Below are 72,089 nucleotides of genomic sequence, written 5' to 3'. Positions count from 1 at the left end.
TGTCGTCCAGAGTGCGGCAGCCAAACTGCGCACGAGTCATGTCTTCCTTCCTGCGGGCGATCATGATTTCGCGCTCTTCCTGCCTGACGGCGCCGCGCCGCTCCGGGGCCAGGCGCTTTCCACGCGCCTTCTGGTCTGCCATCTAGTGATAGATGACAGATAAGACCCCAGCTTCTAGCTCCCAAGGAGGAGTACCAGCGAGGACGCACGCCACAGCGTGCCCTACCGTGCGGTAGGTCCTTGCGACTTTCTGCGCTATGGCCCGCTGGGGCCTGCGCAGAAGGGCAGCATTCTCCCTCTTGTTGAGTGCGTCCGCCCAGATTGGGGCGCCATAGTACATCACCATGCTCCTCAGAACGCCGGCATAAAGTCGACGACACCTCGTTTGTGGCCCTTCCAAATTCGGGAGGGGCCAACTCAGTGTGCCGGCTGCCTTGAGGAGGCATGGCGCTAGCCCGTTGAAGTGCGGGCTAAAATGCCACCTCCCGTCAAGCGTGAGGCCCAGATATTTCATCTGGCCTTTGACGTCAATCCTAACGTCCTTAACCACAATGTGGGCGTCGGGAGGGGTGTGCTCGCGAGGCCCTGGTAAGAAGAGGGCCTCAGTCTTCTCCAGCGCGACTTTCAGGCCGAGGCGTCGTATTCTGTGACCGACTAATGTGCCGCCCGCCGACGCCAGCCGTGCCGCGGTCCCAAATGTCTTCCCCCGAGCAGTGACCAGAGTGTCATCCGCATAGCATATGACACTCATGCCCGCGAGAAGGACGCCCCGGAGGAGCCAGTTGAAGCCTAGGTTCCACAAGAGTGGACCGAGCACCGAACCCTGCGAAACCCCGCTGGCTACGCCGCGCCGTTTGAGCTGGCCGTCTCTGTCAACATACAGGACTTCGCGGGCCCGTAAGTAATCGGCCAGCAGCCCTCGAAGGTACTGAGGCACTCTGTGATGTTGAAGTGCCTCGAGTATGGTGGAATGAGGGATGGTATTGAAAGCGTTGGCTATATCGAATGATACAGTCAACACACCCTCACCCCTCTCCCTAGCCTCTGCAGTGAGGCTTTTTAGCCTCTGAAGGGCATCAACGGTCGACCTGTCATGTAAACCAAAGCAGTAATACCAATTTTACGAAAATGAATTAGTTTCCACTATATCGAAATATGCTTAGATTAATAAATAATCTAAGGAAATATGACGATTGAATGTGTAAATCAAAATAAGGCGATGTTTTGAGGTGGTTTGAGTTTTGTTGCATAAAAATAATCTTTAACATATTTTTTTTCATTTTTTTATCGGGAGTGCTGGGCCCCTGGTCATAGTGGGCCCCTAGGCACTGGCCTAAAGTGCCTTATGGATAATACGGCACTGACCCCTACATAATATTAAGTAGTTGCTTTCATGTTTTTTTCAAAAGGAAAACCATTTAAAATAATACAAAAATATTAATTTAAAATGTGAAAATGCTGTATTCAGCACAGTGACACCAGTGAAAAATGCACTTATTCAGAGAACTTTCAGGACTGAAAAAAGCTCTAGTCTGACAATCAGCAAAGATAATCTTTCCATTCGGCGCGGCGTCAAAGGGAGCTGCGAATCTGACAGATAATGATCCGAGCGCGACTGTACCTTACGCGATGGGAATTTTTGATAAGGTGCTATTTTTGTTGGACAAAAAAATTACTTAAGTAAGTACAGTGCTTTCCTGGCAGTGGAAAGGTTAAGAGAAGCATTTGCTTAAAACAAAATTTTCAGTTATAGGATTTTACGTGAAGAGGTATAAAAGGATGAGCAATGATATCTTATTGAATTGGTAGAGTCGTCCAGTTATGTTCTAATATTAGGTATCCTTTATCGATAGTGAGTAGAGATGGGTTATACTAGGTAAATTTGATACTAGGTGCACCTATTCCTAGTATTTATTAATACTCGATCCAAATACCTATTCCACCTAGTACGTAGTAATTTAGCATACTTGACGCGACTATTGCGGACTAATCCACGTAATATGACTTTAAAATACATTTTTTTTAAAAAGATACAACCGTAGTATGAATTCCTCCCTTCATACTTCAACAGGCTTAGGACTCTCAACTTAAAAGTTGGCGTATTTAAAAGATATCAATTTCATAAAAATATTTACATATTTTTTCTTATATACATGAATATGGTTTGACTACGTTTGTGTGCGTTTGCTTCGTCGCGCTCAAATTTGTTTGGTCAGATAGAGACGGAGTGAATCTCTACGTTCGCACATAAGCTTAGCGAGAAATACTAGGTGCGCGTAATACACGACTACGGATTACGCAATAATAACCTCTATTACTTTGATGGTAGGGTCGGAAATCGTGTAATTTATAAAATACTAGGTGGATCAAGTATTTGAAAAATTGGAATAGGTGCCGCCTAGTACTGTACAATACCTAGTGTGTGGATCTGTTCTAGTAAATACGTCTCATCTCTAATAGTGAGTTAGGCTGTTCATGTAGATATCTCTAACTTGATCTAGGTCTAAGTTTGATTATTTGTATAATCAAATGGAAAGATAAGCAATTTAGACCAGTATTCGAATTTCACTGGTTTGCCATTGTTCTGGTGCAAAGTCAAACAATGAACTTTAACTTCACGATAAGTTTTTATATTATCTCTAAAATAATTTTTTACAATACTCTAACCCGCCAAGAAGTGGTCGCCATGGCTGAAATCGGTCGGTGAATCAATCAATACAGCAGACAGCACAACGGACTCTACATTTTTCTTCCAAAATCACACCTATTACAACGGACGTAATATACCAGGGTGCGGCCTGATGTTCCGTCTGTACACAGTGCCGGATTAAAGTTTCAACCACACCAACGCGTGCAGATCGCCACCGGCGCGATCAAAGGCCAATGACAGGTCGCGCGACCCATGACAGTTCGCGCGACCTGTCATTTCCCTATAATCGCGCCGGCGATGGCGATCTGCACGCGTTAGTGTGGTTGAAGCATAAGGCTATGTTTACATGTAAAACGCGTTAACGCAGGTCAACGTGGAATTAAATTAATAAAGAGTTCACATGACAAGCGCTAACGCGCGTTGCGAGGAGCTCGTCATTCTGTTTCGATAGAGCTTAGAAAATGGACGTGGAAGAAGCAATTGCGATGGAAGCGCGCGCTCATCTGAACAGTCAACGGACGTTACATAGTTGTCAAAGCGCGCGTCAACGCGCGATCGCCTGCGTCTAGAGAGTTTTCTATGAACGCCGCGTCAACGCTCGCTGACGCGCGTTAACGCGCGCTCATGTGATCGGTTGTAGTTATGTAAATACTACGATGTCTAGTCGCGCGATTTGAAAACGCGCGTTAAAATTTTGCCATCTGAACATAGCCTAAGACTATGTTTATGGATTAAGCCAGCACTGTAGTACATTATCTCCACCGCACCTGAGTGCGTGTGTATCCGCGGATATACACCGGCCTCGGAAGCGCGGCATGCAAATGGGCGGAACCACGCCGGGCCTGCTCTTCGTTATTTATGGCTTCGGAGTCGAAACGAAAAATCTAAGCTGTATTTATTTATTTATTGTAATAGATGCTGCTTATGTTAATTTACATCGAAGGCAAGGTACTCGTTGATACTGCCTAGTGGTAGTAGAGTAACGGGAACGTAGGGAGGAATGATTGTCACTTTAAAATAATGTTTTGGAATCTTGATTGAAGAATGTAAACTGAAAAGCTTAAGATTATGGGACTGAAAAATTGTGAGTATGATGGACGGAAAATGATTAAAATGAGCAGTAAAACGCCTGAAAGAAAATGTAACCTAAAGAAAGAAAGAAGATAATATATTCCTGAATTAGAATATGACGGCACGTAAAAAAAATTAATCATTATGGTAGGTATTTTCAGAAATTTTCAGAGATTACCTGCAAAGTAAAACTGCGCATTAAAGCCACAATTTGGCATAGGTAAGTATGTGCTACAAATTTATTATTTAATCCGCGGATGTCCCGCGTCCCGGGTTATTCCAGGAAGGGCGGGATTTAATAATTGTTTAATTAATAATTATGGTTCCGACAGCTTTGCACAGCCGCTGGGCAGGTAAGGGTAAAGCCATTTACCTGGCAACAACACTCGATACCCAACACGTCACACTTCTGCTTTTTCTTTTTTGATGATGGCAATATACGTCGAGGCCGACTTGATTTGTGATTTTTATCGAACGAAAGCTGCAGAGCAACATAGTCACTAAACAACTGTAATCTGTATTATTAAGGTATTTTTCTGAAATTTTGTTTTCTTTCTCCACTCCACAGTTTGGCACGGTTGGTACTTGGTAGGTACTTTCGCCCATTCTTTCATAAACTTTCACATTTATAACATTAGTAGGAAGTAGGATAAATGGAATCCATTTTTTTCCATAATAAAGACTTTCATTTACATGTAAAGAATAAATATTTCAGAGCTTTAGAGCTTATGATGGGGATCGTTTATAATGATGGGAATGGGGGATCACCTTGTGGGTAACAGGAAGATGTTGGATTCAGGCCAATACCAACCGGCCTATATGAAAATATGTTCAGCGGTGGACACATCCTGTCACTGAAATGATGATGACTGACATCAGTAGTGAAAGATTAATAGAGTTTGATGTAAAAAAAAAGAGAATTCCAAGGACGAGCGAAATCTGGCCATATCACTAGTCGTCCTCAACAATGAGCACCCCTGCTTGGAGATTATTCCACCGGTGTGCAGCTCATCTCCATTTATAGCATTATCTCCCTGAGACAGGCTTCATGCATATTGCTTCGCGAAAGCCTATCTACAATGTACTCCTTACATTGTTGTGGAAATATACGAGTATAGGCACGTGCCCTTTTTACCCGACTGCGTCAGAAGGAGGGTTATTTGTATTTTGTGAGTCCTTGAAAGAATAAGAAAACGCCGTATAGTGAGTGACAAGATCTATAGGTAAATACCTATAGATACTTAATAGAATTATTTTTCTTATAACTTGTTTTGAATAAATAGCCAAGTTCCAAGGGGCTTTTCAAGCTTTTTCGTCTATTGCTATAGGTACTGTTACTTAAAACTAAAAGCTAGATTTTTGTAGTTTTAATTGCCAGTTTTCGTTAGACTCTATTCAACGTAACTCACCCCCTCAATAGTGACGTCAAAATGATTGTAACATTGTGTCTGTTTTGCACTTAACTATAGTCCTAAACATACAACTCATTGAGAGAAAATAATATGACTATTTTCAATCGAATGAAGCTATCGTTAAGCCATTCAATTCCTGGACATTAAGCCATTACATTTTTAAGCCAAATCCCTTTAAGCACTAAACAAACGGCTTCAATTAAAACGCGCGCTGGGTAACTGTTTTTATTTCCACCTCATTAACGGATAAGTGCATAAAACGATAAAACTGAGGGTCACTTCGCTGTATGAGGTTTAATTAAATAGTTTAATTAAATTTTAGCGTAACCGTCTGACTGCGAGACGGCCGACTCGTTACTTCGCGTTTCACACTTAACGAGTTGGCGTAATTTACAAGCGATTTTGGCTTTGGTTGAACTTTTATCAAAGGGAAATGAAGGACCAAAAAAAGATTACTCATGTAGTTTTATAAAAATAGAGGAAGACTGATAACGTACACCTAAAAAAATAGTATAGAGCATCTTATTTCTACAGGCACATTAAAATTAGGTTTCGTTCAACTCAAAGACAATTTCTTTTTAGTGCACTGAAATTAGTAAAGCAGTTTATAACCTCTTAAGCCTGACATCCACTAGCAGTACTTAAAATTGTGGCTCTTGTTATGATGAATTTTTAAACGGCGACTCTGACTTTTTGACTCTAACACTAATTTTTTACGACACAGACTTATCTTCTAGATTAGTATTAAACTATGGTGTTGATATCACAAGTTAAATCATTTCTGTTTTAGTTTTCTAGTTTCACGATATCCTATTACTTATTAGAACTCGCTCGTATCTTACAGACAGTGTGATTGCGCACAGTTCTGGAGCGTGCGCTATCTCATAATTAATTAAAAATATTTCTTCCCTCCACCATGTAATTGCGCCTATTTACCCCCCACCCTTACCCTTCCCCTCTTCCCCCTTCGACTTAGCCTAAGGAAGGCAATGAATTTCCGAAAATAGCGCGATTTATACTCTTATCTATTCTAATCGAAAATTAAATAGGTAGGAAGATAGGATAAACTAAAAAAAATTTGATGTTTTTTCAGGAAACTAACAAATGAAAACCAAGACTTTCGCAAACAGGTCCTACTTACGAGTAGATAGCCTTCTGAAACAAAACGTAACGTGGTAAGGTTGGTAACTAAAATGTTCTGTTACTTAAAATATTTTGGTGCCTAAAGAATTACTCAATCAATCTTGCGATTCAAAATACCTATCTAACTCAAGAAAATATATTAGAAAAACATTGTAATCGCACGTCTAGTTATCTACGAGCTAAATAAAGTTAACTGCTTAATTTAAGGATCGTAATTATCAAACGGGAGAACTTCCAGTTTGTTTCCGTGTTTTATTGCGATGTTTTCATTGGAGTTTCGTAATTAATGGCGCTCATAATGGCTCGAACATAATACAAGTGTTCCAAGTTTATATTCTGTTCTGTTCTGTAGCCTTCTGCTGATTAATTTGGTTGCGGGAAAGACTGTTTAACTTTCGCTGAGAACAACGGTCGCAGGTTGGGTATAATGGATAGCTGTATCTTGACTGTGGAAAAATACGTGGTGCAGTGGGGAGAATGAGTTCTATCAGTCTATCAGATTCTGTATCTACTTATAATAGGCATTGAGAGACTGTAAGGCCTAAGGATACGCGCCGCGATAAGCGGTTATCACGCCATTTTATCGATTTTGACCATACATTTTGACGTCGATAAAGATTATCACGGCGCGCATCTTAGGCCTACTGATGTTCAATCTTAAAGTGGTACAAAAAGTCATATAAGTACATAGTTTTTTATAAAAAAAAGCTCGTAAAACTGCTAACAACTTTTTTGTTTACTTTCTTGATAAAATAAGCAGGTTGAAAAGATTTAAGGTAGAATTTAATTCTTAATGCAATACATCCTTACTATGTATATGCTAATTTTGGGACACTGTATGCTGTAAATTAAAAGTGAATTGAGCTAGTTTTTTTTGTCTTTTTATCTTAGAAACGTGACATGATAGATATTGATTGGTTTTGGTTATTCTTGAAGTAGCTTATCTGCTAACTGTGAAAGCTTAGGTATGACAGCGTTTTCAGGACACAATCAACTTGCCAAAGCCTGGCATTTCGCACAATAATCCAGGAACACTGGTAATCCTGTACAGAGAGCCGGGGATTTCCTTATCACGAGATTACAGCCGAACGGGCGATCTTAAAGTCCCCGCTGAGCTATAAATTGATAACGGAGCTGATAAGTTAAATACAAAGCTCATAGGGATGAGTGGGAACGGCACATTAATACGGTATTGAGTATACATGTAGTGTAGAGTGAGCTAATAATAGCTGCTTAATACAATGACATACTATCCGTTCGCGATGGGTTAGGCGATAAGTTTGCCGCTATATTTAAAATATATTTTGTTTATTATTATTGATAAATATTGTGTATTTGCGTAAAATAAGACACATTAATTGCGTTTAATCACTAACTAATTGCGTTTAATCGCGGTTGGGGGAGGGGACGCGCATTCCACGGACCGGCAAACTTAGCGAGAACGGGTAGTAGTCAGTGCTTAATATGTATGTGTTTGTGTACATACTCATACCTTCATACTTGAGAATCATTAAGTTACAGTAAAAAATAGTAGGCCTCCTACTAGGTGGACCGACGATCTGGTAAAGGTCGCGGGAAGAGCCTGGATGCGGGCAGCGCAGGACCGTGCATTGTGGAAAACCTTGGAGGAGGCCTTTGTCCAGCAGTGGACATCATTTGGATGAAACGAACGAACGAACGAGCGAAAAAATATTGATATAGAGACTGGGCACGCATTTTCTACAATATTCAACTTTGCAATCAAAGATTAGATAAAGGTACATCACTAGAGGCGAAAAAAGATAAATTAGGACAATTTTTCCACTGTAAATTGTATTATGCTTGAAAAATTGCTACAGTGGCAAGACTAATACAGAGTATCCCTTAGCACTAAAATGGTGAAAATTAGATAACAGCGTAGAAAGTGAGAAGATACGAGTACCTTTGTACCTATTTTGAATGTTATGTAAGGGCAGTCCCTACTTCGAAGGATGCGAAAGCTGCCTACACCCATTAACTTCATCCCTGGCTTAGCGATCACGGTGCCTAAAACAATTGACAGGCGAGAGCCAACTCAAGCCAACGTTGGCTCGGTTAACCCGTCAATGCTCGCGTTATTATCGTGGCGCGACAGCCCAGGACTATTAGTCTAGGAGACCGCAAACAGATGCTGTGAGCACAGTGGAAGGGAACAGTAAGATATCTTCATAGAAGCAATTTCATTTTACACGTGTGTATGGCAAACTAGATGACTTCTTATGCAAATCGTTATGGCTGGAAAGAAAATTATTGAAAAATGAAGGTAAGAAGAATGAGCTATATGCAAATTAGAGGTATCACTCTGGGTATGAACGTGAGCAGAACAACAAAAATCAATCTACCTTTAACAAAGATATACGCCCGTTTCCCATATTCAATCCTTGTCCAAATCCGGATTACAACTGCCAAATTGAATTCAGTTTTAGATTAAATATCCAAAATGTTCGATGCATTTACACTTTAATATTGTTTAAATAGTCTTATAAACAATATTTAAATGTAAAATCATCGAAAACCGCAGATATTTTGGCCAAAAACATATTGAAATTTGACAGTTGACAAATGATTTGGATTAGGATTGAATATAGAAATCCAGCAATGTAGTGCAACCCCTCAAACCCCGTGCTGTTCCTCAATCGAGACGTAATAGATACTTAATAATCAATTGTTACGCGGTCATATGGGATCGCTTGGAGATTGAAGGGTTAAAAAGTCACCTTGTTAATAGAATCTCGTTTCTTTTTTTTTGTATTTTGGTAGGCTTTTCGCATGAAGATATTTTACTATTCCCTTTACTATGCTGTAATGGTAGCCCGTGTTATCAGCGCGCGGTCCACACGACCCCAACTCGCAAACACGCATTATCCCGGCCTCTTAACGAAGTGCGGGTTAACTCAGGATTAGACTTAGCTCTGCTAATGTGGAATTAAGGGATGAGCAACCTAACACCTTATGGCTTGAGAAACAAGAATGGTTTTCATTTTTCAACAGCCAATCTGTGCTGTGTGATATTAAGATAAGCTCAATAATTTAAAATTTTCATTTTAATATAACATAATAATATCTTGCTATGCTACCACTTTCTTTGAAATATTATTTTTATTTGATTTGAAATACTACTTAGTGTGACGTACCCTAGTCTGAAACTAGTTTGTTCATCTAAATACACATTCAGTGTGCTCAATAAATCTTTAAAAGATTTTAGCACCTAACTTACTACGAGTAAATTTTAATACAATTATCATACCTTTCCAATTCAGTACGGTTTCAGGTAAGGTAAACGGTTTGAAACAACATGGCGTCGCTACAAACATTCTGTTAACTAAATAGTCAGATAGATTCAAAATATAAAACCAGCAGGAGTAAAACAAAACATAAAAACGTGTGTAACTACAGGACAGAAAAAATTTGAAGACTAATAGCACGACATAAATGCTCGCGAATACGCCTGCCTACCCTTGATATATTAAAAAATCATTGAACTGCTCTTGACTACGCATAAAAATGTCTAACATCACGTAAGACGTATAAGTAAGTAACTTACAGAAGAGAATGTGGCGCAGAAAGCAAACCATTGATTTATTTCCTATATCCCTACTTCTATTATCCGTGCCCCTACGCCTTCAAATACTTATCAATCATGTCCGAGATTCATACATCTCGCAATTCACGCCTTCAAATTCTTATCAAGGGTCTAAATAACACAACATCCATTCTAGCAGACATATGTTCGAGACATTTGGCTAAACAAAATGCCAATCGCGCCGGGCCTAGAGATATCCCCTAAATATATTTGTCAAGGCTGTCCTGTCGAAGCCCAGATGCGATCTACACGGGACATATTACTCCAATCTTCCATCTCATCTGACTGGGACTGTTGCATACTGAGTGATGCGGGATGGACGAAATGTGGACTCGGCATTAGATCGGCAAATATCCGGATACATTCTTGGATAACTGGCTATTACTCACCAGAACTTCATGGAGAGCGATCAAAGCTTAAGGATTTGCCTCACCAGATGCGGTCTGCGGTCAGGTCAAATTGAATGCAGCCCGCATAATGTATGGTTACTGCGACCTGGACCGCAGATAGCATACAAGTGTAAAATCCTTAAACTTGCCCTGCCCACTTTCAAATTTATCATGATTTTATAAGTAAGTCACGCGCTATTTTCTTAAGTTCAGTGCGTACCTATTCAGCTGAAAACACGAGTACTTACGGCAACAGCAAGTAGTTTCACGATCGGTTGGATTTGTCGTGAATCCGTCTTCCTACCATCCGTCCAAGGCGATAATGAGCTATCGATTAACAATTTTTATTTTAGATCGATTAGACCATGAATCAAAACCGACACCTGACAGAAACGTTTAACAAAAGCACTTTTCCTATGACTACTTGCATCATGATTTCTTCCAAGTAAGGCGATTATCACGCTCTGCCGCGGTACGCGGGACGACAGATTTAATCATTGTATGCAAGTACTTCAGTTGTATAGAAAACACGCGCGGCACAACACACTGACAACGCGTCTGAGCGAGGGATTTTTTATATGAAATCACGCGGACCGCGGCGCAGTGTGATAATCGCCTAAATATTGATCGTTTTGACACTTCTAACATTGGAAGTAAATTGTTTCATAATTGAAAAATTGCCGCATCCATTCTTCGTAACTCCAGCAAGAATTCGGGGTACGCAAACCATTTGAATCTATCCGACTGCCGGAGCTAATGCGTACGTAATCACGGGCGCGCGCGATACACGAGGCCTATCGCTTGTGAATAAACAGATTTACACGTAATCTCGACTCTAGGAAGGAAGAATACCGAGTCTTTTAAATTACTTACTTTTTTCTGGGGGTTATTAAATCTTTAAGCGAATGCTAGTCTTTGGATTAAGTAAATCGCTAGACCTTAAACGGGACTATTCCCACCTGTCGTTCCCACCGCTGCAACTCCTGTGTAGCCAGGATCTACAGCTTGACCGCCAATAAAAACCCAACTAGTGAAGGTCAACTTTGTTACGGGAGAAAGTTAAACTGTCATTGGATTCACAACAAAATTAAACAGAAGAAGGAGGAGTTCGAAGTTAAGGTTCAACTTCCCTCTAGTGCAAAACGGATGATAGTGCACAAAACAAAGGTTACCTTTGAGAACCTTGAAGAGCACCACGGACAGTAAGCATCAATTAAGGTACCTATTAGCTTCCTGCCAATAATATGTATTTTAAAAAAATTGCTTAAAAGCATGGAAATTGTTAGACCTTAGTTAAAGTAGAACAAAAAAGATGTGTTAGGTATATTTTCAGCGATACTCAAAAGCTTTTTATAACGAAAACAAGTGGAATTAAAGACATAAATTGTTATTTAGATGAAGATTTACGTCAGATAGTATCAAATCGATTTAAGGAAAGTAACAAATAGTTTCCTTTCATGAAACCAGGACCCTGAACAGGCATTCCTGAAAAATGTCTTTACAACAAAAGCTTATTTCGTAAAAACCTGATTTATCGCGCCGCAGGTTTAATACAACGGCGGAGGATGAAAAGGATGCTATGTATTTCGATAAAAATACTCTGGTATAATGGATTCTTTGTAGTATTGTGAAAAATGACTAAATTAGGCTTTATGGACGTCTGCGTTTCGCCAGCTTATGCGGGTAATGTAACATTTAAACTACTCGATAATTCTGTTTAACTAAAAGCATTAGAGCTTGATAAAATATACTAATTAGATTTTAATCGTGAGATAATTTCTGACAAATAAAAATTGGTTGTGGTATTTTTGGTTTTTTTGACATGAAAGATCCATGTAGGTACGACGTGTATATTGCTACTAAAATAATAAACGCTATCTCTCCCATTTCACACATCACACGATGAAGAAGTGAGCAAACTTTTGCACCTAGATCGAAATCTAGGACTTAAAATAATACCAGTTCCTAAAGTAAAGAGCCATCCTCGCTATAACTCTTTATTGGACACTATAATAAGTTTCCATTGTAGTAGGAACAGACAAACCATTATTTATAGGAACACAATGGGCGCTAATGCGGCGGAAAATATGGCTATGGCCTAATTTTATATAGTGACCGGGACGCGACAGAGCAAACACTACTCCGACGTAAATATTGTTTGCTCTATCTGTAGTTTTGTTTAGAATTCAAGTCAGTAAAAATATTATTTGGAGTGCTTGTAAATTCATTGTAATAATTGGACAAGAGCTTTAGAAAGAGAACAAAATGACAGTCTGAAAGTTTTTGAATCTTAAAGTGGGTTAAGCCTACGGCTCACCGATCTAAAGATAAGTTACTTACGACCAGGGAAAAGGCATGAATCTTACTAGCTAGGGCTTAAGTGTGAAATGAGTTTTCCAAAACGCTTTTGAAAGAGAAAATCTAGTTAATTTTTTACCGATTAGTAACCTCAGCAGCTTTGAAGAGATTTTGTACGTAAATAATAAAACGGCTTTGCCTTGTCACTACATATTATAAAACAAAGTTGCTTTCCTCTCTGTCTGTCCCTATGTATGTTTAGATCTTTAAAACTACGCAACGGATTTGGATGCGGTTTTTTGATAGATAGAGTGATTCAAGGGGAATGGTTTTAAGTAAAATTCGTGCCTGTGATAAGCAGGGACTGGTCGCTAGTTTAGTATAAAAATAAAAAAAGATGAAGACGTAACTATAAGCAAATTTTTTCTATAGGAAACATTTATCAAACAGAAAAACCCTTTAGTGATTAAAAGATGTGTGGCTTAGTTTTAGCAAATGTGCAACCAAAAGGCGCGGGCTTGGAACCCTCCCAGGCGGACGGCAAAAAACTACGCGCTACGTGAACAGAAAGTTTCTCGCCATCTGCGCCGGCCGTTGCGAGACATATTTCTTCAATTCAAAATACCACCTATAAAAGTTTGCACTTGATTGTGCAGTCGTTGATTCAAACTGCAGTTATGTGGTCTAATAATAAAATAATGTTGCAGTCGTAATAATTATCATAAATAAGATCGTAAAGTTGAACATGGTTTTCAACTCAGAAAGAGAAAAGGAAAAAGAAGAAAAAGACTGTAATTTCCGGACATTATTCTTATCCCAGTACAATATTCGGTATACACGACAGCATTGCAGTAATTTTGTTTTATGTGTTGAATGCGTTGATTATATTTATCCGAAAATTAGGTTTGTATTTTGTGACCAAATTATTCAATAAACGTTATCGTATACCTGCAGTGCGATTCTATAAAACCTTCATCTAGACATCGCAACACACCTCATTCTATAAACCCAGCATTCTATAAACTCTATCGTCGGCACGAATTTACGCGCTACGCTTATCGGCGCGGCAGCGGGTTGAACTAATTGATCGTGAGATTTTGTATGGGATGACGTTTTGAGTGGCATTCTGTAAGGGAATTCCAGCTGAAAAGAACTGAAAATACTATCAGGCTTTGATTCTATTTTATTAAACTCATGAAGATTTTTAAGTTCCCTATGAGTACTTGAAATTCAGCGTGCGTCGCTTTCTAACACGTGGGCAGCGATTTAAAGTAGCTTGGTGCAACAAGTCCGGGGTTTAGGTCAAAGTGGGAACCAATCCTTTAGGTAAACTGCCGAACGAAGGTTAGTCGTAAGAAACCCCTATTTATTAATGGTGGGCAATATCAATCGTGTAAGATGCCTATGGAGATTTCGCTGCATCGGCAGATTACATTTGTCTTATTTATTTTCTATCTACTTACTGAGTGAATTCCTCTATTTTGACTATGATTTGGTCGGGCTTTCCAGTTTCTCTAGGTGGACCAATAACCTGGTGAAGATGCAGGGAGATCAGAAGTTCAGAACAGTTCGTTGTGGAAGTCCTTGGGTTAGATTTTGTCCAGCTGTGGAAATTACGAACAAAAGAAGATGCTAACGCACGTTTACACATAACGAGGCTAAGTCAATTTCACGTGACTAACACATAAAAATGATGACGAGCGGGAGAAGTGCATCGCGGTGCGGTGTGAATGCGCCATTATCGAAGTTCCCGTTTCCTTCAATATAGTTGAAATTCAGCGGGAGTCGCGTCCGATCACGCGAGCAGCGATTGGAGGCTGTCACGCGCCGCAACATGTCTGCTTCATAGAATATTGCGGATGGTTTTAAAGATAAAGCTTTTAAGATAGGATTTTATAAAGATTTGAAGTTTTGTGCTGACTAAGTAGAACATACATCTACGTTGTACTCATTAGATATTTGTCAAACCATTATGGAATTAAAATTAGGAAAGGTATGCCATTCGGAGAGCGTGGGGTGATGAAAACAAAAGTTTACTGGAATTAGTGGAAAAAGTTTGGAGATCAGAGTCAGTTTCATTCAAAACATTTCTCCGTTCTGTGGAAATCGGGTCTAAGCTGAAAATTAAATAATACCACTGCAATATTAGCAAGAAAGACTTGTAAGAAAACTGAATAGGCGTTAGAGCATTAAATATCTCTACACCAAACACCTTTTAAAATCCACTTCGGTTCAGTAATTACTAAAATAATGAAACAACCAGAGCAGTGAATCTCTAAAACAGAAAAGCATCCATTTTAGCGATGCCCACGTGCAGGCACGGCCACTAACGCGGTGTTCCGAATGCTTCTGAGGCCGGTGCACGGTGACACATTGCAGCTATTGCGAGTGTTGCAGCGTTGCGAGCGATCGCGTAGCCGCGCGTGCCCGGAATTGGCGGGCTGGGTATTTGTTACCTCTAAATAGGGTGGCAACACTTAAGGGTACTAACTAAAACCACTATTGTTCTCTTATAGTCTAAAAAAAGTTCCTGGCATTCTTTTTCTGATTTAGCCTGAGTTGTACAATTATACTTTAACTGTAATCGTAAAAAATCTGTGAAACTCCATGCAAAAACACCGGTTATATTATGTAGTTAACTCAGCCTTAGAGTTTCTTTGCTTTTAAAGTTCGTTGGAGATGAAAAGAATTTTAATATTAGGTACATTATGTTTCTTCATGAAGCCATGGTAAAACATAATCCGTATACCACCAATAGGCCAGTAGAATTAAACACAAAAATTGATTAAATCGGAAATAATTCCTACAAAAGATTTTTTTGCTTTAATGGCTTCATTGGTTGCCCATTAAGACTCTCCTAAGTTTTCGACTTCGACGGAGTTGTGCTTAAGTGGTGGGGGCCCCCGAAAGGGGCGTTTTTTCGGTTTTCCGGTTATACCGCGTAAAGGACTTACCCTATCGAAAAGTGGTCTTCATGACGGTTAAAGGGCACTTAATCCTGCATTGAATAAGACCAAATTCATATGTTTTGGACAAACCGTTCTCGCGCTAAAGTTCGGCAAAGTAGAAAATATACGTATAATTAATGACCCTCTCCACGTCCAATGGCTTGTTACCCACATGCTTCCAAGCCTTGTAAAGGGTCGCCTTAACCAGTGTAACCCTAACAAGGCTCACGAGTTTGATTCGCTTATCCTTGTTCGTCCCAGCCGTTCCTTAACTGCGGTTGCTGCACCTCTTCCTGGCACTCTCCTGAACGACTCTGTGTTACCTAATGTGGCTGCCCCTCTTCCTTGTACCCTCCTGTACGATTTCATTGCTTAGCCATATGCCTGGTCCAAGGTTCGACGCCACAAAATCAACTTCGTACGAGTGAAAATAGTTTAAATACTATTTCCCGTGCTTGCAACATTTTTCTTTACTGCTTCGCCTCTATTAGTCGTAGAGTGATTGTATATACCCTATAGCCTTCCTCAATGTATGAGCTATTCAACACAAAAATAATGATTTCAATCAAACTAGTAATTCTTAAGATTAGCGCGTTCAAACAAACAAACAAAAAACTCTTCAGCGTTTTAATATGAACTTGTTGTTGTTGATTTCTGGCGTCGAACCTTAGACCAGGCATACGGCTAGGCAACGTAGTCATGCAGGAGGATACAAGGAAGAGGGGCAGCCACAGTAGATAACACAGAGTCGTTCAGGTGAGTGCCAGGAAGAGGTGCAGCAACCGCAGTTAAGGAACGGCTGGGACGAACAAGGATAGGCGCATCAAGCTCGTAAGCCTTGATAGGGTTACACTGGTTGAGGTGGCCCTTTTCAAGACTTGGAAGCCTGTGGGTAACAAACCATTGGACATGGAGAGGGTCATTAATTATACGTATATTTTCTACTTTGCCGCACTTTAGCGCGAGAACGGTTTGTCCAAAACATATGAATTTGGTCTTATTCAATGCAGGATTAAGTGCCCTTCAACCGTCATGAAGACCACTTTTTGATAGGGTAAGTCCTTTACGCGGTATAACCGGAAAACCGAAAAAATGCCCCTTTCGGGGGCCCCCACCACTTAAGCACAACTCCGTCGAAGTCTAAAACTTAGGAGAGTCTTAATGGGCAACCAATGAAGCCATTAAAACAATAAAATCTTTTGTAGGAATTATTTCCGATTTAAAAGCTAATTCTACTGGACTAAAAGCCTAAGAAGAATGTTCAAGAAAGTCTATAAATATTCACCGCTTCATTGAGCCAGGCAAAAATAACGATGATAATAGGCAAGTACTTATTTACTACTTACCTACCTTATTTCCCTTTTTTAGTCGTCAAAGTCAAAACGAGTTTTTTTATATGGGCTTTGTGGGTTTCACCGCCTTATTTAAACCGTAACTATAACGCTATACGTTGTTTTTTGTATGGAGTTTGACAGACTTTTGACGTTTGTAAAAGTCAATGTAAGATGGCCAAAGATCAGAAATCATGCACACCCTAGCTTATACCATTAACCACTTTGAAAGGTGTATTCAGACCGCGCGGGACCGTTCCTGTAAACCATACGCTTGTTTGTCTTCAATGCGCCATATTGTATCGGGAATATTTTAAAATGTATGTTCGAGAACATGTGGGTTTCCTGTATTATAGATTTACAGGTGTACGAGTATTTTGACAAAAATATGCAAAGATGCAGTAGATCGGGTTAATTGAAATATTTGGCTCGCGTTTATGTGAAACTGGAAAATAAAACGGTTATCCGACAGACAAATTTTCGTATAGGTGGTTTGCACGCTAGCTTAAAAACTTTGGGGTCCTATTTAGTTGTTACAGGGGCGAATTGAAATAAAATATGTATAGTTTGATGTGCTGTTGTATGTTAATAAGAAACATCTGATTTCTTGATTTCTTTCAGCTCTTTGAACTGGCAGCAAAATTGAGTCGTTGTTTACCAGAATCTGAATATTTTTGACAGGTAGGTAGGTACGCTAAAATAGCGAAAATACTGCACGCAGTGAAGCGTAACTTCAAAAGAATGGGAACAACGTCAGTATTGCCTTGAATTAAGGCTGATATTTTATGTAAATATTATATACTCAGGGATCCTCATTGTTATGAGACAAAACGGTTCTAGATTGATATTTTGTGATTATTTATTAAATTATGTTAAAATTGGTCTGGTTGTGTTCTAGAATTGTGTAATGTAAATCTGCTTTGTTGTTGTCTGATACGAGTTTTTTAATTTAGATGGCGATGTGTAAAAATGATACATTATACATTATGTATTTGTGAACCCATTATTATTTTTAAATGAGCTCAACTCGCAATCCTTAAAAAAATACGTTATCATACGGAACACTGGACAATTATAATCCCGTTCACCCTTGACAGATCTTCCATGTCAAGCAATGAAACAACAATCTGAGCTGACGCCGTCTGCGCAAAGATCTGCTTATTTTGCTCGAAATACGCGGTACTTACCTACATAGGCAGAAATGTTATAAAAATAATGTATAATATTATTTTTCCAGAAATACAATTTTCTCGTAATACGTGCCTACTCTTTTCGTTCATTTTATGTGGGATTGTATCAGAAATATGGAAGAAAATCACTGGTTTTGTTAAAGTTACCTAAGTATCTATACTAGTATTATAAATGCGAAAGTAACTCTGTCTGTCTGTTGCTGCTGGTCTGTCCGTCTGTCGGTCTGTCTGTCTGTCTCGCTTTCACACCTAAACCACTGAACCGATTTTGATGAAATTTGGCATAGATATAGTTTGAGTCCCAGGAAAGGATAGTTTTTATCCCGGTTTTTGAAACAAGGACGCGCGCGATAAAGTTTTTAAGTGACAGACAAAATTCCACGCGGGCGAAGCCGCGGGCGGAAAGCTATTTATTATATGTAGCGGTTTTATTGCTATGTTGTTGTAAAAATCTTTTAAATGTTAGATAGACATAGAATTTTACTTGCTCAAGGTGTCTTATGGGAATCCACTATGGAGACCTGTTTTTATAATCCAGCAATAATCTTCTAAATTGCTCGAAAGATGTCACCTCAGAATCAACTAAGTGAAGATTTAAAAGTATTGCTTAAGAGCGTTTACGCGAAGCGCGGCGTTTCAAGGGGCATCATTGGAAATGATTCGCGCGCGGCGTTTTTTAATAGTTTCCAAATGTTTATAGCAAAACAATAACAATGAATTATATATCTTTTCAAAGTAAATATTTTAAAGAAGATGTTATTTTATTATATTAAGCTATTTTTATGTTGAATTAAAGAAGAATAATGGTGTAAAAATCACTTTGATTTTTGGGTATTCCACGTTTTTTTAATTTGTGATTTCTTATTGTAAAATGCTTAAATCTAAAAATTTTCTCAGATAACTATTTGCCCAAGGATCTATGCTATAGGATATAAATGTTTGTTAAATCGTTTTCACAGTATTTTTATAAAAATTTCAGCTTGTAAACTGACGCTAAAGTGGAAATTTACAAAACCTGTGTGGACTTATCTTGATAGAATTCTTAAATACTAAACTAATCGCAATATTTTCTCAATTAACTATTTAGACGACGAAATTGCCTAACTATTTATGCCTATAACATATTTGTAATATTACTGGTTAATGATTGTAACGAGTTGAAAAATTACTGTTTTTGCGCCAATCGGCGTAAACGCTCTTAAGTCCTAAAATATTTCATAACACTTTTCTCTCTCAAATTGGTAATTTTACCGAACCAATTCGCACCTGCCTACGTAATACTTTCCCATACAACATCCTATAACTTTCAAACTATTGCCAAGTTCATAACCCAGTTAGCGTTGTTGTGCCTAAATAACGTGCAAACACTCGAAAGCATCTAACTTTTCTTCATTTAGCACTTGATTTAGTACCATTATTTCTTACCAAGCTCTTAGAGCTAACACCATATTTCATTTTGCCATTGTTCATGAAACAACATACAAGAAACATTTGTAAAATATTTTATAAATACTGCCTTTGATTCCTAAGCCTAATAGAAATGAGTAAAAATACAGTGTTTTTGATTTTGCTAGTGTGTGGTATGGCGTATTGTGATAGTTATATTGGACAGAACGATTTAGAAGCAAGAGGGAAGAAGAAAAAGAAGAAGATCGCTTTATTTGGTAAGTCTTATGAAGTTATTTGTTGTCACTCACATAATAACGAAGTACCTAAATTTAATAAAGACCCTTCCTAGTCCGAGTTCTTTCTAGTGCAAGGTTTTGGTTTCGATTTCGTGTGATGTAATAAGTGTGTATTTTTTACCCAGTTTGATTAAAGGAACGGGTTATAAATCAATGTTACTTATTACCTGAAAAGGAACAAGATTCCGTGCCGTGTGCACTTAAAACTTATTGTACAGATAAAATGTCTATGAGGCTCCTAAAGTCAGACACCGGACTTGTTACCTATTTTAGTTACAATCTACAAGAAAGATAGGTTGACTGGCGGAAAATGCCATATGGTACTAAATCTGTCTTTTGTGTCTTCTTAATTTGCATTTAAATCTTACAAAATTTTGCGTATTCCAAAATAAAAATAAATTATTGTCAAAGCTCGTAGTGGCTAATAATTATACCTACCCGAAATCAATTAAAGATATTAATTCAAACACTTACCGACTTTTCCCCTTGCAGTTTTCATCGCCGATTTGGTGCTGAAGAAGTTCTTCATCCTGAAGCTGGTATACGCGTTCATCTTCTGGGTGGTTCTGCATAAGGCCGGCTACTTCTTGGCCTGGTTTGCCAGCTACCTGAAAGAGAAGAAGCACCATGAGCACCATGACCACCATGAATACCACGGCCATGACCACCATGAATACCACGGCCATGACCACCAATACGACTATCAGCCGGCTTATGGCGCGTACGGGCCTTATAGGAGGAAAAACCATTGACGCATTGAAAATTAAAAAAAAAAAATTGATCTAGGTGGGTATCGAACCCACAGACTTTTACTTGCCGAGTGACATAATCGAGTAAAATGATAACATATTTATTTGTATTGTGAATTTACTGTGTTGAGGCGTTCTGAAATTACGTAGGTGATTGCTACAGTTATTGGCCCTTTAAGAGCGTTGTGTAAGTTAACTTGTGTAAAATGTAACAAAAACTCGACTTTTGTTTACTTTTTATATTTTATTATGAGAAAACAATATTGCTGCTATTTAAGCTAGTACCTATTTGGTGTTATACGATAAGAATTACAATAATAATTTTAAAAATATCAGAGATCACATTAAATTTAGCTATTGGCCCCAAAATCACAGTAATTGGCTCCTAGAAGTACAGTTATTAGCCACCGAAAAAAACCCATAAAAATCACTGAAACTTCACGCTTTGTAATCCTAACTCATTTTGTCTTTCCTTAAGATTAGCTAAGGATTCGTCATCAGTATCACTCTTATCGATTTCTTCATCTATCTCATCATCGTCAGTACATTCAGTAACATTGTAACAATTGTGACAAAGATAACTGTCTCCTTCTTCTTCAGGAATATGCTGTTGCACAAGATTTATGAAAGACACGGTGACATTCAGAGCATACTAAAAGTCTATTTTTTATAAGCTTTTTGCAAATATTACAGATTTGATTGGATACAGATACATTATTCTTACTTTTTTTATTTTAGCAGTTTTCTTTTCTTCAGCTTTCAGTTTTCTGTCCTCTCTTTTATGTTCTCTTTCAATTTTCCGTTACCTTTTTTCTTTCTCGAGGATTTCTTTTTCTTTAGCTTTTTCTTCCAGAATCCTCTGATATTCTGGTTATGGTAACGGTTCATCTCGTCGTTCTCGTTCGTCTACAAGTACCTATCTCATCTTCTTGGGTCCCAGTTTTAGGGTCTTTTGTCTCTCTTTCTTTATCTCTAGTTTGAAGTTCTCCTATTTCACTCAATGTTGATTCTTCCTCCCGACTAAACGATAGAGAATAAAAAAAAATCATTGTTTTGCATTTAAGGTAGGTATTATTTGTTTTATTTTTTTAAACTGATTAAGTGTTTCTGTTCCAACTACTTATACCAACCTTAGTATACTGTGTTACCTACGGCATCTTGTAACAATCTAGGTAAAGTAAATCAATAAAAATAGTTATTGGCCGTGCATAAGTGTCAGTAATTGGCCCCCCGGCTAATTACTGATCCTAATAGGTTAGGACGTTAGTATTTTAATAGCAAATATTTAAGGGTTAAATTAACTTAATCTTGAATAAAAATACAATAAAAGTAAAATTTAATTATTGGCCACCCATGGCCAATAACTGAAATAAATTGAAACGTGGTATAGTTATTGGCCGGTCTAATTTTAAAGTTATTTTATTCCAAAACAAAGTAACTTAATCTATCTACATAAGCTACCATTTATCTCTTTACAAAAAAACAGTAAAATTGCTATAACAAGCAAAAACAATTAAATTACGAACAATATTCATAAATTTTGACAAGCATGCGGCTACTCGGACGACTCGTTGTCGAAAGAAAGCTTCTGCTGTTTAGAGTGCCATCTGTTCTTACTCTGACATACTACATTGGACAGCGTATTGCTCAGAGAAAGTATTTGTGTCTCTTTTCCACTCTTAATAACGTACTTATGCTTGTTTATTTTTATTTTAGCCAAGGTGGCCAATAACTATGTACAGGCCAATTACTATAGCAATCACCTATTTTAATTTTTACAATTGTATACTATAGCAGTTAGTTTATTGTTTATTATGTAGGTGAATCTAAGTTTACGATTAATTAATTAATTTAATAAGCTATTTATTTATTGTTAATAAAATGTTATTACCTAAGTAATTAATTTCGAAACACCAAATATTTCACACTATTCGAATTTTGGTGCTGCCGCCTGCCAAGCGTGGAGATTATGGCAAAACCCTCTACTATAGTGGAGGAGGCTCATAGTCCAGCAGTGGACTGTAAAGGGCTGATGATGATGATGATGATTCGAATTTTAAACTATAGGCCGTGGCCCCTCACTATAGGCCTTATACAGAAGCTCAAAGTTGCACAGCGTGCTATGGAGAGGGCTATGCTCGGTGTTTCTTTACGAGATCGAATCAGAAATGAGGAGATCCGTAAACGAACTAAAGTCGCTGAAATAGCCCGACGGATCAGCAAGCTGAAGTGGCAGTGGGCAGGGCACAAGTACGCAGAACTGACGGCCGATGGGGCAGCAAGGTTTTGGAATGGAGGCCACGTACCGGAAAACGCAGCGTGGGACGTCCACCCACAAGATGGACGGACGACCTGAAACTGCATGTACGACTAGAAATAGGTACCTACCTACTGTTCCAACTCCCACAGTAATAAATAAACCTTGCCAGCCTGGCCCCAAAGCTGCAGAGATTGTACTTAAAATGACTCGAGTTAAAATGCCTGTGCTGAACACCATAAATCAATTTTAAAAACCTATCGCAAAATGTATCAGATACCTACCTGCACAATATCTCTGTAACTTTTGATCATCGCACAAAACCAAATTCAAACACCAACTTGCTATGAATTCAATGCACTATTTTCCTTTTATTCTTACCTTACACAGCATTGTAAATCTCAGGCCTGCCCAGGGCAGCTGTTTAGCAGATAACGTGCACCCGGCTGCGCCTGCGATCGCTTATCAAAAATTTGGCAGCGCCGCATCTCGCGTTTTAAACAGCAACTAAACTAGATTTTACACTACACTCCGTACACACTTTCCACTTTTACAATAAACAATACAATGAGGATCATTTCGATTTTTAGCTGTGAATGCAGATTTATAGGGCTAAGAAATCCTTAATACACAGTCTAAAAATTTTTGTTCTACGACAAAAATTGACGAAGTTATGGCCAAATTACTAAAAAAGTTCACTGACCGCCCGGCGCGGGGACGATGACGTCATTATATCCGATCCGAACGCTGCCAGCGTACTGCGTGGATAGAAAATATATTTTTCTAGCCAAACTATCAGTTTTAGAGAAAAACTTGTAAAGACATTTATTCATCAGAATAAAGTAAGCTATCGACAGGTAATTTTTAAAAATAGAAATTGTGAAAAATATCGCAAAAAATCAATACGCTCATACGATTCAATGGAACGCAGAGACGCGATTGGGGTCTCCGCGGTGGTATATTTGGCGATTTATTCAAATAAAGTGTTCATAAGTGTTGTTAGAGTCATGTCTTCTTCCAAGTAAAATATAAAAATGTATAATTTATTTCCTTCTAACAATAAGGTATAGCTGAGGCAGATACACTCTGCCTAGGCTACAAGACATTGCTATGAAGATCATTTCGATGTACACGCAATACCTACCTGTTATTTAGTTTTTCTGAGTTAAACCTACGTACCTACCTATCTATTCGCCGTTCCCATGGGCGGGCCAGCTGCTGCAGGAAAGGACAGCTGCACCTTCCTGGAAATCTATTTAATCTTAGCCTAGAAGCTGGGTATGACTCCCCCGCCCCCCTCCTTTCCCCAGGTCATAAGCTGGGCATGACTTCCCCCTCGGCCAGAAGTTGGGTATGATTTACCCCCCCAGGCCCGAAACTGGGTATGACTTGACCCCCCCCCCCCAGGCCAGAAACTGGGTATGACTTGCCTCTCCCCCCCTCCCACCAAGGCCAGAAGCTGGGTAAGGCTTGCCCCTCCCTCCAGGCTATAAGCTAGGTATGACTTATCCCCCCCCCCCCCCCCTTTGGGCCAGAAACTGGGTATTAGCATCATATTTTGTATTATTATGTTCAATACAAACAATCATTAAGTTACACTCACCCCAACCGCGTCTCCGCATTCCATCGAATCCTATGAAAATGTGGTTTTTCGACATAGCGATACTTATTTTTCACAATTTTTATTTTTAAAAATTACTGGTCGATGGGTTACTTTATTTTGATGAATAAATGTTATTAAAAGTTTTTTTCTAAAACTGATAGTTTAGCTGGAAAAAAATATTTTCCATCCCAATAGTACGCCGGCTGCGCTCGATTCGGATATAGTGACGTCACGCGGCCCTGCGTACGTTGACTTTTAGCGGCAAAAACGGCCTATGTTTATTACTTAATATCTTCGTAAGTAATGGTCCGATTTGGATAATTCAAAAAGATATATCTTTCTTATGTCTTAAAGATTAACGTAGATACTAGTTTTATTGCATTTTTTACAACAGTACTGATCCTCATTATGCAACACAATTTAAATATTATAACTCAGAGGTGACTGACTGACTGACTGACTGACAGACATAGTGATATATCAACGCACAGCCCAAACCACTGAACGGATCGGGCTGAGGTATGCAGGTAGATGTTATGACGTAGGAACGTAGAAAGAATTTTACGAAACTCCACCCCTAAGGGGGTAAAACGGGATCCACGCGTACGAAGTCGCGGGCGGCCGCTAGTTGCTTATAGGTAAATCACATTACACATGCAATTGGTACACACTAAACTTATTCTCCACTTCAATAAAAAAAATCTACAAATAACGTGCACAGTTGTCTGCGCCGCGATTACGTATGTGGAGGCGGTTGGGTCAATGGGTGTGATTGAAATGAAATCGGTCTACCCTCTTTTTAATTTTTGTTAATCGACGCTGGTACCGCTATACGCCAACTCACTTTTAACTCGATCTTGATCTCGAAGAATTTAAAAGGGTGATTAGTGTTGTAAGTGAAATTATTTATAACGTTATTATATAGAGATATTTTAATAATATTAATTCGGATTGTATTTTTTTTTAGTAATGAGTAGATAGTTTTTGAGGTTCTCACGTAGTTTAAAAATATTAGGTATGGTTTTTGCATTATGCACTAAAACTAAATTCATGATACATAGTGATGTTATAAAACCTTTATGTTTTTATTCATTGCAGCCAAAGAGAAAAACAATTTTACCATTAGTGGTAGACTTCGGATATCATGCAAGTAGACTTAAAATCTAAACTTACATCAAAATTTAAGAGGCCGCGACACCATTTTTGCGGTCTCACTTTGTTCGGGCTATTTACAACTTTCGCACAAAGCTTTAACGTCTGAACAATTTTTTAACGATAGTTGAGTAGTTTTCTCGTGAAAATAAAGGTTTTCGTGCCAAATTAAAGGTCAAACATAATCCGCTTTTAACAAATTTATTTAAACCGTCAGGCTTGAAAGCGATAAGCCGATCGCATTGTTCAAACCATTAATGACTAATAAATAACCAACGAACTTTTAACGTCAACGTAATTTGTGCATTTATGCCGGCGGCAGTGCAGCGGAGCGTGATAAATAATAATTATTGGAAATCATATGACAGACTTTGCGGAGGCACTATCACAGAATGCACTGTGCAGATCTATGGTTAATAGATAAAAGTACCTACCTTTTTACTACGAAGTACGAGTACAGTAAAGGCATTATTGTCTGTATGAAACTGGGATTCTTTTCCACGGAGACATCCCGTTTTTTGCAGGATCCCGTTTAGTAGTATGCACTTTTATCAAAATTTATAAAAGTGAAAGGTCATTGATTGACTGACTGACTCACTCATCACGAAATCTCAGAAACTGCAAGAGCTAGGAGTCTCAAATTTTTCATGGGGTTTCCTTTTAAAACGTAGGTGCTCACTAAGATGTGATTTTGCGAAATTCAACCTTTAATAGGGTAAAACGGGATCCACGCGGACGAAGTCGCGGGCGGCCGCTAGTTATTAATTCATTTACACGAACATCCCGTTTGCAGTGTCCCGCAAAAAATCGATTCGTTCGAATTTGTAATTCGAAATTCAAACACACACTTGTGTGTTCACAGGACAGGACAGTCCAGTTTCGCGGGATTACTGCATTACTGTATCGCACAGTCCTAAGTTGAGAATAGACAAAATTGTGTGATCATTTTGGATACCAGAATGTAGCAATAAGAGCTAAACTGTATGCATCTTTTCTTACGCTGCTGGCACGTTTCACAATCTATAGCATAAATACCTACTATAATGCCATAATATAGCTATTTTTATCTCTCGTTATCGCTAAGCCATAACTCTCACATGAAAAGGAGGTTTAACTCGGGAGTTGATAAGTAAATAAGCTTTAACAAAGACGCGTGTTCATTGTGAAGCTTTATCTATCTACCTAGTACACGGTATGAATGAGAGCTTTTAATCCTTACTACCTATTCTGTATGTTAGTTTTGGATATTAAATTATTAAATAAAAGTTATAATTAATAAAAAAAGTTATAAATAGCAACGAGTGAAAATGTTGAACAATTAGGCTGAGTTGCACTACCTTATTTTAACCATAACCGTTGTTTTTTGTATGGAGTTTGACAGATTTTTGACATTTGTTAAAAGTTGAAGTAAGATAAATTTGAGGTGGTAAGTAAAATTTGACGTTTAAAAATTGAGTGCTCTAAGCCCGCTTTCACTTGCATCAATCCCTAATTTTTAAGTGACCCCTATGAAAACAAAATTCCTGTTATGTGTTACCATAGGGGTCACTTAAAAATTAGGGATTGATGGTGAAAACGGGCATTATACTCATAAACCGTTAGTTCTAGCAATCTCCAAACCATTTCTCGGAATTTGCACATCACTAGGCACCACTGCGCGTCGATCTTTTATTTGTATCGATATAAATCAATCGTTTAATCGGATTACAGGACAATCCATTAACGGCGTCAAACTACCGACAAGTAATCCGGTTTAAATTTCAATTGGCGGGAAGTGAATCGAATTATCAGCACTTCAAGCCCAGTAATTAAATTATCGAGAAGTTCATTGATGTAACTATGTGAATTTACGATTCGATACTTTGTTACAAAAATTGGTGACTACCCTAAAATTGTGAAACAGGGAGGCGTATTTTTGTCTTTGGCAGTTAAACAAGCTCATTCATGTAGTTAATTATCGTGAAGATAAGAGCGAACGTCAACGCACAAGGTTAGGAGGACAGATGACCTTATAAAGATTGCAGGAAGGCGCTGGATGCAAGTCGCTTCCAACCGGCCAATTTGGATATCATTGCGGGATGACCTTTGTTCAGCAGTGGACGTCCTGTGGCTGAAATGCTGATGATGATGAATTTAGTCCAATTGAAAGGCTAATCTATTAATTAATCTATTGTTTTGTAAAAAAACAAACGAATCACAAACTCACAAGTAAAAAGTTTTTAACTCCACAAGGAATTCGTTTTAGTAGGCTGCTGAGCAATTTTCTTTGATGCGAAGGTAATTACTGATAAAATTTCTTTTAACCCTTGACCTACAAATTCTCTATGAAAGTAAATAAATCCCCTAAGTCCACATGAGCTCAAGGGTTAGGGTTTAAGGGAAATTAGGGCTAACTAAAAATCTAATAAACCTTCCCTAGAGACACGATGTGAACAATAACTTGAGGAATATGTGATGAGATTACTGATTTCAAATATTCATACCTACATTTTTGTCCTAGAGTTAGATTCAAATTTCGTACATACATTTTGGTAATTTTTATAGATACTTTAGTGAACGTGATAAAAACAGAGTACTTTCTATTTAAAATAGGATAGAATTTAAATTAATAATGAGAAAGACAGGTTCACAAAAAATGGGATAAGTGAAATGTGGTGGAAAAACTGGCAGGTTGGTTTAGACCAACTAAAGAAAAATCAACTTGGTTTTTCATTTTAAATCCGTAAAGATACTGTACTAGGTCATACGAAAAAAGTATAACCTGAACCGTAAAACCTAAAGGTCCTTTTTATTTCATGAAACGTCGTTCATCCCGTTTCGTTTTACCTTTTAACTGGAAGTCAAACTACAAAACGGGGCCCGTTAAAAGATATGGGGCAAATTTTACGGCTAGAAAGTGGGCCAGTAAAATGTGGGTATAAAAAGAAATAGCAGATGGCCGGCCATACTGACAGTACCTGTACCAGAGTAAATACAAATGAGTAGGTCATCTTCATAGAAACGCCCGAGCGCGGTTTGCATGTGAGCGCGCGCAAACACGTATGCGGCGCGCACGCACACACTGACAAAATTCGGCGCACCTCACCGCTAATCAACGCTAAATTTTGTCAGTGTGTGCGTGCGCGCCGCATACGTATTGGCGCGCTCACATACAAACCGCGCTCGGGCGTTTCTATGAAGATGACCTACTCATTTGTATTTACTCTGTCACAGTGAAATGAAACAGTAGTGCCACTATTGCATGCGGCTTTTTGGAGCTGACTCAAATGCTGCATGAGGGTTTTTGGCCGAAAAATCCACTTTGAAGGTCTCTATTGTTTAATAAAAGTGAGTTCCAAAAATTCGAAGGTAAAACTGTGGTTCACATTCCACTTGGCGTGGAAACTCTGCTTCTTTTTATTGCTGTGCCATAGTACCTACAGTTGAGTGTAGATTTCACTCATGTATATTACAAAACTGTACCTATCTATTGGAACTACGCAAAATGCCACGTTACGTTCTTCTTTCATCTAATTTTTAGATCTAATACGGTTTATATCTTATCTAAAACGCTTCTATTTTGGGCTGACCTCTAGATGTACAAATTAGGTTTGTCTATGTTGGTAACGAAAATACCTGTTTCACTAAATAAATAATGGCATACCAACCAAACAACTCCGTTGAGACCTTAAACTTAATACCTCCTTAACTTCGTTACTCTGTCGAGTAAGTGTCCTAGGTTTACACATAGAGTATTATGCTGACGGTAGTACATCAAGTTTTACACATACATCAAGCGGTTGTAATAGGGGGAAAACCATATTTTGTACCTACGATACTTTAAACTATTATTCAAAGTGACGATAGCTGAACCACAAGTTGAATGTTGAAAGGTGCCCGCCTAACCAACTCATGATTCGAGGAACGCGGTTTCGATCCCCGCCACCGCTGGACTATTGTTGTGAACCCACTCATAACACAAGCATATTTAGCTTAGTACGAGACCTTAACCGTACGGGGTTTAATTTTTTTTTTTGTAATTTTTAGGGTTCCATACCCATAGGGTTCGGGTGAGATACAGTCCAAGAGCTTCCTCGTTGTAGATAAAAAAATAGGTACCCAAAGAATGCTAAGAGAAACCTAGTAGGTTACTTAATAAGAGGTTGGCCAGTTTCTTTAATGTGTTGGCTCTTAATCTTTATCTCATGCATAGATCTCGTTGAGTCCTCATACAACTAAGGATTCCACTTACTTTGTATGATCCTCTTGCGGAATAACAAGAAACATCGGGGCTGAAAGGGCCCATTCAGCGAGTAATTAATTTTCCTTTCAGCTCAAACATTTTATTGAATTCCAGCTGTAAACTTATGATATTTAACGTAAGTACTTGAAATGTTACCAAATGTAGGTGTATCAGATTTGTTTTGAGAGATTGGGCCTAAAAATTCCACTTTTATCCACTTATTTATTTCCATTTTGAGTTTACTTCTCTCACTTTGGTTTTCAATAGATTCAGTTGGAAAATACCCAGTGAGCCAAATTCGTTTGAGGCATTTAACCTTATGTAAAGCAGCTGTCCAATGCACGTTTGAGTGATACGCTACGCAATAACATGTTCAAAGGTTCTCTCAAATAGAAGGTAAGGAGATTAATTAGGTACCCCATAGGCCTAGAATGCGCGCCGCGATAAGCTTTTGTCACGCCATTAATTTATTGATTTTACTTGTTTGTCGTCTAAAATCAACGATAGATTTTATCACGGTGCGCATCCTAGTCCGGCAGTATTGCTAGTATGGATGCGCCATTTTCCCAGGTTCTACTAAATTTTAATTTTGTTGCAAAATTTCATGTATCCTACTAATATTATAAATGCGAAAGTTTGGATATCTAGATGTTTGTTACTCTTTCACGCAAAAACTGCTGAACGGATTTTGTTGAAACTTTACAGTATTATTGTTTGTAACCTAGATTAACATATAGGCTAAAATTTATGCCGATCTGTGACACTAAATTTCACGCGGGTGAAGCCGCGGGCAAAAGCTAGTTGTAACCATAAACCATATACGAATGTGTTAGTGTCGTCATCTGTTCAAGCTATGCTTACATGCATGCTGCTCAGAGCTAGATGAGCGGCTTACGACCCCGTAGCCCGCAGTCGATTATAAGCCGGTTCACGTGGGCCATAAAACTGTGCTGGGGTCTCATAGAACAACAATTTGTAAGAGGGATGGTTACCTAGCTAGAGTTACTTAGCTAAGTGTTCTTCTGATAAATTTCGTTGCGGGTCCAATGACAATGTAACTTTCCCCCGGCATAAACTTGGCTTTCATTGGTTGGGTTTTTATTGGCGGTCAAGCTGTAGATCCTGGACACAGGAGTTGCAGCAGTGGGAACGAGAGGTGGGAATGTGGGAATAGTGCCGTAATCTGCATCAAAGGAAAAAGACACAGTAGGTTTATAGCTCGCTTTTAACATGTCATATAATATTAGTGAGCTTATTCAAATTCTTGCTTCAAGTCTAAGGCTATTTGTAAGGTTTCGATCGCGCTCGTCTGTAAACTGTCAACTTTGTATCAGATATTATGAAGCCGCGTCGAAGCCTGAAGTATAATATCAGCTAAGAACATAACATAATGCCTGCGAGTTTTCCTCGTGTACTTGTTACAAAATGTGTCCCAATTTATGCCTAGTGTCACATCTGGTGCTCCGCTATTGATACGGGACTTAATTTAACGATGATTGCCGGAGCTTTAGAGCGCCGCCGACTTCATAACGAGGTTACGACGTCGATGTGGTGTTAGCCACGAGAGAATTGATGTAATGTGGGAACATACGGGACTGTTCCCACCTGTCGTTTCCAGCTCGTAGTAAACGCAAACGGCTTCATTTATCTCGATGTGACCGGTAAGCAGCAATCTGTTAGTTGTAGGGTTCATGATTTCCCGAAATTTCAATTTCTCGGGTCTCGAGAATTCTCGAGGCTGATTTCTCGGGACGAGAAGTCCCGTTGTTGAGAAATTTGCATTTAAACTCAGTTGTCAGATATCATTATTATGTCAGATTATAACTGTAATGTATTACCTGAAATATATTTTTTATTAAAAAGGCACTTTCGTCGAACTGGCCGTAAATCATTGGATTCAAATATTTTGTGATATTCGCTTGCTCTCACATTCTGGAACACCAACAAAATTTCGCGGCTTGATGGATGAAGTCGAAAAACCCTCAGATCCTGATCAACGGATGTATCGGATCCATACGAAACATGGGGGTATCAATACATTCTTTCTAATATATCTATAAATACATTTTTGAGACATTGTTTGATATCTCACTCCTCTTTGAATCTTTGAAAACGAAGACAGTCAAGGTCTTTTCAACCGACTTCAAAAAAGGAGGAGGTTCTCAATTCGACCCGTATGTTTTTTTTTTTTTTTTTTTTCTATGTTTGTTACGCGATAACTCCGCCAATTATGAACCGATTTGAACAAATCTTTTTTCGGCGTATAGGTAATACCTCAAGGGTGGTCCCATTTAAATTTAATAATAGAAAAAACAACCCCCAAGGGTGGAAAATTGGGGATGAACTTTTTTATACGCAATATCTCCGCCGATTATAAATCAATTTGAACGATTATTTTTTTGTTGAATAGGTATTATCAAAAGGGTGGTTTCATGCGAATTTGAAGAAAATATTTCACCCCCAAGGGTGGAAAATTGGGGATGAACTTTTTTATACGCAATATTTTTAATTTTTAGTTTTTTTTTGTGTTCACGCATTTGAAGTCGGTTTTATTTTTTTTAAAAGTTATTAATTTAATTCACTGAACTAAAATGTGCCAAGTAAGACTTTTTAAAATGTTTAATCTAAGGTCACAGAAAAACAAGATCTCCCTAGCAGAGGTGGATTTTCTGTTAAAGCAGTATTAAACATGTACCTTTGATACCTCTTATCAAAGTTAGCAAGTTAGTTAAGTTTACCCAGACAGTCTTAAAATTCAATATCCCCCAAACGCAAGTCTGCAAGATGTTCCCAGATTTAAAATTACCCTCTGAATCGCGTCTTAAGTAGTCTCGCTGAAGATATCCTACGCTATGAGCTCCTTATTAGATCACCCTGTAAGGCTGCGTACACACTAGAGCTGTGCGAGGAAGAATACGCAGATAGGAATAATTAATTTTTTGGCTTCTACTACGTGTACAACTCTCTACCTACATGCCTATTTTGCAACAAGAATCGAGAGAACAGGAACACTATACGATATTTTTGAGTTTTACCAGTAGCTTTCGCTAGTCATAGTTTCTTGGTACTTATTATTAGTTGGCAAAGTAGGCATGCAGTTGTAGATAAAGTAAAGGGCTTACTAGAACGTGATATTTTGTTTTAACAATGCAAAAGACGTGTGCGAGGAACTGTCACGCCAATCAAGCAAACGAATGTATTAGTTGTGGTGCGAGTGACGAACATTCAATCACCGCTTTCGCTTTTTCATTGTTGCGAACTTCGCGGAATTCGTTACAACTACAACCCGGTCGAGCTAACTGCGCACCTTGCTGGAATACGAGTCTCCTCACATTCATTTGCATCTCGCCCGCGTTCGCGCCTTCCGTACCAGTGTGCTTATAATGAGCAGATTAACTTAATTATAATAATAATAAATAAATTATAAAATATAATAATAATAAATAATAATAATAATAAATAATAAATAATAATGACTGAATAATAAATAATAATGACTGGTGGTCTAATTCACGTATTTTGACAGTCAAGATCTCGCTGACGTTCAGAAGTCGTCCCTTTGAAAAACAATCTAAATCCGTATTCACAAGGGTCATTTTCGATAGAACGCGATTACTCGATAGGATCGCAACTCAGCGATTTGTTGTCATTGAAGTTTTGTTACGTCGTCCCATTGAAAAACAGTTCTAAATCCGTATTCACAAGGGTCATTTTCGATAGAACGCGATTACTCGATAGGATCGCAACTCAGCGATTTGTTGTCATTGAAGTTTTGTTACGTCGTCCCATTGAAAAACAGTTATAAATCCGTATTCACAAGGGTCGTTTTGATAGAACGATTACTCGATAGGATCGCAACTCAGCGATTTGTTGTCGTTGAAGTTTTGTTACGTGAATAAGGCTGCTGGTCGCTTGCCTCACATCGTCTGTTCGGTGGCCCACTCTGGTGGACAAGCAGCCTTACACCGCCGGACGCGCCCGCTCCGTGGAATAGCCAGCTAATATGCTTATTTGAAGACTCTTTAAATTTGCAAATCTTGTTTCTGGGAAGGTCGGTTTGAAATGCTGGGATTACGGTTTGCAGCTCCACGACTTGGTCCAACATCAATCTACTGAAGAAAATTAAACATTCAAGTTATTTTCTGAGGGCACCGATATGCCAACACAAGATTTATCAGATTAATATGAAAAAAAAAATGTTTTTGGGTATTTCAGACACCATGAAAGTAATAATTTGTTTTTGCCAATGTGACAAGAGTTGGGGCAGAAAAGTTCTCAAGTGGCGACCACGGGCTGGAAGACGTAGCTTGGGCAGGCCTCCTACTAGGTGGACCGACGATCTTGTAAAGGTCGCGGGAAGAATCTGGATGCGGGCAGCGCAGGACCGTTTATTGTGAAAAACCGTGGGGGAGGCCTTTGTCCAGCAGTGGACGTCATTTGGCTGAAACGAACGAACGACACCATCAATTGGTGAAAAACTTCGGCACGGTATCTACGAGTACGAGTATAGAAGACAAAATATACAAAATAGTGACAACAATATGTTAGTTTTCGTAATTAATTTTACTAGAAGACAGAAGGCAAAATAAGACCAAAATTATAGTCGGGAGTGACAGGGGGCGAGCATTCACGTTTTAGCACGTGCCCCGAAATAGAAAGTAAAGCTTGGTTTAGTTCTGAGAAACCTTATCGGATCTCTTGGATAAATATTTATCTTGTAATTTTCAAGTTCATGATCAAGATTTTACTTGGAAAAGTTTTAAAATAGACTGCCGCCTGACGTGGTTGTTCGCCTACCTATAAGTGTACCTATACTTACTTGATGCAGCTGCGGGTTTGAATCCTGTTTTAATCAGGTATCCAAAATAATCTATTAAAGTTATTAATTCGTTGGAGACTAGGTATGGCTATTATAGTTGGAACGATATATTAATGCCAGCAGTTAATTTCGGAATGTAGGCATCTCCCATTGTCTTCCATTCCGGCGTGAATAATCTACAGCAGACTGCATCCAATGGCTCCTGCATCTTAAACTGGTTCATCATCCATGTTTATTTATTTATCTGATCACCAACAAGGTTACATTGAAGCTTCACAAAAGTAACTATAAAAATGACACTTGTTAAATACAAACTTAATTAAAGGTTAAAAACTAAAAATATTTAATGTGGTGTACAGAAGTCCCTATGCTTGTTCAAATCGGTGATTTCATGGTTATTTTACAAGAAGTTAAAAAACTCAAAAAAAAAAACGAAAAATTAAAATCTATGTATGTAGTCCCGCTATCTGAGTTGATGCGTTGAATATAGAGGCTTACTTTTTCATAATTTCATTAACTGGCCCTTGACTACCTAAGGATGTAGGTAATACTGTCTCGAAGGTGACACTTATGCCAAGAAAAGAACCAAGCCTTGAGCAAGAAGTGAGTTCCAGTCCCTAGCTGCTCTGATAGACCCAGTAGTCTCAAGACTTTTGAAAAGAACCAGGCTACGAGCTGAAAGCATTCTCCAGTCTTTTTTTTATGCATGACAAGGCAGGTATTTGACCGCAATCGCACCTGGTTAAGTGAGATGCAGTCTAGGATGGTACACATCTGCCCTGCAAGTGCCTATTCACTCTCGTCTTGAAAAGGCCAGTCCCTAGCTGTTCTCACAGACAGAAGTCGCAAGAGTTAACGAATCGTCAGTGTTCGGCCACTCCTTATTCGCCGGCGAACATGTGCTCGGATGGAATCCTTTTCATAACAGAGCCGGAATTCGTTCACGCGAAACATAAAACTCTATAAGCGGGCCTGACGCGTCGACCACACGTCTGTCGTGCGTCGAGAAAGTCCCGAAGTTCCGCTGATTTCTTACTAGGGTGAATTTTTTATTTATTTACCAAATTAGGCACCTACTCAAAGTAGACTGTCAGCTGACAGACTTAATTTATAAAGGCTCAGTTTTTAGAAGTTCCGAATACGAACACCTGGAGATGATAGACAATATGATTAAGTATGAAACTTTCCACATTAATTTTCAAACGTTAAATTTTTAAATCACTATTCCACCTTAATAATATTATCGATTTGATAATATGAATGTTGGTATAATTTTAAATTATAAGATTTGTTATAATACAGCTGTTAAAGTGTTGTTAATTAACTTCTTGCCTCAATAAAATAAACCTTACTGATTTTATACCGATTAAGATAAAGTTCCTCAAAATAGTTCCACTTCAACATGCGTGACGTTATCCTTTTTCCCATGAATTTGATGGTCACACCAGCAGTACCAGAGCCAGGCCTGCGTCGTTCACCTTAAAATTGGTTTCATGGAACGTCGAGTCCCGCGGCGCCTCCGCTTCACTACGCGGCGGTTATGGCATGGAGATTAAACACTATTTGGCAAAGCTATTTTTAGCTCCGAGAAATCAAGTGGCTTATCAACACTGTCTACCTTAAATACGATGGTGTATATTTGTGGAGTATATACTTATTGTGGAATATATTACTATAGTATATACCTGCTAACGCAAATATACTTCCTAACGCAAACAACCTCGCCTAAAACTTTAGTCAAAGACTTAAACTAAAATAATGCGATATCAAAATAGCAATATCCTTGGAAACAGTATCTCCTACCCGCGTGTTCCTAATACCTCCTCCTAAATATTTAGCACACTAGATAAGCTAACGGCTCTGTAATTGAATATAACAGCGCCGGAGTTACAGCGTAATTATATGACGCAAAGGAAGCAAGGAAATCCGACGGCGTAATGAGGAGAACTTTACTTAAGTACTAAGTCCGAGTACTGAGTCTGGAAACTATACTTAAGTAGGTACTAAGTCCAGGCGCTGAGTCTAGAAATTAGATTTTAATGGCTTCTTACATAATAATACTTAAATGCTATAATTGGGTTCATAGATAACAGTGAATAGGAATGAAGCGCCACTGAATTTGTATTTTGATTGTACAGAAGTACGTGGAAGAATTAGATTTTTTTTGGAAAAGCCAAAATCAGTGAAAAAGTAATATTTTTAGAATTCAAGGCATATCGATTGGCATATGTTAACAGCATTGTGTTCCGGCAGTTAGAGGTAAGATAACCAATTCCTCCGTGGTTGAGGATTCCGGGTGAAGCTCGCTTCCACCTTCGGCCTGATCATCACTTACCATCGGGTGAGATACAGGCCAAGATAGTTATGGATTAAAAAAAAGTAGACTTCGAATGCGGTACTTATACCTACTTCAAACATAATTTATAAATAAAAAGAGTTATTTTAACGAGGTAGCAAAGTTAGGGGCGCGATGACATGTCAACTGTTAAGTTCGCGGTCTACTCTAGCATAAACTTAAAAGTTCTGCCACTGCAAACTGAATAGTGCACACTGCAACTGGTAGTCAAGAGAAGATTGAATTAATATGACAAATGTTATGTTGAACGCAGCGTATTTATAATATAATTGTGGAGTAATAATGTGACTCAGAGAAATGTAATTGCAAGTGTTGCCAAGCTTGGGACACTAATGTGGAGTTAAAACATTAACCCTCCTTAATAATAAAAGTTACTCCATAGTTGAACCCTGTTCTAACCTTTAACTATGGACGTGAAAAAATAATCACACTCCCATGGACGTCGGGTCTCACAGACCCCTATCTAAAATTCTTCTTATTTTCATATCTGAATTAATTTGAATTTATTAAAGAGTTGATATATATCTAATAACTATTAATAAAGGATTTAGTGGTAAATGTAATCAAATTTTAACCATCATTAATTATTTTTTTGCAAATTTAAAAAACTTAGACATTTTTCAGTGTTAATTGACTTGCCATCACATATAGGCTCCTCGATTACAGTCAATTATTAATAAATGAAAGTAATATTTTTTTCCTTGCTAATTAATAACCATGTAACATAAAAACATGAACGAAATTTCTGAAGGATATAAATTAAAAATTTTGACAAGGGTTAAAGTTACTAAAATTATACACAGTGGCGTAGAACACTAAAAACAAATTATCTCTACAGGCATGTGTCATCTTTCTTTGAGAGCTTTAATAGACAAAACGTACACCATTTAGAATCAGAATCTGCAGCAATGGTGAATTCTAAGACATCTAAACTCAAAAGAAGAATCGTCTACAAGTAATACCTTACTCCTAATATTTTCTTTAGATAGTTGGGCTAATAATGTAGCTGATGTACTCAGATACTTTCTGCCATTAAGTATTCTTAAACTAGAGCAATTTACTTAAGATTATAATAATATAATATAAAAAAAATATAGTTGACGAGTCACATCCATACAAGTATGTTTGTATAGAAATTATAGTCATCGGGTCTCCCAGGCCCGGACAAAATTTTGGATAGTTATTACTCACGTAATAAGTGCCGGAAGACGCTATTTTATGCCTCCTCGGTCCAAACACAGTTAAAACTGAAGCTACTGAGATGGTCGAGAGCAGCACGTGGCGGGAAGGTGTTTAAACCGAGAAATCGGAAAGGGGGGTGGGCCTCTGAGACCCGACGTCCATAGTTAAAGGTTAAAGTGACGTTTAGTATGGAAATGTCACTTTAAAACGGTGTTCAACCAAAATAATATGGTTCAACTAGGGTGTAACTTCTTTTAATAAGGGGTTAAATGTCGTTGTGCTTGCACTTATAGGAGTTATAACTCTACAAAATTAACCTACTGCTCGCTAACGTAATTAAAATGGAAACTTTCGAAAAGGTTTTTGTAAAACTCATAAGTAAGTCATAAAACTCATTTTTGCAAATAGGCTTTTAAAAAGCACTTATACACGTCCCAGTATTAACCCTACCACTGCTTTGGGACAATAAATAGGCCAGTGCAGAGAAGAAGCAGCGCAAGAAACTCAGTCACTATTGATTATGTGGTAGAATATAATATTTTAATTAATATTTCTTAGAAAGATTTCGGTATTTTTAATGAAAAGTGAATTATTTAGCCGCGATATGTGGTCTCATATTTTATTATTAGCATGTCAGCGTAATTTTACTTGAAAATATAATACATTATGAAAATATTATATTTCAAAGGCTAGCTAGCAAAGTAATTTCAATTTTCACGGTTGATTTTCTAATAACGTGAACATTAGTTATTTTCAATATAGCAATAAATTAAGAAAATAATGAGCTCATAATGTTTTTTGAAAGCAAAAACTAATTAATCAAATTATTAATGCTCATACAAACGGACAGCGCTTTAGCAAACTTAACTCAATTTAATATGTTAAGTGGCACTTGTAAACAACTTGCTTAATGCAAACAAGCACAATTCGAATTCAAAGTGTACTTCGGAATATATTTCCGTACATCCGAACTTAGTGAAACATTCCAACTAAAAATAAGTTATGTGAGCGAAATACTGGAGTCGGATGAGCGAAGTGAGCGGAGCGCGGTGAGCGGAACGAGCGTTCCTTAATTTCCATGTTCGCTTCTGCAGTTAAAATGTATCTTTGCGTTTGTTAGGCTAACCACAAAATGTTTTCATTTAAGGTGAATAAACTAGTTACTTAATAACATTGTTTACAATTTAACTGTTCTTTAAAAGTAGCACTTATTTATTTGGTGATTGTTCTGTACTGTTCAGTCAAGTTGTTTTTTTTGCGAACTAATATTTATACAATAAAAACTAATCTCTGCACATTTTTGAACCTTCTGTGGGAAATGTATTTTTGTCTTCTTTATAAAAAAATATTCTACGTTGTACATAAATTATTGTTCTTCCCACGGGAAATGAAATCCTTGTTACAAAATAAGTAGTAATACCTCTGGTAATATTATTGTACCTTGTTTTCTTATAATATCCGTTGATATTGGATTTAGGGAACCAGCTAGCGTAAATCACTCGGACAGACACGCGAAAACGACTTATTACATTTAAATTCTTTAAATAGGCTATTGAAATTTTCTTGTGAAATAACTCGCATTGAGATATTTTTAGAAAGTTGATAACACCATCGATCTTAGGCATGAATGAAACTCCAAACATATTGAAAAGTCAAACAAGCATTTTGATATAAACCAGTACGTATTTGAATATTCTCCATTATTTATTCTTCAGTATTAGATTCATATTTATGTATCGTTTTATATGCGGGCTTTAATCAACGGTACGTGTGGATGCGGAGATTACCCACTTGTTGGCAGCGCGGTAAAAGTGCGCACTGTCTAGTTTTTATTTCTTAACCAAGGATTTTTATTTTTTTTATTTTTTTTATTTAACAACTTAAAGACAATTTAGTTTTCGAATTTAGTTTTGTTTTTCAGTCAGTTAACTTTATGAAGATTAACTTTATAGGAGCGGAGTTCTATTACAACTAAATGTAATATTATCTAAATGACTATTAAGTAGTAGTAAGACTAATCTATCTATATAAATAAAAATGAATTGCAGTTCGTTAGTCTGATTAAAACTCGAGAACGGCTGGGCCGATTGAGCTGATTTTGGTTTTAAAATGTTTGTCGTAGTCCAGGGTAGGTCTAAACGGTGAGCAAATAAGGAAAAATTGCGATGGCTTATTTATTACCTTTAAGGCGGAACAGAGTTCGCCGGGTCAGCTAGTGAGAAATATCTGTTTGCTATCTCGGACTAATTTTAGAGAAAAACTTTAGTTTTGTCGAGCACATTAAACAGATCGGTGAAAAAGCTAAAAAGAACTTTTATGCCTTAAGTCACATTTCAACCTCGACGTGGGGTCTAACGTTTAAAATCCTCCGAGTAATATATTCGGCCACTTATTTAAGCTCCATTTGCTATGGTGCACCAGTTTGGGCTGACAGAGCTACTATAGGAGCCGCTCGACGGAAACTACTCCAAAGTCAACGCCTTGCATTGATTTTTCTTTGCAAAGCTTACAGAACTGTGAGCACGGAGGCTCTGCCAGTCCTGGCTGGTGTACTGCCGGTCGACTTAGAGGTACAAAAGCGTGCGGCAATGTACTTCACATCAAGGGAAAATATAACCTCCGATTTCTTAAATAGCCGCGATCGTTCTAAAATAAGTCGATTATTTGATTCCCGAGAAGTCGTTGAAGAAGATTTACTTAATGAATGGCAAAAAAGATGGGATACGTCAGTCAAAGGACGTCACTTATATAAATTCTTCCCGAATGTACGCGAACGTCTAACTAGGCGATGGTTAGAAATCGACCATTGCTCGTCGCAGTTCCTCACGGGACATGGCAACTTTAAACATAAACTTCACGAATTCAAACTAGTTCCGTCTCCTTTTTGCGAGTGTTCCACTGATGATGTCTGTCATGAGCAGTCTGCCCATCATATCTTGTGGGAGTGTGATCTTTGGAAACATGAACGTGATATAATGCTTAATTCAATACAACATACATCTGTTTCCGCAATTTATTACACCGATCTTGTCGCGACAAGGAAAAATTTCCGTGCTTTTATGCGATTTTGTGAAAAATATTATTGGCAGGTAGTTGCTAATTGCTCATAAGATAGGCCCCCTTAATTTAATTTATTGTCCGTGGTGCATAATCTTTTTCTTAAAGGTTTTTAAACCTTTGTTTGTCACCTGTCATCCGCTTTGCAATGGAGGGAAGTCGAACCTTAATTTCGAACTCCTCCTATGTTCTTCTGATTAATTTCGTTGCGGGTCCAATGACAGTTTAACTTTCCCCCGGGACAAACTTGACCTTCATTGGTTGGGTTTTTGTGGCGGTCAAGCTGTAGATCCTGGCTACACAGGAGTTGCAGTGGTGGGAACGAGAGGTGGGAATAGTCCCGTTTTAGTGAGAAATATAAACATCCATCTACATATACGATCGGTCAAGTAGATTAATAGTTATCGCAAGATGTTCATATTCATGAGTACGCATGTCTGTCGATCAATCAGTCACCTTACCTGTGACTGATTGATCGACAGACATGCGTTCCAAATGTATAAATAGGCATTTTTGCTTAACAATTTAGCGGTAAATCTATTTTATCTTGAAAAACAAAAGAAAAAAGTAAAATGCTAAACTTTTTTTGAAAGAAAGTCCCGTTTCATTTGTACGCGAAGTAAATACACATTCATACACGGATGAAATAAACTAAAATCTTAAATAGACAATAATATTATTATATCTAAAATAGCACAGAATGTGTAAAGAGCAATTTATTTGTAGAGCCACGCAATGTTGGGTAATGCTGCTGTCGAGAAATAAATTTTAATATAAAAATTCACTCACACATTCTTGACTTCATTGGTTAGCATAACATAGAGCATCTTTATTTCTTGAAAATAAATAATCAAAGAATCACACTTACTAGGTTTTATGTTTGTATTGATAACGAATGTATCACTTTGTAACGTGATACACGCCCAGTGAAGATACGCTTCAAAAGAAAAACGCAATTACTTTATTACATGTAGGCCATTGGATAAAAGGTTTTACGATAGCCAAATAGGCCTAATAAAAAGTAATGAAAACGTTTTTCGTACCTACCGAGGATTTCGGGTTTAAATTAAATATCCGTTAAAATCTTGAAATATTCTATTTATTTGAGTAAAAAAGCCTTCTTTGCATTCACACTTTTTCCTAATCCATTAAGATGGGATCCTTTTGATGGGATTCATTCAGAACTTCTAACGATCGAAATCTCAAAGGAAACTGAACTTATTTCTGTTATTGAGCTCAAAGTTACAACATAAACGTGCCAAAAACATCTTGTGTATTTTCCTTTTTTTAATTATTTCAAGCACTATTCATATGCAAATAAACCCATTTCGCGCGGAGAAATTTTAGGCCGTTAAAATTTTGAACAGAAAAACGTAAACAGACGGAACGGAACGCGTCGAGAACACAAAGGTCGCATAATCGTTTCCTAACACATGCATTAGTCACAGAAATGGAAAAAGCGGCACCAATTTGCTTAACTCCTGAAACAAAGCACAACTTTCTTCTCAAAAACGAATTTACATGAGCTACGTACAAATAAGGAGTTATTTATCGAGGACTGGCTGAACGGTTCGGCAGCGCGCGAAAAAGAAAACTAAAAATAAAAAAGAAAATTATTTTGACACCTGTCAAAACTTCAAAAGGCGCGGGAAATTATTTGGGAGTTATTTTAACGTTTCTGTGATCATGTTGAGGACCGTAGTTGTTATTTCAATGTTCATTGTGTGTTGTTATTGCTCGGATAATAACGAGCTTCTTGAGGACGCTCGTGCAAAGAAGAAGAAAAACCCAGCGAGACTTTGGGGTAAGTTAGATTAATTTAATTCAATTCGCTGCAAGGTCTGGGCAAAACAATCATCGTAATCTTACGGGATGCCAGCCACTTTTAATGTCGCGAAAGGTATAAAATGTTTTATGAGGCGTTTTTCTTTGTTTATGAAGAAAGTAAATAACGTTGGCCAGATTGTTTGTCGCGTCCTTACCTATAATAAACCTTATAATATTCCGGGTCTTTATTTGCAGGAGAGAAGTAAACAGGCCTTATGGCATAACTTTTGTTTTAGTACGCCAACTTGATATAGGTATTTGTAACTGTTATTTGCATTTCTGGACATAAAATATTTTCTTACTTGTATCAATAAACGGGCGGGCCGGATTAAGTACCTACTTACTAGGTACAGTTGTTAAGATATTTATAAGATAGTTACTAATTTTCACAGATATTTTTTTTGCCATTTTGTTCTGGAAAAAAGAAGGTAATCTAAAATTAAAGCACGGGATCGGTCGTTGTGGAAATCTTTGGGGGAAGCCTTTGTCCAGCAGTGTACGTCATTTGACTGAAACGAACCAAAGTTATTTAGTGTGTATCCTTCAAGATAAACCTGAAATTCACTCTTTCCTGTTTATGTAGTTTCGTGAGTCCCAAAATGAGGCATATAAAGGAGGTGGCAAAGAAATCACTTTTATTGGTAGTTTGGTTAGATATTGCACACATGAATCAACCTGATTGCCTGATAAGACAAAGGTTTCTTCAAGACACACTGAGAGTAAATATTGATGTGATGGTGCACATAGTTATAACTTAGTTAGTAGGTACTTTTATGGTAGGGTTTACTTATTTAACGCAATATACTGCCGCCTGAAATCTTTAACTAGGGTTTCGTTAGGTACCTTGTCATAACTAAATTTTTTGAATAAGTAGTAGATGTAGGTTACTTCCCTCATAGAACACCTATAAGGCTATGTTCACATGTAACGCGCGTTAACGCAGGTCAACGCGGAATTAAATTTATAAAGAGTTCACATGACAAGCGCTACCCCGCGTTGCGAGGAGCTCGTCAGTCTGTTTCGATAGAGCTTAGAAAATGGACGTCGAAGAAGCTATTGCGATGGAAGCGCGCGCTCATCTGAACAGTCAACGGACGTTACATAGCTGTCAAAGCGCGCGCCGCGCGTCAATGCTCATCGCCTGCGTCTAGAGACTTTTTCTCTGAGCGCCGCGTCAACGCTCGCTGACGCGCGATCGGATGTATGTAAATACTACGATGTCTAGTCGCGCGATTTGAAAACGCGCGTCAAAATGTTGCCATCTGAACATAGCCTTAAGTGCTCTTTTAGGGGTCTAAAATGTATGTAGTGTGCATTATTACAATGAAGTATCTTTCAGCAGCCGTCTGATCAATTTCATTTTGTTACAGCTATGATCCTACTCCTGGTCGTGGCAAAGGTGGCGGTCGTCAAGGTGGTGTCCTTCTTCCTCTTCTACGGGCTGTTCCAAAAACTCTTCTACGTCATGGGCCTGGTCCTCAAGTACTTCCTGAACCGGGCGAAGACCCCCAATCCGGTCTACGGAGCCCCCCAGGAGTACAACACAGTGGGGTACAGCTACGGACCTCCTGAGCAAGAAACCTTTAATGATCATGAGAATTTACCCAGTATAACCGAGCTTGGGGGATCTCTCAAGTGGCTGTTTGATAAGAATTAGATGTAGGTTTAAGTTATTTATTTAATTAAATTATTTATTTATTTATATGTGTCTCAACTCTTTTTACTATCTTTTTCACCCTGGTGTTCTAGGATTAAGTCGAGACATGCTTAGTTTTAATTTGAATAAAAATATAGTTATATTTTCCGTTATGCATTCCCAAAAAAAAAAATTGGCCAAGTGTGTGTCGTGCCACGCGCAGTGTAGGGTTCCGTAGTTATCCATTGTTAAAATAATATATTTCAGAAGCAAGCAATTACTTCATCTAAAGTCACTTTTAATATTTTCTTCGAAGGAATTTTTACTAGTTAAGAAATTTTATAATACATGAGTATTACCTACTCTTAAACCAAAATTCATCCCCACTTTAAATGTAGGGAAGCTACCCTAAAAAAATTCATTCAAAACTTTATTTTACCGTTTTATCGGCGTGATTAATATACCTACATACCCCCACAAAATTTTAGCTCTCTAGTCCCAATAGTTTCCAAGCAAAACCTCGGACAGACAGACAGACAGACAGACATATCGAAACTATAAGGCCTTGTCAGGACTACGGAACCCTAAAAAAGGATATTACACGTTCTAACGCACTTTATTTTTATTTGTCAATATGTCTGCTTTGCATTCAAGAGATGTCGATTCCAAAGTCAAGGTCCTAGGGGAATGCCACAGGGAGTTTCGCTTTTTCATTGGATCAGAGACTCAATCTTTCCTGGATTACTCTCCTGACCATTAAGGAGTAGCAGTGCAAGAAAATTTTGTGATAAATAACGAGGCTACAGTAACTATTTACTGTAGAAATGTGCTCTATAGCAATACTACACCCTCTACGAGCGTGTATGTCATTTGAATGTAATCCGCGTTCAGCGAACGGCTCGATTAGCCGCAACAATGCCGGCTAAAAGCCTGCTCGCGGCTAACGAGTGCTGTTGCCAGCTCTGTTGGAAAGGGCGGGACATTTTGTCAATTTGCTATCATCATCATCATCATCATTTCAGCCACAGGACGTCCACTCCTGAACATAGGCCTCCCCCAATGACTTCCACATTAGGGTGTCCCGTCGTTGTATGGGAAAATTTTTTTTTTGAGCTACGGTTACGCAAGAGTTGTCAAAAGTTGCGTTTTGACATATAGATTACGATTAGCATTAAATTTAATTAGATATCTGTCATCTTGAGGCCTCTACCTGTCCTTGAAAATTTTTAAAATTGCTATTTTAGGGGTTCCTAACATAAACTATAAATAATACAAAAATAGCGTTTTTATGAAATTTGAGGGTACACAATGAGTCACAGCAAGGTGTAAAATAGTTTAAAAACCAATAAATCTATAAATACTTTAAAAACAGAATTGGGTTTTTGACCAGAATTAGGCATTTACGCGCGCGATTTTAATGTATTCCTAATTAATCCATGGGTCAGCCAAGATATCGATTTAATTTGAGGATACTCAATTCCCTTCTCACAGCAGGTTAATAATTTTACTACGCTATTATAAAACAATGATTGGCATCTCTAAGTGGAAGCTAACAAAAATGGCAGTCAATTTTAGAAAATTAACCATAACTTGTAAACCATTTGTCCGATTTCATTACTTTTTTATTTAAATCAAAGCTCTACGTATGCGCTTGATATTTTGTAGTATAAATTGTATCGATAAAATCAACCTTTAGTTAGTAATGAAAGGAAAATTGATTTTTTTACATTGTTGTGATACTACTTTTTAAATCATTTTTTTACAAAATGTCTTATACTCTACTAAAAGTTTTACACGAGCCAAAAGAGTGTATTAAATTGTCTTTAATTTGATATATAACATGTATGCGTTTTATAACTAAAAATATTTTTTTACTTCCGTTGAAGTTCACCATTGATAAAAAACTGCGTACAGAACAAAAAATTCAGCTAGAAAGTTTATGTAACGTACATAAATGTTATTTATATTTAATAGTATGCTAAAACTATTTAACATGTCAATTAGTATTCTGTTTAAATATAATATTTTAAAGATTTTTGCTTAGGTAGTTTTTACCTGACAAAATCAAAAAGTATATAACTACCATATGTTTGCTAAATTTTAGTTTAAATTTATGCTAAAAGTATGTAACATTATGACAAAAAAGTGCGGTGTGATACCTTACAGCAATAAAACCTCAACAGAAATAATACCAACAGCCTCGCCGAAGAAGTAGAAAATTTGAGAAAAACAAGTCAAAATATGAATTCTGCTAGTTCGAACCAAACCTATTCCTCACTGGAAACAGTCTGTCATTGCCTGCAAATCATATCTTAGGGTTCCACTCCTACTGTTATTACAAAATAAAATGAAATAATTGTAAAAAAAAATATAATAGATGACAAACAGTGAAGGGCTGATTAAGTGATTTTTTGAGACATAAAAATGCCGGTAGAGCCCTTGAGACATTATTTTATATTTTTTTAATTATTTTTACGGTAATCTACATCTTATGACGCAACTTTTGAGGGGTCTTGTGTAGCGAAAATATAAAAAAAGATATTTCGGGACACCCTATTCCACATCGCAGGGTTGGTAGCGGCCTGTGCGGCAAGTTGCTATAGAAAACCTTCGAACTCCTCCTATGTACTTCTGAATAATTTCGTTGCGGGTCCAATAACAGTTTAACTTTCTTCAGGGACAAACTTGACCTTCAGTGGTTGGGTTTTTATTAACGGTCAAGCTGTAGATACTGGCTACACAGGAGTTGCAGCGGTGGGAACGAGAGGTGGGATTAGTCCCGTATAGAAAATGTACTGACAGGATAATTCGAAGTGAAAATGATGTTGTAGGTTCATGTATAAACGTGAAAATATCATAAAAGTAATTTATTTTCTGCGACTAGGCTACTATAAAATGCTTTTAAGCGCGTCCCAGTGTTACTTTAACCCTACCAATGCTTCGAGACAATAACTGGGCCAGTGCTGAGAAGAAGCGCAAGAAACTTAGTCCTATTTTCATAACTGGCTGATAAATCCAAAATGTAATCTATTCTAATTTTAATTTCAACGGCAACGGCATCTGATTTTTATTTCAACTTCTCACACACGCTGTATATTATTACTTAAGAGCCAAAGTGCTATCACGAGCTGTGACAAAATCGTATAATATGACCGCAAGCGCTGCGCAGCGACGGACGAACCGTGCTGTCACTTTGTGGAAAACGCGGTTGGCTGGGCAGCAAGCCGGCGAATTTTCATGCAATTTTATTGGATAACGACGCGGCGACGCCTTTAACTGTGGTAATTTTTTTCTTTATGGTTTTCTTTTGAACTTGAATATTTTGATGCTAAGTAGGTAAGGGCTTGTTCCCACGGAGACACGTTTTTTGCGGGAACTGTTTTTGCAGGATTCCGTGAACATCCCGTTTGAAGTGAAAGTTTTTGTAATTCAAATTTCAAACTGTGTACTTACTACGTGTGTTTATACGACATACAGTCTAGTTTTGCGGGATCCGGCATTCTTGGAACCCGCAAAACTGTATTGCCGTGGGTACGAGCCCTGAAAGTTTTTCCATAATAATATGTTCCCATAACAACTACCAAATATACCAAATCAGAAATGGTCAGTATATATTTGGTCACCCTACAACCCATCGGAAGCGGTGACAGCCGTCAGATTAGACCCAAATTGCCCGGGTCATAGTCACTCGTTTGTTGTCCGTCCCATTGACGCGGCGTTCCGGGCCATTCATTAACGCTAAAGGACGCTGGCCTGTAATAACAAAGTGCAATATGGTTATTGTTGATGAAGGGAGCTGTCTGAACCGGAATCCCGTCGAAGGGACGCTTTAGGGATCGCTTTGATCTTCAAAATAATAGTCCTGTACTGACTGACCTGTGTCATACTTAAATATTTGATGGTTGACGTCATTATAAGTTGTAGATTTTTTAAAAAAATAGAAAATCTTGTAAAATTTTTGACATAAGGTGACGAAAAAGATTAGAAAAAAAGATAAGTAAATTTTCTTCCCCTGACAAACGGTGATTTTTAGTTTCTACTTTCGAATGTTTTTAGCCACAAGGGATTAAGCTCTTGGCCTGCATCTCACTTGATGGAAAGTGATGATCAGGCCGAAGTTGGAAGCGAATTCACCCGGAATCCCCAACAACAACCTGGTTATCTTATTCATTTCCATTTCAAATATAATCACGGAAAAACGTATACTGGGTAAAGTATTCGTTTTTCAAAAAGCTGCATACAAAAGCGCGAGGCCTGATTGTCCGTAGGCTTCTAGTTTTCTCATTTCCTCAAAACCTCGTAACGTTGAGCTCAAAGATGCGATGTTGCTCAACTAACCGCGCTGATATTACCATTTGTAAACCACAGATGTTGCAGTGCAAGAGAAGTGTAGTAATTAAAGTAATATTGGAATTTTTGAAATAAACTTGAGTAAATTGGAACCACGGTCCTGAAAACGTAGTATGGCCTCCCTCCCACTCGGAGGACTTACGACCTGATGAAGGTCGCGGATAGTACAGGGTCGAAGTTTTGGAAATCCATCCATCCATCCATCCATCATCCATCCATTTTTGTCCAGCAGTGAAAGACATTAGGTTGAAAGAGAATCGGAGTAAGCTTCCGTGTTTATGAATCGGAGTAAAAATCATTTCTTGATTTCATCTGCATTATTTTACACTCTTAAACATTACTGTTATAATTTGCAAGAAATGCAGACTTTAGTCAAAACAGACATACATAATCTTGTAAGTATTTTTTTTTAAGAGGCCGACAATAGTGTTTGAGTATTTAGCGCTGCTTCTTTGGGCTCTATTACTGCCCTATTGGTTGGGCTTATACAAAAGGAGTATTATACAGCTACAATGGAAGCTAAGCAGATAAGTGTATCAAATAAGAAAGTTTCTTGTAAGGTGACGTTTGTTCAGATTACTATTTTGGTTGCACTGTGGTGCTCCTAATTACGCAAACAGCAAGGTGTTCGCGGCAAGCTCATCTGCATGCTAACGAGTGCTTGTTTATTTAACTAACAGCCAGCGAGACACTGATATTCGCAAGGAAAACCTCAGAGTACACTAAACTATGTTTTGCTAGGTAGAACTTTAGTACCTATTCATCATCATCAATGTTCAGCAGTGGACATAGGCCTCCCCCAATGCTTTCCACGTTGATCGATTGGTAGCGGCAGTCCAGCGCTTCCCTGCTACCTTTAGTACCTATTAGTTCGGACTAAAGCTTTGGGTTTCACAATTTTATTATGAGGACCTGGCCTGACACAAAAGTTGCTAATGCTTAATTCAATACAACATACATCTGTTTCCGCAATTTATTACACCGATCTTGTCGCGACAAGGAAAAATTTCCGTGCTTTTAAGCGATTTTGTGAAAAATATTATTGGCAGGTAGTTGCTAATTGCTCATAAGATAGGCCCCCTTAATTTAATTTATTGTCCGTGGTGCATAATCTTTTTCTTAAAGGTTTTAAACCTTTGTTTGTCACCTGTCATCCGCTTTGCAATGGAGGGAAGTCGAACCTTAATTTCGAACTCCTCCTATGTTCTTCTGATTAATTTCGTTGCGGGTCCAATGACAGTTTAACTTTCCCCCGGGACAAACTTGACCTTCATTGGTTGGGTTTTTGTGGCGGTCAAGCTGTAGATCCTGGCTACACAGGAGTTGCAGTGGTGGGAACGAGAGGTGGGAATAGTCCCGTTGACACAAAAGTTAATAGCCTAATAGGAATGGGGCGTTTCACGTCACCTATTGTAACACGTCTTGGGTTTGAGTCCCATTCGGTTGATAAGAACCAAGAGAAAAGTGGAAATATCCTGGTGTAATACATATAGGTTCTGAAGGGTTCTGGAATGATGGTCACGAATCGTCAAGCGTGACACGTCCATCCATAAGATGGGCATCTTATAGCTGAAATGACGATGAAGGGGAATATACTTAAGCAAGTACCTCTTATTAGGTACCTACTTCATAAATTTCTTTAACGGAAAATTGGTTCTAAAAACTTGTGACTGATAATTATATTACAAATTTTTGAAGAAGTGGATAACCTTCTGAGGGTTTATTAGTACCTAGGCTTTGACAAGAATTCAAATTAACATCTTCGTTAATTACGTATTTAATATCATCTTACCTATAACAATGTTATTACCGTCTTGTATGAGGAATATCTGTAATAACATAATCACGAACCAGACTGAACAGTGAACATTATTGGATTTCCAATTAGACGACGTTTAGCATAAATGTGCTTAGGAACATCTAGAAGGGCACCTCATGATACGCGATAAACGCGCGACAAGTAGGTACTGCATAAGCGACGAACGCGCGACAAGTACTGCTTTGTGATTGTCACTTGTCTCAAACCCAGAGGTCCCGGGTTTGGTACCCAGTGGGGACAAAAATTCTGCCAAGTTAGGTAGTAGGGTTTCTACGGAGTCCACCTGGCTAGCTACCATCTTCCCTAAGGCAGTCGCCATAACATTAATTGCAGCATTGTTGTACTTTCGTCAGTAGGAGGTAAGATAGAGTTATCATGTGATTGAAGATTCCTGTTGAAGCTTGCTTCTACCTTCTATCATCATCCCAACAGATGAGAAGCAGGCCAAGCGCTTCTTCGTTGTGGATGAAAACCAACTGGGATGTGAAAGTTTGCGCTAGCCGAATTGAATGGAGACATTCACCTACACTGCACTGTAGCGGCCATTTGCAAGGCACGGCATTGAAATTCACGCAGGATGCAATTCCGAAGCTTTTCAGAGAAGGAAATACTTATTTACGTAAAAAGTCTATCGTAGGAAGGATTTTCCTGTGCCAATTTGTACCAGAAAACCCAAAGTAAAGTAAATAAGTCTCAATGGACGTCGGTAGGTATTGTTCAAATTACTCAAACTAAGATGAAAGAGTAAAAATATGATTTGGTAAAGAGTACAGCACTAAAGTAAAAAGTCGTGTAAGGGAGTAGCGTAGGTTACAAAGTTGAGTTTTTGTTGATTGGTACATACAAATTAACAAAAACTTAACTTTTGTTAGGTATGAATGGTCTGTACCATCACAGTGACTTACCACTTCATTTTTACCTATTCGGGACTATTCCCACCTCTCGTTCCCACCGCTGCAATGCAACTCCTGTGTAGCCAGGAGGCCAGCTTGTCTGCCATAAAAACCCAACCAATGATGGAATTTTTACCTATTATGAACTTGCGTAATTCATTTATGGCCATCCGCCACACATTCATTCATGCATAGTAAAATTATATTGGTAAGGCTGTCGTAATTTAATTTTCTTTTCTTTTCTTCTTTTTGTAATCATTGTGCGGTGAGATAGAGGCGCCCTCTTTGTCAATGTTTTGTTGTTTAATTTTTTTTTAATTTAAAATGTTGGTTGGAGAGGCACCCGCTGAAAACCAGCGTCGGGGCACGCGTGCATGCACACGTGGCTCGATTATGCTGAGCGGGCGCCTTTTTGGCACAAAAATATGCGTGTATAGTTTTAAGTCCCTTTGTTCTGTTTTTTATTATTTCTTTTTGTGTCAAATAAAGTTTTTCTTATTCTTATTCTTAATTCTACTGAATACGAGTGCCCTCATAATGACTTAAACTTGTCAAATGTTTCTTGTAAAGACGCAAATTAATTATGTTCATTAGTTGCAAGGTTTCTTGATAGTAAAAAGGAAAATCCTCTCATTTTTCATAGAAGACTTCCAACAAACTTAAGCACTTAAATGAAAAATAAGCAAGTCTCGGTAGGGTATTATTAATAAGGGAAACTCGATCACTAACCGGCGCTGAGGCTAGATTACCTGGAGCGGGAAACAAAACTACTTGAAAGTGGAAACATAAGGTGTTGTATTTGGTACGTGAACGCCGAGTTGTAAGTTACACACGCTGTGGCAGATTAGTAAATCTTTTATTTTTCTTTTTTATGCAAAACAATAGTCAGGTATTTGACTGCAATCTACAGCACCTGATGTTAAGTGAGATGGAGTCTAGTATGGCACGTAATTGCCTTGTAAGTGCTTATTCACTCTCGCCTTGAAAAGGCTCGGACCACGAGTGATATAAGATTCAAATTAGTGTACCTGCATAAAGAAAACTCAATCTATATAAGTACCTACAATAAATAAAATGAATGACAGTTTCGATTTGATAAAAAGTTCGTGATGGAAAGATTAACTTAATACTTAAATTAACTTAATTCTTAATTAACTTTTTCATTAATCTTATTCAAATATCAAAATAGTAACAGTTTACAACACAAAGTGAGTCCGTATTTTTGGTTCACACTTATTGTTTAGCTCACATTATACTTTAACTTCTCATTTGCTTTGTTCTTAAGTTGGAATTAACTTAGTAATTGAGTTCGCAAGCGCTAAGTTTTGAATCGAACTTCACAATCCAATATAGTACGCGTTTAAACTTCTTAAAGTATGAACTGAGTTTTAAGCTTTCGGAGATTTTGTACGCCTGCGGGGTTTTTGATTATCTTGATATTGTTGATGGTCAAATGATGCCATTGTGGTGTCTCTGAGTGTCAAGGGACATGAAATGATAAAGTTTTGGTTAAAGATCGACAAGATTCAAGAAACTCTTGAAATTATGAAGCAAATAGAAAAGTAATACTGTTATTTCTTAATTATTTTTAGTTTTGTTTTATTTAAAATAGGTTAACGTAGAGTTTTATGAAATTAAATAGTTTATTCAGTACATAGGCCCTTTCCAGGGAACTTATACACGTCCCAAATATACCTTTAAAGTAGAGTAACTCATATTTTAGTCTTTAGGTTTGAAATCCATGGAGTTTCCACTCACATATTAGCACCAGAGAAGGCCATAAAGTAACAGGTTATCAGAAATCAGTGGCAAATAAAAACAACTGCCCATTTTTCAACACCTCTCATATTATGAAAATTCTTATTTTTCACGAATAATTGAAAATAAAATGAAAACCCAAGCTCCTGAGTGATTGTACCTCGGTTTTTCACACTCAGTTTCGGTTAAAATAGTCCCGAGATAATAGAACGAATTGCTTTACGCAATTACTCTGCCCATAAACAATTCTAGCTTTTACGCCCCCCACTTATCATGGTTTGTGATAAGACAGCGTAAGGGCGCGGGTACACTGAATAAATTGAAATAAAAACAAACGAAGAGTTACAATTTTTGTTTTCTATGTATAATATGTATGTAGTAAAAAAAATCAATATCGGTATTCGGTTGTTATTAGAAAGAAAGAAAGAAAGAAACAAAGAAAGAAAGATACATTTATTACAATGGACATCACACAAATACAGGCAATTACATAGACATGACAGTGGCACATAATAAATAATAAAAAATAAATAATAAATATCTTTGGACAATCTAACACAGCGCCATCTAGCCCCAAAGTAAGCAATTAATATGCTTGTGTTATGGGTGCTAGCTTAACGGATATACTACTTATTTAATGATAGATTGCCCGGTGCTTTGTCCTGCTGGAAGCTCTTCTGGAAGGACTGGTTTTTTGTTCTAAACGTCCTGCCAGAAGATTGTCGCAAGTCCTGCCCGCAGTACGCAATTTGTACGTTTTTGCTTGCTGGTCCTTCCAGCAGTACGGTGACCTTCAAATTTGAACTCATACTCACCAGAAGTAGTAAACACTTGGTTAGTGTTTATTAAATAAAAAGTCATGTCGTAGAATCATTTCGTTTAATCAGTCTTTTACTTTTCTTAATATATTATAAACTTGTTTATCTTCTTTTAACTTAACTAATAGGAACTATAATAAGGAACTTTAAATTAATTACTTTGGTACGTCACTTTGTATTAGAAATTACACCTTATCGAGTGATAAGGTGTAATTTCTAGTAGTGTATTTGTGAGTACAAATACACTACAAATTAAAAACAAAAACAAGAAATAAATTATAAATGTTTGATTAGGCTGGAATACTACACATTCATTATAATATTATCGCCAAAATGTTGCCGACTCCAGGCCCGGCGCGTCAAAATGTGTCGCGCGAGCGCGAACGCGCTGCCCCCGTGTATACTCGTGCGCCATCGGGCTCTGGCTAACGGTTAGTCGCGTTTTTCGATCTTGGGCACTATTGGGTGAAAGAGAAAGAAACACTCTATTTTTTCGTGTAAATTTGAACTTTGTACAATGTATACTTACGAAACTGTGATCTTTTAATTTTGCGTCCTACCGGAAGTACTTTAAGTCCTGCTTGCAGGACTCCGGGCAATCTATCATTAAATACATACATATTATACATAGTAACACCCAGACCCGTCACAGAAATTAAAATTCATCATTTCAATTTCTGCCCGGCCGGGAATCGAATCCGGGACCTCTCGGCATAGTAGTCCGTTCTGAACCACTACACCAAACGGCCGTCAATAATAATGAAAGAAGAAAAAAAAAAACATAAAAACAAGAGTAAACTGAGCAGTGCCACCCATTCACCAACAAGATGCCCACTGCAACGGGACCCCACTCAGCATATGCCGTGGCCCACGGTGACGAAGGCCATAGTGCTGGTTTTCAGTGTGCCCCATGCCGAGTGAGGGTCACGGACCATTGGTAAAAATAAAATAAATAAAATAGTAAGCTGTATAAAATTGTCAAGATAAACATACCTACATATTAAATAGTAATATTAGTGCACAGATAAATTCAGATAAATTATTACAGTTAATAATGAATATAATATTTTATTGTGATCACGTGTATATCTCGCGCGTGTAATCTAAGTTTAAGCTGATTTTAATTGTAAGGGTTTTATGTATTTTTAGACACAAAGACCACGTTTCTGGATTGGAATCCCCAAGGAAACCGCAAACGTGGTCGACCCAGGCAAACTTGGCGGCGCACTGTAGCGGACGAGGCGAAGAAGATCAGCAAGACCTGGAGCGAGATCAAGCGAGAAGCTCAAGACCGAACGAGATGGAGGACTGTTGTGGACGCCCTCTGCCCCATCTAGGGGACATAGGACCATAAGTCAAGTAAGTCAAGACACAAAGAGGTATCTTTTACTCCTTTTGTGTAAGTTGATTTAATTGTTCTTTAGCGGAAACATTACGAAAGTAATTGGGAGATTATTTATGGGTTAGCTGAAATATATTTAGGTTAATATCGACTTCGTACGCGTTGACCTCGTTTTACCCCTTTAGAGGTAGAGTTTCGTAAAATCCGTTCTTAGCGGATGTCTACACCCTACGACGAGTATAAGGAACCTACCTGCCAAATTTCAAGTTTGTGGGTGTTTCTGAGATTTCGTGAATAATCAGTGAGTGGTATTTCGCATTTATATACACATTTATAGAAGACTAGCTTTTCGCCCGCGGCTTCGCCCGCGTGGAATTTTGTCTATCACAGAAAACCTTTATCGCGCGAGTCCCTGTTTCAAAAACCGGCACAAAAACTATCCTGTGTCCTTTCCCGGGACTCAAACTATCTCTATGCCAAATTTCATCAAAATCGGTTCAGTTTAGACAGAGAGTTACTTTCGCATTTATAATATTAGTATAGAGTTATAGAGTATAGATTTATAGAAGATTGTAAAGTATATTTACGCTGATCCAATTTCAATTAACGGTAATAACAATTTGCTTAAAATAGAAGCAGCTTGTTTTATCTTTTGGGTTTTAACCGACTTCTAGCTTATTCTAAGAAATGTCGGTAACTCCTCCATTATTCTTAATAGCCAATTATTGTTTTATGTTAGAATACACTTAACTTAGTTATTGACATGTAGATCAAAATGAAATAAAGGCAAGCCATTAACTATGTGCTTGACGTTATTATTACGTAGTGTTTAATGAGATGTTATTTTAACAGAAACATAACTCATTATTACTAATAAAGGTATATTATTACACTAGCGGCCGCCCGCGACTTCGTACGCGTGGATCCCGTTTTACCCCCTTAGGGGTGGAGTTTCGTAAAATCCTTTCTTAGCGGATGCCTGCGTCATAACATCTACCTGCATGCCAAATTTCAGCCCGATCCGTCCAGTGGTTTGGGCTGTGCGTTGATAGATCATTATATGTCAGTCAGTCAGTCAGTCACCTTTAAGTTATATGTATATGTTTAGATATGAAAGTGGTAAATAATTTCCTGGTAATCTATTCATTCTAGAAGTTGAATTAACGAGGTATAGATGCGCCTCAAATTGGGTGCGCTTCGGGGAATTAACTGATGTCATATACCTAATTCTGTATTCGTACTTTATACTCGCATCGTTCAATCATTTTATATTATGTTTTAAGTTCGTTTTCCTCAACACTGCTCACTCATAAAAGCTATGAATATGATTAAGTATATTCCCGCACCAAAAGGAGTCTATCTCGATACATATCTGTAGATGCTTAAATCTGGGAACATAAAACGAGCGACTTTAAGACGAGGAAAATCGCATGTAAAGCTTAGTCGTGCGTGAGGCAATATTGGAAACGTCTTCCTTTGAGCGACAAGTAAGTCTTGAATTCGGGAAAATGCAAAGTGACTGCACTGAGTGACTGAAATTCATTTCATTTCATGAATTACTTAGTTACGACAAATTCCACTATAATTTTAATGCACTGGTTTGCTGTTGCTTTTCCATTGACACTAATATGAAGAACTTAATTTGTTGAATTTAATGATGTTGACCAATCACAGCTCACAAAAGATATCAATGATTGGTGCTAGAGTCAGCTACCAAGTCTTCCAGCTCTGCCCCCAAAGTTACAAAACGTGACAACAGGTGTAATGTCAAAACTCAAAATCTATTCGCTCCGGTGTTTCTTTTTGTATGTTAATTTGCTCCATGAAGTTAAAGCTTTTTATTCAGTACATACTTAGACCCTTTCTAGAGCGCTTATACACCAAATAGCTTGTTCTACCTCCACGTCGGGACTATAAATGGGCTGGTGCTGAGAAGAAGTGGCGGAAGAAACTTAGTCACTTTTGTTAGCATCTTTTTCAAGTGATTTGGCAGTTAAGACTGTCTCTTGTTTAGGATTCTGGACTTTTGCACTAATGTCTTATTTGACAACTTTTCTGCAACAGTTGTATTTCTGCAAAGCGTGGCTGTCACGCCCAAGGCGTAGCGCGTATCGCCTGCGTTTTTATGAAACGAATCCAATTATTTACATGGTAGGTAATATGCATACATCTTGCTAAGATACGGGCACATTATCATAATGTCGCTAATAGGGGCGCATGAGTAAGTCTGAAATGTTTTCAGAGGGGAACCTTTTTTGCGTCTATTTGTAAAATGATTTTGTTTTTATTTTTTTTGTTTATATGTAAATGTTCATAGCGTTTCATTATCGCATACGTAATATGTCGTACAAGCTTTTATTAATTTGCATTAACCTCGTAAGTCCCCGCGTACTTGTACAAGTACAAACTAAGCATAGTAGTTCAGACCTGACATTTAAACTACATAGCAAGAGTAACTGCCTAATGTACTTACCCAAGTACAAATTTTTCTTTCCCCATTTACCGGGTAGTTTTTTTACAATGGCAAAAATGATACGACCATACTCATTCAATACTCTATGGTCAATTCTGCCACGGTAGACAGGTAACGTCAACTGTCAGTGTCAGTGTATTTTTTTCGCAAAATGGTCACGCGGTCGGATTGCCGGCCGGCACGAGGATAGTTTATCTGTTTGTATCAAAGTAATCTTTTGTTTTTTGTCTTGTTTTTTAAATGTATCAGTAAATATAAATTATAGTTTCTATAAATTAAACAAAATTTAAAAAGAAACTTAGTATTTTAGGAGGTTCATGAACGGTCAAAATAATTTGTACTTGATATAGTACGTTAGGCGTTGGTTACACAAATAATAGTATGAAAGTTGTATTAGGTATGAAATCAGCGATTTTTTTTCTTCAATGTTCATTACTATGTAATTTCTTTCATAGTATAGCTATGTCCATCATTCTTTTTTTATTTGAAATTTGACTTCAAGGGCTTACTTTTGCGTATAAAATGTTAAACTTAATTTTATTTTTTAAATTAGAATTTAATCTTCAAAGACAGCTCGTCCTAATTGTCGTCCGTTTCCATTAAACAAAAATAAATATATTTTTATACAGATACCAATTTTTTAAAAATGTCTTAATTTTTTTTATAGCTTAATGTTGTTTCAATCTATCTACAAAATTTCATTAAATTTAAATTTATGCTTTTTTAAAAAATCACAAAAAATTAGTATGGAAAAATTAATTTTGGTGAAATTCTCCATATAAAACGCTAAGGCCAAATAATTTTGTCTTAAAGACTGAATTTTATAATTATTGCTTACTTAAGTGACGTTTAGAAGAAAAATATGATTTATTTTAAATATTTAAATAAAACTATCTTAATAAGATTATTTTTTTACACTGTATAAAAAGCCTAACGTACTTACAGGAGTACAAACTATTTTCAATATTTTTCTTTTAAAACAGGTGCTAAAGATGCTAAACTTACAGTAAAAAATACAAAACATAAGGTAACGCTTAAAAAACTATGTAAAACCGTCAATACTTTATCTCGGTCTGAAGCACATTTCTTAGTTTGTACTTGGTATAGTACATCCGGCAGATACGAATACTGCTGTTGAAAAAACACAGGACTTACGAGGTTAAGTCAGGTACTAAATTATAAGTAAATGTTTCTTTTCATCATTAACAAATAAACACATTTTGTTACTTTACATAGAATTCATAGAACACAACTGTGCATTAGCAAATCTATTATATTACAAACAACTCAATAATTTTCAGAAATACTGAAAATAACTCAATCACTGTTGGATAAATTAAACATTATAATTAATCTAGTAGATTAATAGGGTTATCTAAGTAAAAGGTGCCTTCCATTGATCATCGTTTCAGCGCTCTACCTATTTTTTTCAGCTTGCTTTTAACTTTGCGACTATAAGTTAAATCGAACTCCATTGTACAAATCATTTTATAACTTTTATAATAATGAGTAGATATCCAACCAATTTTAATATCTGTTTTTTTTAAGCGAATTCTTTGAGCTGAAAAGATTATTTGATTCTATTTGGATGCCCGTCGAGCTTTCGGTATGACAGGACAATAAGACGCTTTGTTGTGCTGTGACGTGACTGGAAATTTATCGATGAGGTGGACCTGTCATGCCGATTATTACGGCCTCAATTATTTTCAGCCGCTTTCTCATGGTAATTCTATTTTTGTCTAGATCGGACGAACTTGGTGCTTTGCTCTGAGGTCATTTACTTGTATTGTTAAGTTCTATAATATCTCTGTAACTTTCTATACGAGTAGAAGAGGAATTCACGATTATTAATAAAGCTACAAAACGAAGTGACAGCATTACAGCACTAATATGTATATGCTTGGTCATAGTTGAGGCATCACCCAGTTGAATTAAGTAGGATAAACCTTTAAAAAGTAATTAAAATAGTGGAGTTATGGGTAGTCGCCAGTGCCTTAGACAAATCATTTTTTCCACGCCACAGTGTCTTTTTTCTGTCCATGTGCTGTATGTTACTATATGTGGTCCACTAACATAGTGAATCACATCAGATTCGGGGCTCGTTTTTGCACAATTAGTGGCTTACGCCCTTATTCAAAAACGATGCTTGCTTATGCGAAGCAGCAAATCGAACGCACAGCGTTGAATAGAGCTTTGTAATTGGTTCGTGTGTCACGCTGTGCATCGGCTCTGTGAGACCTCATAGTAATGTTTGTGAATACGTGCGTTTTATTTAAAGTTATAAAAAGTAAATCCTTTGATCTTAATATCCTTCCTTTCCACTTTTCGTTTGCACTCACACCTAAACACACCCTGTATGAAGGTCTTCCCGTGACGTCACCGCGGTTCGATATTCCGCGTGGCCGGTCCTGAGTCCTGACATTCCAATCACTATGATAAATATCCCGGACTCCGGCCCTTGCAAAGAATTATCCGAACATCCAACTTATTCAACGTAATTTGAATTTGGTTGATTTGTTTAGATAACTTTCTGGTTGGACTACTTAAAAATATTGGGTGACGATAGTAAACACTGTTCAGTGATTTTTTTGTTGCCTTTTAGTTGATTTTGGCTAGATTTTCTACGAATGTGGAGTAACGTTATGTGATACCTCTACATATTATTATACCTTCTATGTAGTTCAGTATAATAGTGGTTGCCTATTCAGATATTACATGAGGTTCTCTTGTAGTAGATTTCAAGACGTCCACCGCAAGTTGTTTAAGCGAAAAATAATAAAGATTCTTACTGAAGTCTTTTAAAGTCGAACATGATTTTTCTCAAATTTCCTTTTTTTATACCTGAGATTGCAAATAAGTAAATAATACTAAGTACTAGTTAGTATAAAATCACCTCAAACAGGTAGGCATAGTACCTACCAACGAGTACCTTATACACATTAACAAATAGTCCATCACCCGAATGCCTTACCCGTCCCCAAAGTAGTCAAAACGGAGGAAATTAAACTTCCTCGCACTAAAGTAAGGTAAGCTGCCAAGTGCCAAGTAAGTCCTTGCCTAAAATTGCTAAAGTTCCAGTGCTAGTAGGTAATATTACAATGTATCGCAACGAACATGCACTTATGAGGATTACTGTACGTTGTTGTTGAATAGAGAAAGCTTGTGAAGTAACTTTAATAACAACCACTTATTTAATAATTAATTAAGGCAGGATTGCACTTTGTTACATTAACTTTAACAAACGTTAAAAATCTGTCAAACTTCATACAAATAACACCGGTTACCGTCAACGATACGGTCAAAGTTAGGTGGTGCAACCCAGCCTAAGTTGTTGTAATCGATGTAAAATGCAATAAACATTAGTAAACTCAATGAATGGATGGATATGATCAATGATGACCTTAAATGAAGTGTGATAAATCATAATGTTGCTAGAATCAAATTCATGTTACTTCTTAGTTAACGTAGAGATATAAATAAGTAGGAAATTATCATATTCTTGTATCTGTAAACGATATCACATGAAAAATAACATATTAATTTATCCGACAGTGGAAGTCTAATCTTAGTCTTCTAATAGCAATTAGTACCCAAAGTAAGTTGCCTTGACTACTTAATTTCCTATGCTGAGGTTAACAAAATTGCCAATTATTATTTTAGGCACAGGCTTACACGTGTCCCAGAAAATATTAAGCAAAACCGTCATCTCAGCGTTCCGGGAAATATACATAGGAGATGTTCTGTCACGGTGAGCATTCGCGGCGAACACAAAAACGCAAATGCTCCCATCACCCGCAACATTCATGTAAGTGACACCTGAGTTTCCCGCCCAATAACTGAATAAATATTCCTTTGTAGACCCCAGTGGCGGATTTACAAATTTGCCGCTAGTAGGCCATTCAATTTTTGCCGCCCCTACCTACTGACTTTTGAAATTCAATACGTTAGTTTAATCCCGTTATTAGTATGATTGTGAACTTAATGATATTTATGTCAGTTACTAGATTATTATTGCAACCCGCTATGTAATGAAGAGTTTAATGTTGACCTAAAAACAGCAGTATGTACTAATCCTAAGGTGGGCAAAGGCATGACTTAAAAATACCTACACTATATGAACACAGACAAAATAATATGTGGTCAGTAAACATTGTTTTTGGTAAATATTTTTTATTGGACTTAACAGTTTAAAAACAATACAAACAATTTCTATTAAATTAAAACATGTTAACAATTCAGTTAATGGTGACAGAGAATGAGGTTCTACATTATTTTCTTGCGAGATTTTAAATTTGCAAAATCATTAATTACCTATATCGACGTATGAAATCTTTTTCATAAGTTCTGACTCTATGCACAAAAGAGATAAAGCATTAATAGGCCAGAAGAATTAGATTTTAAATCGGAAATAATTCCTACAAAAGATTTTATTGCTTTAATGGCTTCATTTTTTTTTGGAAGAGGGCAGCCACAGTAGGTAACACAGAGTCGTTCAGGTGAGTGCCAGGAAGAGGTGCAGCAACCGCAGTTAAGGAACGGCTGGGACGAACAAGGATAGGCACATCCAGCTCGTAAGCCTTGATAGGGTTACACTGGTTGAGGCGCTCCTTTTCAAGACTTGGAAGCCTGCGGGTAACGAGCCATTGGACGTGGAGAGGGTCATTAATTATACACATATTTTCTACTTTGCCGAACATTTGCACGAGAACGGTTTGTTCAAAACATATGAATTTGGTCTTATTTAATGCAGGATTAAATGCCCTTCAACCGTCAGGAAGACCACTTTTCGATAGGGTAAGTCCTTTACGCGGTATAACCGGAAAACCGAAAAAGCGCCCCTTTCGGGGGCCCCCACCACTTAAGCACAACTCCGTCGAAGTCGAAAACCTAGGAGAGTCTTTATGGGCAACTAATGAAGCCATTAAAGCACTTAAATCTTTAGTAGGAATTATTTCCGATTTAATTCATTTTTGTGTTTAATTCTACTGGCCTATAAGCTTTTCTTGACTTAAATTAGATCGTAGATAGTTTTTAACCCGTTTTAAGCAAGAAAAGCTTCTCACCTGAATGTGCACAGAGCCATGCGAAGTGCTATATCCAGTATAATTAGCTAAGAACTACTTAAAGGTAAACAGAAAGTCCAAGGCTTGGTAATACAGGGTGGCCCAGAAGAAAATTAACTTGTGAAAATTAAAGGAAACGAAAACTGTACCTACATTTTTATAGAACTTTAACTACTTATTGCAATTATCACCTTTGCTGCGGCAGTAACTTTCTAATACTTTCCATTCCTTCGGTACAAGGTCAGTAAACCTGGTATTAAAACTTACGTTGTGTCGGCACAAGGCTTAAAGACCTTGTAATATTTCAGATATATTAATTTTATTTTTGACTTCATGTTAATAGATATTGTGTTTTTTTTCTTTGAATATTAATAATAATGCATTTATTGACATACACCTGAAGGCGTTCGTGAATAACTTGTTTAGTTTAAAAATTATAGCTATATTCAAAATACAAGGCTGATGCACCCTGTGCCGCACTGAAGTAGGGAAGTCTGGTGGGTATTCTAGGGATGTGAAATACAAATATCGATAGTTTAAATTAAGTTTTAATAAAAATTTAAAAAAGTAACAAACAAAGATGTTTTAATAATTTAGTCTAAATATTTTACAATTAAAACATACGTGCATAAATACTTAAATAAGCTATATTTAAAGAAAACATATTATTTAATAACATTTAGTTACAACTTCAAATGTTTGTCACGAAAAACATTATTTAAGTTAGCAATAAATCGTGTAGCAAATTAAATTATAATCAATTTGCAGTTTTGATTTTGTTTGTTTCTCTTGACGCCATGTCGACATGTGCGTTTCTTACGAATGCGAGGCAACACTGGCTGCACGAAGCTAGCGTGGGGTGCGGTACCAGGTGCGCAGGGTACAAGGTGCTTCGACCTGGTTTCGCATTGTTAAGACATTTTATTACTTCCGTGCGGTACCAGGTCTAAAAACCTGGTATTAAGGTAGGTACATCATTGGATTCTATTTTAAGAATACATCATAGATATATAGTCATCACTTTCCTACACCGGACCCAATTGAAGTTATGCCTTTCGCACGACAAGGAAGACTATAATTTTCTTAGCCGCACGGTAAGCGAGACGTACACAAGGTCTATAGACCTGGTTTCGCACTCAACGTGTTAAAGAAAATTTAATGCAATTTATTTTTAAATTTACCTTTATTAAATTACATCGCCCAGGAGATTTCCTTGACGTTTACAACATTAGATCAACATACTCGTACATCAAAATCTTGGAATGCGTTCGTCAGAATTACTTTGAAACCTATTTTCAATTTTTTGCCGAATGCTCAGCTTCAGTTGCTGCATGGTTGTTGGATTATAAAAGTATACTCTATTCTTAATGTAACACCACAAAAAATAATTTTCTGGAGTGAGATCAGGGCTTCCTGGTGACCAGGAGATGTCACCCCTGCCTGAAATTATTTTTTTGTGGGAACATGTCTCTTACCATCTAAATGCTCTCAGTTTAAGTGTGACACGTAGCCCCATCTTGATGAAACCAAGTGCTCCGGTCATAATCTTGCAAATCTTGCAGCTTTGAAATCAAAAAGCTTTTCAGCCTACCAGTATAGCGCTCTCAAAAATTAATCATCCTTTCAATGCAACAAACCAATTAAGCAGTGGTGAAATCTCACTGCCTCTAAGAAGCGCTAATCTCATTCCAGCAAACTTCTTTTTGTGAGGTTGCCTTATGAGCAGAGTATACTCTAATAATCCAAAAACTCTGCAGCATTCATCCATCCTGAATCCATTTTGAGGTAACATTAAGGGCTCCTGCACACGACGCTGACACCGCGCCGCCGCCGCGCCGTCGCCGCGCCGCTACACTGTTACATACATACGCACCGAGTAAAACCGCCTCCGCGCCGCCACCGCGCCAACAAAGCATAATTTCGCGCGCGGCGCGGCGGCGGCGCGGCGGCGGCGCAGCTGCGGCGCAGCGGTGGCGCGGCGGCTGCGCGGCAGCGGTGTTCACGCGGCGCGTATAAACAGTGCAAAGGCGCGGCGACGGCGCGGCGGAGGCGCGGTAGCGGCGTCGTGTGCATCAACGCTTACGAAAGTTTTCCAAAATGTTGATGTATGTTGACCGAATGTTCTAAACGTCAAGGGAATCACATGTACGATAAAATGTATAAAAGATAGTAAATTTTAAAATAAATTGCACTAAACCTTTAAATTGCAATAGCTTAAGTTCTACAAAAATGTACAGTTTTCGTTTCCTTGAATTTTCAAAAGTGAATTTTCTTCTGGGCTACCCTGTAAAACAATATACACGAAGTTGTGGAGAGATTGGTGCTCGTGCTAGGCTCCGAAGATCCTGTGTTACTTAAGAGTTTTTTATTATATTTTTATTGAAACGCTATTGGAATATTTTAAAATTCATGATCACATAAGTACCTAAGTATATATTACAGTGCGTTTATTAATCGTTTATTTATATATGGATTGTGTAGGTATACGTATAATAATATATTTTTTTCCTGTAAAAAAAATTTGCTAAATTTGCCGCCCCTCTAAATCTGCCGCCCTAGGCACTGGCCTACTTGGCCTATTGGTAAATCCGCCACTGGTAGACCCTGGAATGTTTCCAAGAAAGAAAATCAACTATTCAAAGGCATGACGCATGACAGTAACTGTAGCTTGTGTTATTTCGTTACGGTAGGGAAATACGGAGTTTGATTCTGAACGAGTGAAGAGCTTCCGCGCTTCTTTATTTACCTTGCTTTGTGCAATTTCTGCTTTGACCAATTTCAGGGGCACGCGGTTGCGCGACGAAAACTAAATGTAGCTTGTTTTGAACACTTTATTTATTTATACATATTTTCTAGTGCCTTCATCCTCGTGACTTTCGGATTGTCACAAAGGCCTTCCGTTTCGACCCGGCGCGAGCGGTGCACCAGCTCAGGTGGGAGGTCAACAAAGTCACAGGGACAACAGTGTCCACGTGTTCCCATTTTAAAAACCGGGATAAAGCTATTGTATGTTTTTTTCTGGGTCTCAAACTATCTCTGTACCCATTTATATATATTCCTAGTTTAAGCATGAAAGGTAACAGACAGACATCGTTACTTTTATATTTATAACTAGCTTTCCGCCCGCCCGTGGCTTCGCCCGCGTGGTATTTTGTCTGTCACAGAAAAACTTTATCGCGCGCGTCCCTGTTTCAAAAACCGGGGTAAAAACTCCTATGTCCATTCCCAGGACTCAAACTATCTCTGTGCCAAATTTCATCAAAATCGGTTCTGTGGTTTAGGCATGAAAGCAAGACAGACAGAGTTACTTTCGCATTTATAATATTAGTACAGATATCAGAACTCGGTCGGACCTAAGACATTACATTTGCTATCTCTAAATTATCCGTTGTTTGATTCATTACACTCAGAAGGTGAGGCTTACCTCACAATAATGAAAGATTTAAGGTCTTTGACAGACCCAGTACTTGAGCGTTTAAACCAGGCAATATTGGATTAAGAGTATTATTAGAACGGCGGGATTAATTTCCTTAATCACAGCCATCGGATCAGTTCATCAGCCATCAAAATGGAACAGACATTATGGCTCTTACGAACATCACACGTGTAGTGAGGAGACACGTACGTTGTAACTTAGATATCGATGAAGTATACCATTTTAAAATGATTTCAGTTATCTTTTGACATCATTGGATAAGTAAAATACTTTATTGAACAGATCAGATGTGGCGAGCGTTGTGATTCGTCAGAAAATCTTTAGCTGACCAGTAACTTGATTCCCTGGTTTATTGATTAGTGTGTAATATTCAAACTAACAAAATAAATTGGACAGTAAAATGTACCTAACCTTAAGAAGTAAGAAATGTAGGTCGTATTCGAATATTATTTAGTTTCGCAAGTGAAATAGTTGATTTTAACTCCAATTGATTGATTGCTTTCCCGTTTTCATTTGAGCGTAAAACTTTCAGGCGATCTAACCACGCCCATTTTATCGATAATCATTAATCGCATCACTAGTACAGCCATATCGTGCGACTCGTAAACGCGAACTGCTCATTATTTCCAAATTTAACGATGATTGCCCACACGTCGGCGCAATTCCACGATATTAGGCGGGACTAAACGACGGCGATTTCAAAAATACCTCGGAGACACGTGTCTGGGTGCACGTGAAGGTAATACCAAATACCCTCTTAGTTTGTGGTAATGGTAGCGTGGGGTAGCATTTGACCGATGGGAAGAAAACTATCTCGAATACTCCAGCCGCCTTGGAAAAAGTAAAATTCGTGACTGATTTAATTTCGTGATCACTTCACGGTAAGAAGCGATTTCGAAGCATTCAATCATCTGATAATTGCTTTGCAATGGAAGGAGTCGATATTATAATTTCAAACTCCACTTATATTCTTAAGATTAATTATTCATTGTAGATTCTAAGACAAAAACTGTCCCTCTGTAGGCCTAGGATGCGCTCCGCGATAAGCTTTTATCGCGCCATTATATCGATTTTACGCGATAAGCCCATACGTTTGTCGTCTAAAATAATCGATAAGATTTTATCACGACGCACATCCTATTAGCCTGGCTGGACTATTCAACCTTCACTGGTTAAGTTTCATTGAACTTAGAGGACTTACATTGGTGGGATTATTTAAAGTCCCGAGCCAAGTCTACAGTTACTCGGGTAATGTGTCAACTGGACCATCGAGAACTGCCGATATAGAGCCAACTTTTAAAGTTAGTACTAAAGGCTGGGTTGCACCATCTTACTTTAACTGTAACAAACGTCAAAAATCTGTCAAATTCCATACAAAAATGACCGGTTATCGTTATAGTTACGGTCAAAGTTTGGTGGTGCAACTCAGCCTAAGTGTTACATGAGAATATGTAATCAAACACAGCATAATTTTCATATTTGTGGTGACTTTCTAATAATATTACATCGATCTCACTCAGAACAGAATATTACAATGTTTATGTTGGCAACAGTGGGAAATAATCCTCTTATGTTCATTACAACTCAAGTGGGTAAGTACTCGATAACAAACAATAACTTCCAAATTAAGTTTCTTGGTTTGTACAAATTGGGCTTTCTTTCATTATTTTGTTGCTATGCGTGAATTTGTATTAACAATGTGGTAATAAATGTTCAGTGGCAGTGGGCGGGGCACATAGCTCGTAGAGACGATGGCCGTTGGGGCAGAAAGGTTCTCCAGTGGCAACCACGGGCTGGAAGACGTAGCGTGGGCAGGCCTCCTACTAGGTGGACTGACGATCTAGTAAAGGTCGCGGGAAGAGTCTGGATGCGGGCAGCGTAGGACCGTTCATTGTGGAAAGTTTTGGGGGAGGCCTTTGTCCAGCAGTGGACGTCATTTGGCTGAAACGAACGAACGAACGAATGAATAAATGTTCTATCGAACCAATTATGTACCTAAAGACAAAATAACTAACGTAGATAATATTGTAATGCGTGCATTAATTGTGCTAATTAATACACTAATATTACCAGATGCGATCTAAACCCGCAAGTACACGTAACTCCTATTTTGTGACGTGAGGGATTATGTATTCTGAGCCAAAAGACTATCAAATAACATTAAAAACAAGTCAATATGACTTAAGGAATATCCACGATAAAAATTATGTCTTTAGAAGTAAATATTTATAAGAGCGAGAACATCAATCATAATTACTTTTAAAATAGCCGCGATCGAAATATCTATGCTTGTAGGTGAAACCAAGCAGAAAGAAAACATGAATATCTTAGCATCTGACTCACAGTATTAGTAATGATACAATGTAAAAAATAAATAAAGAAATCATGCAATATGTAGTTTTAGCTCTCTACAGTTGGATTGCGTGAAAATCGACGTAACAATTCAAACTCACTGAACACTTTCACGAGTATTTATCACTTAATTATCACTTCAGGACTTCGTGTGCTAACTGTCGCCGGAAAATCATTCCGCGTTCGACTACTGTGTGACACTGGCCGGTTACAAGTAGATTTAACAATAATCTGGCAAAAAAGATTAAAACCTGTTCGGAATCTTAAGTGTCAAAGTGTCATTTTTAAATCAGAGAAAAAAAAAACGCACTGGCCACAAACTCTTTGCTGAAAAGAGGCAACGATTTATTTTTAAAACGTCGAGAATACTTTTTAATCCCGCAACGTCGAAGCAAAGGAATCGAGCACGAGGGAAATAAGAGGATGAACGTTTTAATTTTATTCCTGGTTGCATTATCTGTGTCCTGTGTGAGATGTGGGGAGTTAGCGTCGGGAGACGAGGCCAGGGGGAAAGGGAAATATGCGTTGCTCAGTGAGTATTATAACAACATTATCTATAGGCACTTGGACTGGGTTGCACCATCTTACTTTAACTTTAACAAATGTCAAAAATCTGTAAAACTCCATACAGAAAACACCGGTTATCGTTAGTTACGGTTAAAGTTGGATTGTGCAACTCAGCCTAAATTTTTGTTTGTTTGCTTGAACGCGCTAATCTCAGGAATTACTTTTCCGATTTGAAAAGTTATTTTTGTAATGACTTAGAGTAGGCGCACACCGTTGATTTTTCGTCGGCCGATAGTTTAGTTGGGCAGTTGATCAGTATGGGCAATGGGCATGTATGGGAGTGTGCACACTACGCCGATTCGATTTGGCCGATTTTTCATACAATTTGAAATCGGGCACAACTATCGGTCAACTAAAAATCAACGGTGTGCGCCTACTCTTAAGGCTATAAGTATATTTAACATCACCCTACAGCCAATAGGGGCGGACCAGTAAAGAAAAATGTTTCAAAAACGGGAAATTTTATTCAAAATATATTCATGCGTACGAAATCGCGAGCACAGCTAGTAAAAGATGAAATAGATAGCAAATAAATACTACTTTGATACAAAACGAGTAATTAAATACAAAGAGCTCTGGAACAAGTCTTTGCAAAAGTTGCCTTTACAAATATTGTTTTGTTTATTTCAACTTGGCAATATTATCGGCTTTTAACTATTTTACATAATTTTGAATTTTAAAGGCTTCAAATTTGAAAACTTTTTCAATTAGTTATTTGGTTAAATAATAACTTTTTAATCCGTTACTTTCGGATAGTTAGACCGAGTCGTATGTAATTATTGTAGAGTTCAACTTAATTTAAAAAATACCTTCCACAATTACGAGTATAAAATTCTCTGTTTAGTTAAACACTAGCGGCCGCCCGCGACTTCGTACGCGTGGATCCCGTTTTACCCCCTTCATCTATCTTACGCGGTTTAGATTTTTTCATACAAATGTTTTTTCCCGCTAACTCCCGTTCCCGTGAGAATTTTGCAATATCCTGTTGTAACTAAGCTTTAAGTTTACTAAGATACCTGCATGCCAAATTTCAAGCGTCTAACTTAAGCGGTTTAGATTTTTTCATACAAATGTTTTTTTATTTTATTTTATTTTATTTATTTTATTTTATTTAATAAGTACACATACAGGTTACAGTCATTTACATATCAAAATACATAAACAAAATGAACACTGTCTAGACTCCAACCTACAAGTAGCGTACATTTAATGTTACGATGATTTTCATTTACGTTGCACAATTAATAAACACATACAAAATGCTCAAATACACAACCCTATAAACTGTGTTAAAAAAGAAAAAAGTAAAAAGTTATCAATTATTTTTTGTATTATTATCAATATTTATATTTAAAACTGTGTCAATGCTTCTGCGAAACGAGTGTAATTTTTGTTGAAATATATCAAATCCCGGATTCTCTAACGCCATGTCATTATAAAGTCTGCGCATCCTAACCAGGGGATTGTAAAAAGAGGTGTTATTTTTGTAAACTTCTAGTGGGAACAGTTTAGAACGTCTACTTCTATAATTGGTGTTAAAATTCAGTTGAGTCACTAAATCGGGACAGTCAATGAATGAGTGTAGGTACAATTTTGTGTAGATATACAATATCAATTTTCTGGCGACGAGTATGCAATGAAGTTACTCCGAATTTAACCATTCTGTCATTGTAATCTTTAAGAGTTCTACCAAATCCACAGCGAAATGACACTATCCTTAGGCACCTCCTCTGGACACGCTCAATGCTATCCGAGTGAACTTTATAATATGGAGACCAAATAGGACAGCCATATTCCAGTATACTCCTCACCAAACTGTAAAATAATTTCAGGGTGCTACGTGGGTCCTTGAATCGACTAGTGCACCTCACAATGAAACCCAGCATTTGGTTTCCACGCCTAATAATATCATCGTAATATTTCAGGTAGTTTCGTTCCAGGTAAGCACGTTAATTTGTACCAAATGACTGGACTACTGATTTCAACTGGATTTTCAGTGTGGTATTAGTACGCAAAAGTGTGTGCCAATAACAAGATTTTCATTTAAAAATATTCTCTTGTACGTAAAAACTCTTTCATTATTATAAACCTAGAAAGACAGGATTAAATTGCAAAAGTAACTAGGTACCTTATCCTCCACCGAGCCAGTGTTAAATTACACGTAATGGAAAGAAAATAGGAAAATAGTTAATAGTTAAATATTAGTTCCCGGCGACCAATGTCGCCTTGTCGCGTTCAGCTCGGAACACTAAAGGATGTAGCACACTAGCACACTTTTTTAACGGGACTATTCTCACCTCTCGTTCCCACCACTGCAACTCCTGTGTAGCCAGGATCTACAGCTGAACCCAACCAATGCAGGTCAAGTTTGTCCCGGGGGAAAGTTAAACTGTCATAGGGAGAGACTATGTCATTGTCGTACAGAACAACGTGTGTTCGAATCACACGTTCCACTGCTGGATTATTTTGAACTCACTTGTAACACAAAAGCATATTTAGCTAAATAAGTATGGATTGATGGGAATTATAATTATTTGTTAATCAAGATTCTAAGTAGGTAAATCCCAGATGTTTTAAATAAATGACATATTTATTTACACTTCAATTTCAGCCGCAAGCTCTACATTTTCAAAATAAAGA

At 37.7% G+C, this 72,089-nt stretch overlaps 2 protein-coding genes across 2 annotated transcripts; both read left to right on the top strand.

The window, feature by feature from the left end:
• Window positions 1–19,453: 19,453 nt before the first annotated feature.
• On the top strand, window positions 19,454–20,470 carry LOC135076602 (uncharacterized). The gene is made up of 2 exons (XM_063971035.1): window positions 19,454–19,697; window positions 20,211–20,470. Exons 1-2 carry the CDS (start codon window positions 19,574–19,576, stop codon window positions 20,468–20,470), a joined length of 384 nt encoding a protein of 127 aa, XP_063827105.1. The 5' UTR covers window positions 19,454–19,573.
• Window positions 20,471–42,668: 22,198 nt separating this feature from the next.
• LOC135076594 (uncharacterized) lies at window positions 42,669–44,600 on the top strand. The gene is made up of 2 exons (XM_063971025.1): window positions 42,669–42,919; window positions 44,313–44,600. Exons 1-2 carry the CDS (start codon window positions 42,802–42,804, stop codon window positions 44,597–44,599), a joined length of 405 nt encoding a protein of 134 aa, XP_063827095.1. The 5' UTR covers window positions 42,669–42,801; the 3' UTR covers window position 44,600.
• Window positions 44,601–72,089: the final 27,489 nt, after the last annotated feature.

The sequence above is a fragment of the Ostrinia nubilalis genome, chromosome 1, assembly GCF_963855985.1.
Source record: "Ostrinia nubilalis chromosome 1, ilOstNubi1.1, whole genome shotgun sequence".
NCBI lineage: Eukaryota > Metazoa > Arthropoda > Insecta > Lepidoptera > Crambidae > Ostrinia > Ostrinia nubilalis.
This window is presented reverse-complemented; position numbering and strand designations above follow the sequence as displayed.

Bases quoted from the DNA above. Each gene is read 5' to 3' on its own strand.
- LOC135076602 (XM_063971035.1), top strand. From the start codon at position 19,574: ATGAGTAAAAATACAGTGTTTTTGATTTTGCTAGTGTGTGGTATGGCG. The intron at 19,698-20,210 runs GTAAGTCTTATG...TTCCCCTTGCAG, and splicing joins GAAGAAGATCGCTTTATTTG to TTTTCATCGCCGATTTGGTG.
- LOC135076594 (XM_063971025.1), top strand. From the start codon at position 42,802: ATGTTGAGGACCGTAGTTGTTATTTCAATGTTCATTGTGTGTTGTTAT. The intron at 42,920-44,312 runs GTAAGTTAGATT...ATTTTGTTACAG, and splicing joins AAACCCAGCGAGACTTTGGG to CTATGATCCTACTCCTGGTC.